The sequence below is a fragment of the Hoplias malabaricus genome, chromosome X2 (assembly GCF_029633855.1).
Source record: "Hoplias malabaricus isolate fHopMal1 chromosome X2, fHopMal1.hap1, whole genome shotgun sequence".
NCBI classification, from domain to species: domain Eukaryota; kingdom Metazoa; phylum Chordata; class Actinopteri; order Characiformes; family Erythrinidae; genus Hoplias; species Hoplias malabaricus.
Genome location: NC_089819.1, coordinates 45,094,548 through 45,166,636, shown reverse-complemented (window position 1 = coordinate 45,166,636; position 72,089 = coordinate 45,094,548). Strand labels below are relative to the sequence as shown.

Below are 72,089 nucleotides of genomic sequence, written 5' to 3'. Positions count from 1 at the left end.
TTTTTATGTTTATATATATATATATATAAATATATTGATCCAGTGCTGGAATTTGATGGAGATTTTTTTGCGTTGTGTTAAAACTCCTGACTTTTAAATCCCTGACTGTTAAAATTGCACTTTAAAATCACTGTTGTACCTTTAGTGACCAATACGTACCAGTTGTACCTCTACAATACCATTTTTTTCTGATAGTGTAGGTTTTCTTAAAACCTGCTAACTATCTTTGCAAAAATACTGAAATTAAGCATCTCCTCAAATGTCCAAATATATAAAAGCATCTGGCAATAGGAACCAGATTTCTGGAGACTTTGATGCATCTAAATATTCCTGCAAAGAAAGGCATTGCAGAATGTGTGTGTGTGTGTGTGTGTGTGTATATATATATATATATATATATATATATATATATATATATATATATATATATATATATATATATATATGGCTTGATTCCTGAGATATTGCTTCCAGATTTATATTTAAGTTGTTTTATTAAGTAGTTTGCCTAAAATATTTATCAGTTTTATACAGAAAAAAAGAGCTACATGTACAGTGCTAAATAACACCCCAAATTCCCTTTTCTGGAGTGAATAATTTATTTAATGCTATCAATATCGTGAATATAAGCTTATTTTATATAATTTCATCTTAGTACTACAAAAAAAAACTGCCTCCACTGCAAAAATGACACTTAGTCAATATGTTTCTCTACACAACACAAATATACATCAGACCACCAAGAATGGCTGCATGAATTATTCTTTAACCCCACTGGAAGGACATTTGTTACTGTATATTTTAGTGCAAGGTGTGCTAAGCGAGCTACTCATGTATGTCAGATATATACAGACTCAGGTTGCCAGAGCTGTTTGTATTATAAACGCAGATGGAAAGTGAAAGGGGCCACAGGCATTAGCTCATGAATGAAGTGAGCAGCTGGATTGTAACAGAGCAGAGTTGTGCAGTCTCTAATGTGTTTGCCCAAACGATCCTTAAGAGTAGCTCTAAGTAGATGAGTTCCCCATGCCCCGCCTGCTCTAAGTGTCTTCTTTAATTTAATTCAATAATCCTGATAAATGAAATAAATCCCTTTTGGGACACCCATCTCTTGGCTAGTGCGATAATGCGAAATGAGGTTCTGAGAGGGAAAAATTAGGACATTATGGTTGATTGAGCTTTCACAAAAAGGAGAAATATTAATACGGAGATATGCTTTATGTTTATAATTTTGGTTTAATGAATGGACGCATCCATGCGCAGCACAATCAGTCCAAATGGATGGAAGTGATTGGTGCAGGCTTAGTGTGGGAACAAATTAGCATTGCATCCAATCCCAATGCAAATTGTTCTCTTTTGACTTTTCATTTTTAGTTTGTGTCCTGACTCATGCTCTTCACTTCTGCGTTTCGGTGGCTTGCATATGTCAAAGAGGTGATTTTTTAATTGAATGCTTTAATAAATTTTATAGTAGTATTTACAACAGTGTTATTGTTCATATAAAACATGTGATGTGAGTGATTGTACACACTAATTTCATCTCACCTGTATATTTTAATACAGATAATATTTTAGAATATTCTGTTAAGCTAAATGCCAGCCATAATCCATGTTTCCATCGTCTATCTCTATGTCAATGTTACCTAACGACGCCCTCTAGTGTCAAAAGCAATAATCAGGCAGTCCTCACTAATTTATCTTCAAGTTACTGCAGAAAATTAGCAGCGATTATGTGATATTCACAAGAGCTGATTATATATAGGTGCTTTAGTCTGTGATGCTTCATTTAATAATGGTGCACTACATGGACAAATGTATTGGGACACACCTCCTGATCACTGAATTTAGGTGAGATTTTGTTTTCCGTCCCACTGCTTTAGGTGTATAAACTCAATCATTGTCATGTAGGCTGCCTGTACAAACATTTGTGAAAGAATGGGACATTCTAAAGAGCTTACTGAATTTCAGCACGGCACTATAATAGGATGCCACTGATGCAGCGAGTCGGTTTATGAAATTTCTTCTCTTTTAGATTTTCCACAATTAACTGAGGGTGCATAGCAAATTCTCCAGTGTTCCTAAAACTATTAGTGTTAACGTAACACTGAGAGTGTTAAATTGTTACACTAAACGTGTTAATTTAACACTAATAGTGTTGATTCAACACTTGTGAATTTACTGTGTGGTATTATTAAATATGGAAAGGTTTAGGAACCACAGTAAATCAGCCACAAAGTGACAGGCCATGAAAAGTAGAAAAAAAAAAAACCCAGAAACATCTACAGTAGCATGAAATAAAACACAAAAAATGACCTTGAATTCTTGGCCAAATGTAGAATAAATTAACATGTATTCACATTCCAGTGCTCACAATCTGTTTATAGTTAATGAAATTATTGTCAAACAATCACCTTTTTTATGTTTGTTGTTGTGTCTATAGTGAAAATGAAACAGCACTATTTCTCTTGTGAAGAGTTAAGCTACCTTGGTGCACTACCTTTCATCTCTCTCTCTCTCTCTCTCTCTCTCTCTCTCTCTCTCTCTCTCAATCTCTCACTGGCAGCAGCCATGATGACGGCAGCCACTCTGTGCTAAGTAATATTGAATGAGTTGTCCTTGAACATCTGTTGTTCTGCCAACCCTCAAAGGTAATCACAGTAATGGACTTCTAACTTATCTACATACACACATAAATAAATATGTTTCCAAAGAGACTTGCTCATTGACTGACTTGCTAATCAATTGTGCGGCTGCATCTGTTGATTGAGGCTTGGGAAATGCAGAGTAAGATATACGTGTAGATCGATGCCTGATGGCTGAGCTGCTCCAGCTTCTAGCGACACTAGGCTCCAGCTACACTGGCACTTTAGGTCTCTGCAAATTTGAGCTTTATACTAATTATCACAATCTAAAACGGCTCAAAATTGACACTTTTCTTTATTTAGTCTATAATAGGTCCTCAACTGTATCTTCAATTTTTTTTTCTTTCTGATGTTGATAATGTACATTTTTTTTTGGTGTGAAGGGGTGGGGGTTGGTTTTTGTGATATTTAAATGTAAAGTTGTTGTATTTTGCAGCTTGGTTTCCACAGACCATGTGGATTGAGGAGTGAATGGAATGCTGTGAAACTGCAATACGTTCCCATACTACATCAGACTTTTGCGTGTCCATTATATGGACTTCGGTGAGAATCTAATGCACAGTGATCAACTGGCAACCTGTCCACGGTGTGTTCTAACTTGTGTCCAATGATTACACATACTCTGGACTCTGGACTCAGGTCAAGTCTTGATTAGAATGATGTGGTTACAGAAGATGAATGAATAAATAAATATGGACTTAAATTCACAGGTTGCATTTAAGTCCATGCTTTATAAAATCTGAACACATCCAACATGAAAGGAGGCCAAATAATGGAGATATGCTATAGTTTCTATATTTATGAGCAGTATAAATGCAATGCTATAGACCTGCCCTTCTCTGGAATAGAATAGAATACCATGGATTTATTTTCAGTGTGCAAAAATGATATTTGTTTTTGACTAAATAATGTAGCCTGCAAAATAGTAGTTAAAATCACAATAATATAAAATTAGATAAATAATAAAATACATAGGAAATTATGCACAGAGTGCTACTGTAATAAAGTGCAAAGGAACAGCTCTCATGACTCTTGTCCATGTTTTTATGAACTGTATTCTTTGATGTAGTCTCTGTTAATACCTAGGCCTTTGTGACATGTGCTATGCAGTTCAGCAAGGCAATGAAATGGAGACATTGTTCACCTAGTTTACATATGGTGTGTTTGTCCCTTCCTGGTCCATTTCTGTTTATTAAAATGCTTATTTGAATATCTTGGTTCTTAGTGGTTGTCTTTAGAAGAACTCCTCACCCTCTCTTCCTCTCTCTCTCTCTCTCTCTCTCTCTCTCTCTCTCTCTCTCTCTCTCTCTCTCTCTCTCTGAGCCACATTAGAGCGCATCTACTTCCAGGACTGACAGCTGAAGCCTGGCTTTTTTGGGATAACCCCTGCCTCTGTGCAATATTCATAAATTTAATTTCCAATCCTCTCATCCTTTTATTAGTTTGGGTGTTATTAAATGAGATTGCTTCATCTTAATATATATCCAGAGCCAGGAAGGCGCCTGTGAGCTGGTATTCAAATCCAATAACATGGCCTGTACTTAGAGCACAGCACTAATAAAGGGTGTCGTGTGCCATGCATATGCAGACACACTGCACACAGGACTCAGAGAAGGCAATAATGCGCCCACTGGCCTTCAGAGGCCCAGGGCTGCTTCCATTTTTCCTGAATGTGAAAATAAAAATACTGTGAGTCCAGGCCACTATAGGTTGGTAGAGATCAGGGTTGCACTTGTTGGACAGAAGTTGGTCTGGGATACTGATTGAGGTGATATTTGGACAATGGCCATACATGTTGAGTGCTCTAGTTCAGGTCAGTCAGAACTGAGAGAGAGAGAAGCCCAAGCTAATAAAAATAGCCTGGTATTTTCAGCAATTTGCATAGGCTGCTATTTCTGTTTGTGAGTACTATTACATTTAAAGCTTCATCAGGATATTCCTTGGCTTGGATGGCTAACTTAATGTAGACATACACTACAGCTCTTCTGTACACATCACACAAGCATGAGAACTGCTTCCAAAATGAAACGTCATTTCAGAATGGGATTTATTCTAAGCAATATATCAGTGGGCGGAACATATTTGTTTTTGTCAATTTAGGCCTAATTTAGTGTTCTATATTAGAACCTTCCTTCATAAATTTTCTTTTATGGACTTATCAAAGGGCGGCACGGTGGCGCAGCAGGTAGTGTCGCAGTCATACAGCTCCAGTGGCCTGGAGGTTGTGGGTTTGATTTCCGCTCCGGGTGACTGTCTGTGAGGAGTTTGGTGTGTTCTCCCTGTGTCCGCGTGGGTTTCCTTCATTCAAAAACACACGTTGATAGATGGAATGGTGACTCAAAATTGTCTGTAGGTATGTCTGTGTTGCCCTGTGAAGGACTGGCGCCCCCTCCAGGGTGTGTTCCTGCCTTGCGCCCAATGATTCCAGGTAGGCTCTGGACCCACCGTGACCCTGAACTGGATAAGTGCTTACAGATAAAGAATGAATGGACCTATCAAAGTCAACATCACACTTAAAAGCAATACACATATATCTGAACCTAAATGAACATGGTAAATCATCATTGTGTAAATTCAGCACTTTATTATTAGTCTGAATTAAGGACTTTTACACTGAACAATCACTTTTGTAATAACCCAGTATGGATTAAACATGTTAAACGAAGTAGTCTGTATAATACAATCAGGATTTTAACCAGGCTTTAAATGCTCATATTTATGGCTTGTAACTCACTTCAAATACAATGGAAGAAATTTTGTAAAACAACTTTTGGTTGTGCCTGTCATATTCATAACTAGTCAGAATCAGTCTGGAGTATTGTTTCAGTTTTAAATTAGTTTCCCTATGGAGCTTTAGGGGCTATTTTATACACTACAGCAAAATGGGATATAAGGAATACAGGTGTCAAACTCATTTTTCCCTCCCTCTCTCTCTCTCTCTCTCTCTCTCTCTGTCTCTCTCTCGTACTCTTTGCCAAGAAAGGTTGCAGCTTAGGTAAGCTTAGCCCATTCTGGAAATGACCTTTTACTTTTAATATGAATATTTCATTTTCATCATTATTTTTATTATTATCATCCTACAGTGAAATCTATGCACATGATCAGGCACAATGGATTTTCCTTTTTTCATTAGTGCAGTAAAATGCCACTCACTGGGCGGAAGGGGCTTCAAGCTCAGCCAGATTACCCTGACCCTCCATTTCTCTAACCAGGGCTCAGAGATGAGAATTAATATGTGTACAGTTCTACTCATTCTCTTTCTGTCTCTCTCTCCCGCTCTTGGCTGGGGTTCAACGGGCAACTTTATCAGGGGGAACATTATTGAGAGCTTTGCCGGAAGCTTCTTCATCACGTTCACATCGGAGACAGCCCAACACTTGTCACTGTCAATCACTAGGTGGTAATACACTGAAGATTCCCTCATTTGGTTTAATAAAATCTCCAGGCTTATTTGAACTGCAGTCATTACAGCTAATAATTGCTGCATTGAGGTGTTAGCTGGGCTGTAGCCTAAGGGATAAGACAGACCTATTGCTCTATGAAGGACTTGGTAGTGCTCTCTTTTTCTGTCTCACGCTCTCTTTCTCTCTCCTTTTCCCTCACTCCCTAGTCACGCATATTCCAACAATGAATATTGCATTTGAATCCAGCTTTGCCTTTTCTTATTCAAACTAACATTGTTATTACTTAATATCTGGATGTGGAGTCATTCGTTCTGCCTCCTTTATGGCTTCTGCTGTCATGGCAGATTTCACCAGGGGCTGCCAATCGCAATTTTTAACTGTCAGCTATACCAAATTGCAGATCAGGCTGAGTGGGACTTCAGACAGAATGAGAGTGACAGAGAGAATGAGAACAGGACATATTTCATCCACAATTCAGCCACCGTGGACTGGAGATTAGCACTTATTGGAAGGGTGGTGCACCTTGTGGAGTGCAAAAGATTGCAGATTGGCGCGATGGTCATTTCCTTAATCTGGTAATTTCATATTTGCAAAATAATCTTTTTTTTTATCCTGAGTATATAAAAATATATCTTTGCGATCCCTGTAGGATGAGGGAGGTGACTGCTGTAAGTGCATCAGGTATCATCCACAAATGCTGCAAGCTGGCAAGCTCCCAGTAAAGCCACAGACTGCGCTAGCATGCTGACCTGTGGCAAACAACACTGCGTCATAACCTTGTAGCAGTTCCGAGGAAAAGCAACTGCTATCTTGTTCTAGCACAGAATTCCAATCAGCCAGGTTTGACCTAACATGCCAAGCGCCAAGCCCAACAGATGAGCTCTCTCCTCCACTTTCACACATTACAACTCCCCCAGAGATCAGCCTATTGTTGTGGCGTCTACACAAGCAAATAGTGTATGAATATTAAACACTTTCATTGTAGAAGGGGGATATTAAAAGTTCAATGTCTCCTTGTCTTCTGCTCCGTATCAGGTCATCATTAAAAAGATTAGCTTCAATCCAACCACCGGATTGTTTTTGTGGCCCTAGTTAATGTGCTCGCCAGACAAAGCAACCAGCCACTACAGCTTCAGCAACAGATCACATGCATCTGGGCTCAGGCAAGATGAAGGGGGTTGGAATATCAAAGCCGTGCAGCGAGTCATCACCTTTTTCCTAACGGACATTTTGAAAATGCCAACGGAAGCCTAACAAATATGAGGCCATTTGTGTTAATGGAGTTTCTGATTTTGAAAGTGTCAGAGAGGCCCGTGACCTTGCCTTGTTTACTGACCGCACAAGGAAACCACAGGCCAATTACCTTTATTAACAGAGTGTAGTGGAAACAAAATGGAATCAGACAATTAAGCAATAATGAAGTCAATAATTAGTTCCTCCTTTCAAATTTGGACAATGTCATTTTCCTCAATTAAGTAAATCAGTGAAGCAGTAAATTAGTTCTTCTTTCCCCCTCCTTAATGATCATCAATAAAAGGGGTCAAGAAATCAATCAATCAAACATTGTCCACTGAAGAAATACTAATTAGAAAGAGGCTAAAATAAACAGACAGGCATATTGTGTATGCCATCTGCAACATGCATCCTAAAATGCATCACGTGCCATGCAATAAAAGTGATCCCATTGGAATCCTGTTAAAATGTGAGTACATACCCCAAGCCAAGTAAAGTAAAATTGTCTAAGCTGAGCACAAAATGTCCCATTTTACATTGTGCTGTATGGATATAAAATAATTCCAAACCTGATTAAAACACCAGTATCAAACAGATAGCATAGGTTTTTGCAGCTGAATAAATATGAGAGTAGTTTAATTTAGATAGTACTCTAGTCACTAAATGGAGTGAAGTTTCGACTAGCATGGATGTCTTTTTTCAGGCCAATAAAAATATTTTTTATTTTTATTCAACAATAATTTCCCTTTGCAAAAAAGAAACACCAAAAGTATCTTTTCACATTCTTGAGCATTGAATAGGACATGCTCAAATAGCACATCTGGTCACACTGTTTATATATATATATATATATACAAGACTTAGTATATACAAGTACTTAGATACAAGAACTGAAAAGTTGAGACATTTTCCCTTCTTCTTTAACCCTGATTCAAGAAATCGGTCTATTATCTATTCCTCTGGGAGCTGTCAGGGGATTGGGAGTATAGGAAATACACTGCACTCTGTCTGAAACACCTAAACGTGTCAGTGGCTCAGGACACAATTCTAAGTGTGTGTCTCCCCCTGCTGCTGAAGAAGCGATATGGCAGATTGGTTTGAAAATAAATTTCATTTGAAAATATCCTGTCCTTCATCAGTCCTCCTTTTATCGTCTTCTTTCATCCATTTCTCTTGTTGAAGGTCATGTTTACAATATGTCGATTACATGCAAACAATGGATACAGTTTCATTTTCATTACAGACCACTTTGTTCCCTACATTTGCCTCTCTCTCAAAATTCAGCACAGTACCTAAAATGTCACTAAAATATTCAGTCTTTAAGCAAGGCCTTTGCATATAATATTTCACTGTTCCCCATACTAAACAATGTTTAATATAATATTTATTTAAATTAGTCAGGCTATGGCAGGTGTACAGTAGACAAGGAGTGACATAATGACACACTGCCCAAACAACATTTCACTGTGAACACTATATATCCATCCATCCATTATCTGTAACCCTTATCCAGTTCAGGGTCGCGGTGGGTCCAGAGCCTACCTGGAATCATTGGGTGCAAGGCGAGAATACACCCTGGAGGGGGCGCCAGTCCTTCACAGGGCAACACACCCACTCACACATTTACACCTATGGACACTTTTGAGTCACTGATCCATGATGTGTTTTTGGACTGTGGGAGGAAACCGGAGCACCCGGAGGAAACCCACACAGACACGGGGAGAACACACCAACTCCTCACAGACAGTCACCCGGAGCAGGAATCAAACCCACAACCTCCAGGTCCCTGGAGCTGTGTGACTGCGAAACCCCATTTCTTCCTATCCAGGATCAAACTTATCTCAGAAATTTTGCCCAAGTTATTCAAAAACATTTTCAGATTGGATTAAGTTGGTCCAGGTATCTGGAAAAACAATTACCATTTTTGTTAATGAAAAATAAAATGATTAAATCAAGCATTTTAATAGAGCTATCTATTCCCTTTATTCAATCTCTACACTTTAATTATTTATTTATATTTTAATTGTTTATTTACATTTTATCCTATCTTGAATTTTATTTTAATGGTCTACACTTTACATTTACAACTTTGTCTGAAAAACACTGAGTTAGATGTATATATATGAAACAAATTACTAAAATTTCAATGATTGCAAGATAACTAAAGGTATATAACAAAGCATTCCTCATTCATAATTGTTTCTTACTCTTGCCAACATATTTTAAATTTTTTTTTATTGTAAATATGTGAGTGTGAGTGCTTTAAAATCACTTTTACAGAACACTGGTTTATTTCCAAGTTCTTTCTGTGCCAAGTGTGTCCTCAACACACTTGAATCCTGCTGAAATCCACCTCTCAAAGTGGGATCATGATAATCCTGTTATTTGGTATCAAAACTATCCTGCCAGAAGTTTTGAAACACCCAACTGTGGCATTTAATCCTGATTAAAGATAGGATTGGATTACAGAATCCAGATCCAAATCTTCAGGTTTAAAAAACCTGTAATCTGTTTTGGAAACCCCATTGTTTAAGTTTAATCCAACTAGACTGTTTTAATCTTGTCTGATATCTTTTGAAAAAACGGCTCCTGGAGATTAGGATTAGACACACCCACTCAGCGCTGTTTACATTTACTTCAATTTGGGAAGTGGCTTGTTAACTAAATCAACTGTATCATGTTTGTTGTATTCAAGGAAAGTATTGTAATGGGTACGATTGTCGTACCAAGACAAGGATTAAAAATCATTACAATAACAATGTTGTCCAGCCGATGATGATGTAGAAGTGACACAAAGCGGTTGAATAATGTTTTTCAGCTATACAGGTACAGGTCATAAAATTAGAATATCATGAAAAGTTGATTTATTTCAGTATTCCATTCAAAAAGTGAAACTTGTATATTATACTCATTCATTACACGGAATGATATATTTCAAGAGTTTATTTATTTTAGTTTGATTATTATAACTGACAACTAATTCATTCATTCATTATCTGTAAGCGCTTATCCAGTTCAGGGTCGCGGTGAGTCCAGAGCCTCACTGGAATCATTGGGCACAAGGCGGGAATACACCCTGGAGGGGGCGCCAGCCCTTTACAGAGCAACACACACACACACATTTACACCTACAGACACTTTTAAGTCGCCAATCCACATACCAATGTGTGTTTTTGGACTGTGGGAGGAAACCGGAGCACCCGGAGGAAACCCATACACCAACTCCTCACAGTCACCCGGAGCAGGAATCGAACCCACAACCTCCAGGTCCCTGGAGCTGTGTGACTGTGACACTACCTGCTGCACCACCCTGACCACTAATGTATAACCCAAAATAGAAAAATAGAATATTGTGAAAAGTTTCAATATTGAAGACTTATGGTGCCACACTCTAATCAGCTAATTAAGTCAAAACACCTGCAAAGGCCTTTAAACGGTCTCTCAGTCTAGTTCTGTAGGCTACACAATCGTGGCGAAGACTGCTGACTTGACAGTTGTCCAAAATACGACCACTGACACCTTACACAAGCAGGGCAAGACACAAAAGGTCATTGCTAAAGAGGCTGGCTGTTCACAGAGCTGTGTCCAAGCACATTAAAAGAGATGTGAAGGGAAGATAAAGGTGTGGTAGAAAAAAGTGTACAAGCAATAGGGATAACCGCACCCTGGACAGAATTGTGAAACAAAACCTTTTCAAAAATGTGGGAGAGGTTCACCAAGACTGGACTGCAGCTGGAGTTAGTGCTTCAAGAACCACCAAGCACAGATTTATGCAAGACATGGGTTTCAGCTGTCGCATTCCTTGTGTAATACCACTCTTGAAAAAGAGACAGCGTCAGAAGCATCTCGCCTGAGCTAAAGACAAAAAGGACTGGGCTGCTGCTGAGTAGTCCAAAGTTATGTTCTCTGATGAAAGTAAATTTTGCATTTCCTTTGGAAATCAGAGTCCCAGAGTTTAGAAAAAGAGGCACAGAATCCATGTTGTTTGAGGTCCAGTGTAAAGTTTCCACAGTCAGTGATGGTTTGGGTTGCCATGTCATCTGCTGGTGTTGATCCACTGTGTTTTCTGAGGTCCAAGGTCAACTCATCTACCAGGAAGTTTCAGAGCACTTCATGCTTCCTGCTGCTGACCAACTTTATGGAGATGCAGATTTCATTTTCCAACAGGACTTGGCACCTGCACACAGTGCCAAAGCTACCAGTACTTGGTTTAAGGACCATGGTATCCCTGTTCTTAATTGGCCAGCAAACTCGACTGACGTTAACCCCATAGAAAATCTATGGAGTATTGTGAAGAGGAAGATGGAATACGCCAGGCCCAACAATGCAGAAGAGCTGAAGGCCACTATCAGAGAAACCTGGGCTCTCAGAACACCTGAGGAGTACCACAGACTGATTGACTCCATGCCACACTGCATTACTGCAGTAATTCAAGCAAAAGGAGCCTCAACTAAGTACTGAGTGCTGTACATGCTCATACTTTATGTTCATACTTTTCAGTTGGCCAGCATTTCTAAAAATCCTTTTTGTGTATTGGTCTTGTGAAATATTCAAATTTTCTGAGATACTGAATTTGGGGTTTTCATTAGTTGTCAGTTATAATCATCAAATTAAAGGAAATAAACACTTGAAATATATCATGTCTGTGTGTAATAAATGAGTATTATATACAAGGTGCACTTTTTGAATTTAATTATGGAAATAAATCAACTTTTTCATGATATTTCATGAATTTTATGACCAGCACCTGTATATGGATTCATCATCTTCTTGTGCCTTAAAACCTTTTACAATACACATAATGGAAATAAATTATTCCTCAATATATTCTTCATTTATGAAATTAATGATGTGATGTGTATACACCCAGCAGTAGTCTGTATGGGCCAGGGGTGGGATGAGAAATCCCAAATTGCTGACCACCTCAGATTACCACACCTGGATGCATAGACATCAACAAAGCAGATACTATTAACACACTGTACAAATCTCAGTTGAATGTGTTGAGCCAAGCACTCCAGTTAAGAGAAGGCCTAACACAGGGTTTATTTTCAGAGATTGGTAGCTCCCCACAGATGGAGAAACCCTCCTGTCCTGGTAAATTCTACCTCCACTTGAAGGAACAAATAAACTTTAAAGCTCTAATATATACACCACCAACTAGAAGGTCTTCAGGAAGCACTCTTTCTACCTGCCAGGAATTTAGGGTGTACTCACACTAGACTATCCATACCATGCCCAAGCAAAGTCCAGGTAGTTTGAAAAGTGTGAGTGCTCTGTACCATGACCAGGCACAGTTCATTTGGATGTGGTTTGCATGAATGTGAGCCCAACCCTTGCCTGGGCATGGAACGTGAACATGCTCTAAAATTCACTTTTAACACACATAGCAGCAAAAAGATTATTCTGGTTACTCATAGACATATATACAGGGTGTACTGCTGGGGTGCAAGGTTTGCTGCTAGTGTTTGCTGAGATATTTTGTAACATTTTGTAGTGCAGTATGATTAAAGGAACATCATTGCGCAACATAATCAATTAATCTAAGGCATGTTAGAGTCACTACTGAAAAATGACTACAAATAAGCCATAAATTACAATCCTGAGCTTCACTGTGCTGTGTAAAAGCACTTGTTTTCTCAAAATAAATGCCTCTGATACTCAGTCTCCAAATATTTAAACACAGTGTGAAGACAGGGTGGCAGTGGGAATGGGGAGAACCATACTCTGGCAAGGTTTGATTCAATCAGGCCAAGTGTGAGTACACCCTTAGATTGGACACAAGACTTTCTGGATAGCCAAGTGACCTTTTACCTGGTCCTATTGCATTCTGTCTGGCTACCTCTCCTTTGGCTGGCTACCTGGCCTTCAGCTAGCTACTGGCTTTTCAGGCAGCCCCCTGGCCTTCTTGTTGTCTTTTGTCAGGATGCATGCTATTCTGGCTGAGTAACTTAACTCATTGTTTCCCAAAGTAGTGGTGCGGAGCTATTGCAGGGGGGTGCAGCAAGGCAAATGAGCTACGCATATTTGAGCACTGCTAGCAAAAGATGGACAAATTTGTGAGAGCTAAACCTCCAGCAGGTGATGAGTTTTCCAAAGGGAAAACATGAAATTATGAGGCATATCTCAAAGCAAGCTCATACCAGTCACTGAAGAGATATGGGGATTAAATGTGTTATTTATGCAGAGCAAATGTGCAGGTTTTAGGCTTTTTCTCTCAGGAAGCTGTTTTATATATTTTATTATTTTTATTTTTAATTATTTTGTGCATAGAAGCAATTAGGAACAAATATGTTTAACAATGACTGTTAAGCACAATCACTTTATTTTTATTTTTTCTACAAGTAGTTGCAGTTTTGTATGAATCACCTGGCTTTTAGGCTGGCCACTTTTCTGTCCACATTTGCCACACTGGCTAGACAATCCAGCCTGGCCTCTCTGGTTCATGTGGCCAATCTGTCCACCCTAGCCACATTGACAATTCTGCCTATGCCTCCTCCCTCATCCTCCTTCTTCTCCCGTGCTCCTCTTCCTTCCTACACCTACTTCCAAATTTGTCAGAGCAGTTGTATAAGGCAAAACACTCTACTTGACTTTTAGTATACTTTTTGGTCAAAGAAATCATTCATTCATTCATTATCTGTAAGCGCTTATTGAGTTCAGGGTCGCGGTGGGTCCAGAGCCTACCTGGAATCATTGGGTGCAAGGCGGGAATACACCCTGGAGGGGGCGCCAGTCCTTCACAGGGCAACACACGCACTCACACCTACAGACAATTTTGTGTCACCAATCCACCTACCAACATGTGTTTTTGGACTGTGGGGGGAAACCCACGCAGACACGGGGAGAACACACCAACTCCTCACAGACAGTCACCCAGAGCAGGACTCAAACCAACAACCTCCAGGTCCCTGGAGCTGTGTGACTGCGACACTACCTGCTGTGCCACCGTGCCGCCCTATAGAAATCATACTCTCATTATTTTTGTAATGTACAGTGAGGTTTACTAAGGGCCCATGCACACAGATCCAGATATTTTTTAAAAACTAAGGTTTTCCTGCCTCCTATTTTGAAAATATGCCTGTCCAGACAAATAAAAAAACAGTTGCATTTACCATCCAGTCCAGTAGAATTTTTTATTTATTTATTTGTTTATTTAATTGGTTTTGCTCCTGGGCCCTCTACCTAACTGTAATTGATTTTACAGTGCTGTACTAAAATCAGTGGGCTGGGGAGGGAAAACTAAAATGGTGCAATGCTGAGCCCAACTTAGCAATGACAGGTGCTCTGTTTTCCATATTACAGCTCAGTGAAGCATCACAATGATTTTGAAGCTGTAATTTTAAAAGAAAAAATATTACATATTGTTCCTTTAAGTGACAGCTTTTGTAAAAAAAAAAAAACAGTGACTGGCATATTAAAAGTGTTACTTGGCTAAGTTTTATACATGACTAAAGTAAAGCTGATCAACCTGAGAATCTGCTTAAGCACGTTTGCGCATGCGCGTCACACACACACACACACACACACACACACACACACAGAGCCTCTCAGTTCCCTGCTGTAGCCGCTCGGTGACTCGCTGTGTAGGGAGTAGGAGCCATTTGAGGTACAGCCTGAATCCTGAGTTTCTTTTACTTAGACGCGATTTCGCCGACCCCTCGGAGATAGTATCCCGTGTTGTATTTTCACCAGTTTAATGTAAAACTGGACACTCATCACAGGAGGAGAAACACAATAAATAAGGTATATTTTCTTCTTTTCACGGAAGCTCATGAAAATCATTACTCCAACTAACGCTACAACTCCACAGTTGTCTAGCGGGGTTCAGTAACAACACAATACTGAGTTTACAGATCGAAGTTAAACATGCCCCGTTCTCAACTCTGTTATCTCACAGATGTTTCTAGAGCAAATTTCTAACGTTCAGTTTTACTGCAGACTGAAATGTCTCTTATACTCTAACATTTATTTGACTCAAAAAGGAGAGCATCGTTAATGTTAGCTGCTGATCTCAGTTGTAGAGAAAGGCCAGGTCTGGGCCTGCAGTGCTACAGCATAAAATAACGTATTAATTACGACGTTAAGTTTGATTTTTTGATTTTCTAAGTACATTAACAGTTGTATGTCATGTGAGAAAAGTTATCTTTGGATTCTAGTTAGATTTCAATTCCACCTTTAATGTTGCAGCAGCGACGTATTTGGTTTAAGGTGGAACGGAGAACTCCAGGAGACAGTTCGTAAACAACAGGGTGTTAAAAGCTAGCTACCTTTTAGCTTTACGTAGTAATTGTTTAATAATACCGAACTACCGACTAACTTATAAACAATATGAAAACTTCCACAAGCGAGCTATTAGTCTGTCGCTGTCTTCAGCAGACACTTGATAGCATCTGTAGCTAACGCTACTTTCTTATTTGGAAAGGCAAAGGGTTTAGCACCGTTAAGTTACAATTAGGCTGGGTAACTAATGCTAGCTAAAACCGAGATGTTAAACTATTTTATACCAACACTTAATTTGCTGCATTCATTTGTTCCATAAATGGCGGGTCATCAAGCTTTGCTTGAATGTTATCAGTTAGTTTAGCTAGCTAGCTATAATTTGCTAGCTACCATTTGTTTCTAAGGCAACAAGCTATTACAAGTGGCTTAGTCAAAATATGGGTTAACCCTGAATATCCACGGTGAAATTGGGTAGTTTCAAAAGTATTTTGACTCGTGAGAACAACTGATAGTCGGAAAGATAAGATCTGCATTTTTAAAGTAGCTAGCCAATCAGGACACCCACATTCTGATGAGTCCAAATCCATTTTGTTATTATTTGTTGCACTGGAATGAATGGATCAGACAGCAGTGCTGTTTGAGTTTTTAACCACCTCAGTCTTGCTGCCGAACAGAGGATAGTCCACCAACAAAAAGTTGCAGCCAGCAGTGTCCTATGGCTACTGATGAAGGAATAGAAGATGACCAACACCAACTCGGTTGGCCAGTGACGTGGGACAGAGTTTAAAAATCTAGCATAACTACTTTGACTTATTCATACTTACCAGTGCAGCACACACTAACATGCAATCGCAATGTCATGGTCACAGCAGTGCTGAGAATAATCCACCATAAAATACCTTCTCTGTGGGGGGTCTTTACAACAAAAGAACAGGGTGAAAGGGGTGGTAACAAGGTATGCAGCAGCTCATGCATAAAATGGATTAATCTTTAATATACATTCAATAATGAATATGACTAGGTTCTCCACAATATGAGCTCTTCGGGTGTTTCCTGATCGCAGCATCTATGATTGTGGGGAAAAATGTTGTCGTCCCTGGTTTGTTTATGTCAAGTTTTTCACATGTTTTAAGGTAGAATAGTAGGTTTGTGGGGAAAAACACGACTTGTTTGTATGTGGTTAAAATTAAACTTTTCTTTAAGTTTTTATTCACTCTTTGAGGTACCACCGAAAATCATTTGTAACTGGAGTTGTTTAGTTTTGTGGCACTTATGTCTGTGTCATACTACTCATCTATGGAGCAAGAATAGAGAAATATCCTAGCATATCAGATCAGGGCCCATTGTTTTTTTTTTTGTTTTTTTTTTAACCCATTTACAGACACAGGCTTCGTAAATGCATTTCATGGTGAGGAAACATCCTCAGAATTTTATTAGAAAAAAAAAGATTTTTGATTAAAATTGTAAACAACACTTTAAGTAAAAAGACATATACACCCTTTTCCACATGTTAACACTAAGGGGTCTTAGATAAATACATGTAACATGCTTTGGTCAATGTAGGTGTTCCAAATCCACAAACGTATGTGGTATTACACTGAAAATGTGATTTATTCTCTTTTAAAGAAATCACACAGAGGATCCAAGCATAAGAAAATGCATTGATTGAATGTTTGCAGATCTCCATAGGTTTCTCATGTCAGTGGTATGTGTTAAATATCTTGTGTAAAATCTTCACAGTATGGCAGAACCAAAAGCCTACACAAGGAAACTTAAACCTCGTGTGTCAAATAAGGAGCGTTTTCACTGTATCACTGCAGAGATGAATATATCACAATTTCCAGTATTAAAGGTAAGTCCAGAATTGAAATATTTTATCTTCTTTTGACTAAGAGTGTGTTTGACTAAACTAACAACAGTGACTTTATTGATTAGGACTGGCTTCCAAGTCATCATGAATATCACATCTGTGATTACAAGGCCATAAGGCAGACACCGGATCACATAGATTTTGCCACCACAATTAGAATGTCACTGTCAACTATTGAAGAAATTCAGCAGTTCATTAAAGAACTGCCCATCACCTGGAGGATTGATAGAACCAGACCACCCAAAGGACAAAGAGTTCTTTTTAAGGTAAGAAAAAAGATAATGTAAGACTTTATTGATTCCTTGGGCATATTTACTTTTTATAGCGAGGAGACACATAAGAACAAAAAATAAAAACAAAGAGCTATCGCTGAGCCTGTACATAAAAACACACAATGTGGAGCACTACACTAAAACAAGTTCCTCATGTATGTATGGGATTATTATTGCACAGAACAAATGCTATTGTATATGGCACATGACAGATTATATCACACGGATCAGCATGAAATAAAGATGAGATGAATGGATAGTGATAAGTGCGCTGATAGGCAGCTCAGATGTTAAGTGGTAGCTGGTTAGATATTAGAGTTAAGGAAAAAAGAAAAACAATGATAGTGTTTTATTGTTGAACAGTCTGACTGCAGATGGGAGGAAAGACATGTGCTTCTTTATTACACTGGTGTTGTGGATTCTGTTGCCCCCACACACTCCTCCCATAGATGAGAGGTGTTGTCAGGATGGTTGAGAGATTGGCTACCATTCTCTTTTCTGCCACCTCGTCTACAGATATGAGGACAATCCAGGACAGAACTAGTTCTTTTAACCTGTTTAATAAGTCTCTCCTTGCAGTCTCAGAGCACCTCCCCAGCACAACACTGTATAGAGGATTGTTGGTGTTACCCAGTGTTGTAAAATGTCCTTAACAGTGGTCTGCACACTGGGCCTCTGTCTCCTCAGCAGGTAGAGATGAACCCAGCCCTTTCTGTACAGGACATCTGTGTTGCTAAACAAGTCCAGTTAGTTGTTGAGGTGAAGACCCAGATAGTTATATTCCCTAGTTATTTCAACAATCCCTGTATAATCACACTGTTCTGAGGCATGCTTTTTCGGAAGGTCACCTTTCATACATGAAAGCAATTAAAGGGGTTTAACAGGGACAGTACAGGGAGATGCTCATGTACAGTTGGAGAATATGTGAGGCACAGAGTCAAGGCCAGAAATCAGTTGTTGTATTTGAGGAAAAAAAATTATTACAGGCACAATTTGTCTAAATAATACATATCCTCTAAGGTGGATTACAGATGCCATCACAACACAAAACCAAGAAAGAGTCTTGAAGGCTCTGGAAGACGGACGAAAAACACAAACTGCCCTGCAAAAATGGCTGTAACGCTGCAACGCCCGAAAGCAAGTTATGGAAGACAGTGTCGGTGGGTAGCCCCATGTTAACCCTAAACTCATTCTAGTGTTGTAAATCATATACTTCTGGACATGTATTCTTTGTAAAAGTGATATATTTATATGTTTTTAAACCTTTCTCTATATAGAAGCACAGATCCTCACATGCCAATCTTGCCAACAATAGTGCACATTACCAATGAGCACAATCATAACATCCATGTAGGAGATGCCTTGAGGTACAAGGATGTTGGTGATGAAGCTATACAAAAGCTGAGGAAGCTTTTTGAAGCTGGTCATTCACCTTCTACAGCTCTGGATGTTTTAAAATATGACCTCCAGATTGAACATGGAGATAAATTTCCAAATGCATCAGCTGATCGATCCATCTGTCCTGATCTTCAATTCTGCTACAGGTGAATATTGAACAGTTATCATTTTATATTGACTGTAGTTTAGTTAATATAATATAAACTAATTACTTGCTTTGTAAGCGGTTAATTCCTCACACACTAGCCAGCATAAAAATACACCCCTTATGTTCTACATGGTTGCAGTTTAGTCTTGAACATGGTCTTTAGTCATTTAAAAGGGAATTTCAAGGAGTACTAGCAAATAATGCCTCCTTTAGCAAGAGTGTAACAATACAAACATTTACAGGTTTAATTCAATGTTCAGTTGTAACACCAACAGAGCAGATTTTATACGACAAACATACTTAAGATTGTTTACTATCTACTGTACAAGAAACTAGTGAAATGATTTTCTAATGTATTAGCAGTTTTATATTCAACCCCAGTCCAGAAAATTTCATATACAGTCCAAAATGTAAAGAAAATCAGAATGCAATGATGTGCGAATAGTTTAGATCAAATAATTAAAGGGCTAATATGTCACTCTGTAAAATGAGTGCAATATGAGAGGAAGTTGTGGCCAAATTTGGTAAACATACATCATTTTATACAAGAACCCTGCTTATTGAGAAGATAATAACATACATTTAAGTGACTTGCACAGGATCATACATAGTACATTTTTCATGGATGGCAGCAAATCAGTTTTATCAATGTTTTGGACATTCTTTTGTCGTCATTTGTTTTATGCAAATTCCAAACATGGTTGCTTAAGGTGACCTAATAAGTTTGAATTGTGGAGTATCCGAAATATGCAGTGAAATATAAAATACATAACTTCCTCTTTTTTGGCAGGTTGTACCATCAAGTTTCTAAACCGGAGCTTTCAGTTTGTGAGGGGTCAGGGATGGCTGAAGCTTTAGAAAGGCAGATTGCCATGTTCAGCAATGTTCAACAGTGCATCGACCAATGCACCAAGCTGGCCACTGTGTCAGTCAGTCCACCTTCCACACTTCCTCCTGACCCAGACCCTATAGACACCTCCATGCCAGAGGAAGACGATTCTACACAGACCTGTGTGATGGAGCAAGAAGTGACCAAGGCAGCAGAAGGTCAGCATTCTAGGAAAATTTTATGCTAAGGATAAAGTGTAAAGAAATATATGAAAAATATTTTTTCCTTGCATAAATTATACTTACAGAGGATAGAAAAAATTAATAGTGATGCAAGTAACCAGTTAATATTAAGAAATATCTTAGTAAATTGCAAACACAGTGGTCAGCACAGCAAACACAGTTCCTTATTCACATTAGAGAATAATACATTAATTTACCAGATAAAATGACTAAACCCTTAGTAAACGAATATCAGTGATGGACACATGCATTGCCCAGCTGTACATGAGAACAAGAGACACATTAACAGTAAAATGTTATGTTTAAATATTAAATTGAAGGAAGCAACTTCTGGGTCCTCACAAAAAAAAAAAAAAAAAAAACTCAATAGAAATCAAAATGATAAAATTTTACAAAATTCACTTTTTAATTTCAGGTGCAGAGGCTGCCAACCCTGTGGACAAGTTGAAGTCATGCTTATCTGGTTTGTGTGACCTCATAGAGAAAGACTCAAGTTTATGGCCTGCAGCACATGACTTAATCAGAGGAATTGAAAAGGTCCAACACAGCCCATCGAAGCTAGCATCAGCAATGCACGCCTTTGGCTGCTATAGCTGTATGACACTAATGACAAAAAGAGTTAAACCCTTAAGGAAGCGTTCACAGACCTCGTCAGTTGCTCAAAAGCCCAAAGTTGGGAGACGTCGACTGGCCACAGCAACACCAGACAAGACATCAGTGCCTGACCTTGAGAACTGTCAGCCAGAAGACAGACAGTGATGTTCAGTCCCCCTAGCTTTGCATAGTCTGTGGCACAATGTAAAACTAGTGCTAATTTTCAGTGTGTCTGTTGCAGCCCCTAAACCTTCTGCCCATGTGGATATGTGGACACACATTCTCACACCAAGGCTTCAATGCCACTTTGTGTATATGTATATAGTTGTTTTTACAAATTTATCTCAAGTGACCAGGTGTTACAGTCTATAGTACTTTTTACAAACCTGTTCAAAACGACTCAATATTAGTATCACGTTATTATTCCATCCTCTGGCCCAAGCACATAATGCAGAAAACCTTATTTGTTGTAGGATTTTTATTATTGTTTCCTGATGCTGGGTTGCAGAAGCTATGTAAAAAGCAACATTCAAGAGGGGAAGTTATCATAATTTGCCTTGTAGTGTTAATACAATGGCACATTTTATTTCGGTCCATATCTCTTGAACTGTATAGTTCATTGCATACCATGAAATGGATAACAAAACTATTTATTGATTCACAAAGATGTCTATCATCCAAAAAAGGTGTCCTTTAGAAAGTATATTGACAGTAAATGCAAATTAATGACTGTTTTATTTTTCAAGTGAGGATTAATGTGGGTAGTTTTTGGACTCATCTAATTCACTGTTGAAAGGCTGAGTACAGTGTGGGCTAAATACTTGTATCTGTTGATGCACTCAGTGTTGCCAAGTTCTTAAGCTTCATGGTTATATTTCCCATAATCAGGAAAAAATATCAATTTTTAAAATCTGAAGATCATGTGAGAATTACCTGTTTTTGAATTGGTCATATTTATTTCAGCTTGATTCTCTTTAAATAAGTTCACTGTGTTGGGGAACGGGACTTACCAACTTAGCTTGAAGATGATATAGATATTTTTGGAAAAAATCTTGTCAGTGTCAATGCTACAGAGTTGTGTTTGGCTGAAGAACACTTACTTAATCTGTTGGTTAGAAATATGTCATAAAAAAGGAAGGATACATGTACACATTATAGTTTTGCACAAAAGCCCTAGAGGCCCATTCATTTTCTCTTCCACCTAAAGTTTCAAAATCATCAGCCACTCAGGATTCCAAAAGCAAAAATAGTAAAGGTATACTTATGTATTAGCATGATAAATGATGAGTACAAGGCGAGTTAGAAAAGCTTCTGCTTTCTTTCACAAATTGTGATCAGAATTTGTAATTTGTTTGTGTTTTGTAGGGATACATTTACATTAGTTTTTGAGGCAGTCTGGATATCAGATAAATGTAATGTAAATATTTTCTGATGCTTGAACATTTTTAAAATACAGAAATTGGCCCTAAGTCTACCTGCGTTCACATAATTGAAAACAGAACCATTAATCTGTATTGATTTACAAAGTCAGTAATAGTTTATGAAATGCAGATATTACAGTATAATAGCACAGCATTTTTTAACACATCTGCTGATATCATCCTGTCTTTAATCATTTAATATATGTTTCACCTGCTTATATTTCAATGGTCTCATTGGGTCAGACACATGTAATGACCTATGTGACCCCTTGGAAGAAATATAGATAGTGTTGCTCTGGTGTGGAACAGATTTTCTAACTCAAACGGAACATGTCAGAGTGTTCTCAGGAACCTGTAGAGTTGGGTTTACTTGTGAAGTAGAGCTGCCCCCAATACTTTCTGATTATTAGTTTCAAACATTTCTACAATATTTGCATGGACTTCCTCAGTTGCTACTGTGAACAGATTCCTATATATCGTTACTTAATAGGAAGATTTACAGTTAGTCTTGGTTCATTTGAATATTGCTTTAATGTTTTGTAAAATCAGGTGCACTTAGTCAAATAGTTTTTATGATGATCAACACTTACTCGACCAAATGAAGACGAATATCGTCGTTGTCCAAAGAAAAACGTATCTTCAAAATAGTACATTTACAGAAGGAAATAAAAACCTTCACTTTCAATGGATTTCAAGGTGAAATAAAGATTTTGGAGCATTTCTATTAGTCCATTCACCCATGAGGTTTTCACACGGTGTGAAGGACATCCATTGTGTTCAAATGGTGAAGTAAATATCAACGAAAAAGGAGATGCATGTTATTCTTTGGGCTACAATGATATATAAAGGCATTGTGTTTCACGTATAGCAGCATAATAAAGTAGAACTTTATTAGTTGTACTAATAGTTGTACTTTATAGTTTGCTGTGGTATAATTATGACCTCCAATGGTGTAGGATGTAACAGGAAAATTTTAAATTATACCATTTTAAATGTAGTTAAAAGTTATGTTTGTAGCAACTGTTCTTTTCTGCATGATGTCCTAACATCACTGGTAATAAACTCACTTCCCCCATACTTATCTGATTCTCTTGTAAACAGATCATATCATAGACAACAATTATTTCCTTTGCTCTAGTCCCAAGTGAAAGAGTTTGATGTAGTATGTAAACGATGTCCATATAAAATCTTATGAAAAATAAATTGTTTTGAATATATGGTTTTTGTTCATTTACTCCTCTGTGCTGTAAAATGAATGATAGTGGGCTTGCACATTATGTCTATTCAGCACACAACATATGAATTTACCCCATCCAACATCATTCATTTATTATCTGTAACCGCTTATCCAATTCAGGGTCACGGTGGGTCCAGAGCCTACCTGGAATCATTGGACGCAAGGTGGGGAATACACCCTGGAGGGGGCGCCAGTCCTTTACAGGGAAACACACATTCACACCTACGGACAATATTGGAGTCACCAATCCACCTACCAATGTGTGTTTTTGGACTGTGGGAGGAAACCCATGCGGACACGGGGAGAACACACCAACTCCTCACAGACAGTCATTCGGAGTGGGAATCGAACCCACAACCTCCAGGTCCCTGGAGGTGTGTGACACTACCTGCTGCACCACCGTGCCACCCCCCATCCAAATTACCAAAAAAAAATCATTATTCAACACTTCTCTCTAAGGCATTAGCAACCATTCAATAAAAACATTTTTTTTATAAGTACCTTATGTAGAATTTCAAACCAGCAACACATTCATTTTCTGGAAGTTATACTCTGTCCTGAGCCTGCTTGCCAAGCAGTTTTTTTGCTGTTGTGGGAAGACGGAGAACACGCCACACTCCTCACAGTGAGTTACCTTGCAGGCAGGGATTGAACCTACAATCCCAGAACTCTGGTGTGACCACCATTCATCCACTGTCTGTAACCACATACCCAGTTCAGGAGTCTGCACCAGACACTCATAAAGGACATTCCCAGCAAAACACATGATATTCTAAAACACAACCAGTCTCTTGAAATCTTATCTTTATTCGTTCTGCTTTGTGTAAGTGGACTGTTTCTGCTCCAGCTGATTAAAGCCCTTCCATTCCTCGTTCTGAAACAGTTCAAATGCCTGTCCAGGTGCCAGATCAGGATACGTCAAGAGCTGTTCACTGATCAGGGTAGAAGTCTCCAGCATCTCTCATTCCCTGACTAAGCTGAGCCTTTGGGGCAGTCATAGGCCTCACAGGGGCCTTTGCTTCCTCCTTCTGGCAAACAGGCACAGGTGAAGGTGCACATTTGTCTGCTGGACCTGCATGACCCTGTGCTACACTTCTCTGCCTAACTGCAGCCTTGTTCGTTGCACTGCTGACAGCTGCGGACTCCACACGAGCCTCCTCTGCCTTCCTCTGCCTAAAATGGCTTTTCAATGTGGGCACCTTGCTCCCTGTCATTATTGAAACATCATTTGCTATTTTAGTCAGTTCACTTTCACTGTTGTTGTATATTAAAATCATGAACACAGATTTCTGATATTAGTTGCCATACCATTTGTTATTGAATCTAATTTCATAGCCTTTAAGTATAAAGTTCTGCAGTACTGGAACATACCTGGTGTCACATAGGTCAAGTATTGTCTATCTAGCTTGGCAGAAGCAGGTGGAGGGACAAATGCATGGGAAATGTATAGCTCCAGAGACTTGGCCAACTGCATCTCCTCCTGATTTAGTGGATACAGAAGAAACAGAGCAAGCCTTAATATGTAGCTCATTCACTGATATTTGTTTTAGAACATGAGTTCGACTTGCCCATGTATCAGGAAATGTTCTTATTTAGACCTCATTTACAGGGCTCTTGTCAATACAGAAGCTGTTGTACAGCGCATGTATGAAGTGTGTGTCTCACCTCCATGATGGTTCTCTGGCAGTCGTGATGTAGCTTGGCCAGCAGGAATTTTGCTTTACGCTCTGCCCCGTCATACACCAGTTTCAAGCGCTTTAACTTTCTCTTCCTGTTTAAAAAACAGACATTAAAAAGGGATGAATGTGTGGAAAGTGACCTAAATACTACATCATTGTCTCGTTACAAACTCTGTTCTTTCTGCTAGGATTTGTTTTAAAGCAAAAAAACTAAATACCTTTCCTCTTCCTGCTTCCTGATGAACTCAGACACTTTCTTCCTCTGTGTAGAGAAGCCTTCCCATTTTGGGATCTTGCTTCCTATAATTAGTTGTAAAATATACATGTCATTTTCTATTCTAAAGATTAGTTGTGATAGCATTAGCTGTTGGAAGATGTCTTTATATTCTGTAAGTTACATAAGTAATGGTTAAGTTCAGGTTTGTGTCTATTTTAACTTCTAATAGATTAGAAATCTATTAATTAGCAATGAGCAGTTTACTGGAATGCTACAAAACCACTGTTGACTTCATTTCTGCTCTGTAGTGATCTAGGACTCATTTTTCCAATGCTGATACTTACCTGGTTCATAGTAGACCTTTTTCTGTCGCATGTGGCAGACGAGGTTTACTGGTGTAGGCGGCCTGGGTGGGACATGCCTACTGAAGCTCATGGGCTTTACGTTCTGAGCTGCTATTTCAGCCTGCACATGCTGGCCCTGCCGCTCTGGGGAATGATACCTCAGTAAAGGTGCATCAACATCCAGATCAAAGAAATTAGACATGCTGCTGCATATCTTCCTCTGTGTGCTGAGGCGTATGGAGGGTATCTGCGACCCAAAGGGGGAGCTCTCCTGCACAACAGCCACATTTGAGATTCGAACCCTGCAAAGAGACGTCAGCTTTTGTCGACGTGGTTCCAGTGGTGGGGAAGGCTTCAACATGGGTCGACGGCGAATGGGATCCACAACACCCATTTGATCCTTCTCGCTGAACCTTCCAAGGAGTCTCCTGTCGGACTGCTGATCCAGTGCTTGTGCTGAATTCTGGATTGAGCTCTGGATCCGTTTTAGGATGGACTCCTGGATCTGCTCCATTCTATCTAGGTTGTTAAAGATGGAGTCCTAGTTTTGAAACAGAAAAAAATATATTCCACACATCATTCTAAACACCAGGATCTACACAGGCTTTATTTAATTTGGCCTGTCAAAGCCAAATGACTGTTTTTTTTTCTTATTATTAAGTTGGCTAGGAAGAGCCAACTTGCTGTTGTTCATATCTTTTTATTATTACTCTTCTTACGGTTTTTGGATTGCTCCTCCTCCTAGACAGGAGTAGAGCCTAGAGAAGGCAGAGCCACAAAACTTCACAGGATCATAGACCTACAGCCAATTACATTGCTTATGCTTTGTTGGTTTCTGAATACGAGCTTCCAAAGTGGGAATTTTTGGAATACATTGAACAAAATTTCAAACTGCTGTACTGTGGTTTCTACCTATGAGATTTCATGAGACCTGGGCACACCAGAACCCATCACGTGAAGTCTGAGATCAATCACACTCATCCATTTCATTTCATCCCTTGTTCAATATCTATTTCTTCTAAAATCTTCATTCTTTCACCTAGACACTTAATTTAAATTTTAAATGGCAGGAATTTTAAAATAATGTACAATTATATGTACAACAAAATGTGTCTTCAGCATTTAAACCGTCTGTGGCAGCAAAGACACGCACACTAGTGAACTAGGGGCTGTGAACACACACCCAGAGCAGTGGGCAGCCATCCCCAGTGCCCAGGGAACAGTTGTGGGCAACTGCCCATATTTTGAGGACTGAGTGATCAAGAAACACTAGTAACGTCACATAGGAAAAGTACGGTATCATTTGCCACCCCATGAAAATTGTCTGGCTGCACCACTAATTACACACAGACTCATACATATACAGCCTAATACACAGCTATATCAGCATAAGGGACTGACTTAGGGGGACTTAGGGAACCCCCAGATAAATGTGGCAGGATTTTTAAGGTGTAATGTGAAGTTACAGCAGCAGCTTTTTGAACATGGCAGTCTTAATAAAAACATTAACATAAAAGTAATAATAATTTATTTAAAACTTGTTGAGGTCAGATGTAATAAAAACTGCTGTTAATCTTTCAGCACTGAATCCAATGCACTGAAACAAAAAAGATCTTATATATAAAGACAACAGAACATGAAATTCCTAATTTGTTCTTTGTATCTAATAAATTAGAGGGGAAAGGTTTGTGGAAGAATTAGAATTTGGCTTGTCAAATATTGCTAACACTGTTGCAACATTAGCTTATCCTGCTTGATAGCCACAATCCAATACTGCCATTTAAATACCACCAGCTTAAAAAGACAATACATTTTAAACGTGCCCTTAAAAAATTACCATCTCAAATAACCCTTAAACTCTAAAAAACTGCAAGGATTTTTTGACCTCTACATTAAAAACAAATCCACCTTTTAAAACTCTCACTTTATTTAGACTTCCAGTTTAAGTAAACAACCACATCAAATAAACGGACGCATTAAAAAAAATTACCACCTTTATATTAATCTTTTCTTCAATTCCATTTAAAGTGTATTTTCAACTGTTAAATCAATTAATGTTAACACTTTCTGCAAAAGAATGAAACATAATTAATAAAATAAAGTTCTTTTTCTTACCTGTTTTCTCCTGCTGTTCTCTTTTAGTGAACGCTCTCTACTCATCTCTGCAAGCAGTTGGTGATGATTCCTTCAAATAATGAAAATGCTGTAAGACGGGCCCCTATATATACACCTGTTGGTGTGGCTTCATTATGACATCATATCACTAGGAGTGACCCTTTTCACACAACTGCCAACCTTTATGATGTCATTTTGGTCTGTGAAGAATATGGCCCTTGCAGAGGCTTTTTTTTTGTTTGTTTTTTGTTTTTTTTGTTTTTTTGGTGGTACAACAAGCACTGGTTAAAAAAACACTGCACTGTCATACAAGCCACCATCACTTTGACAAGAAGGCTGAGGTGACGGTGGGTACACAGACACAGGGAGAGACCCATTATGGCAAGACTCTCATCACAAGAAGACCCCATTTTACCACTGAAAACACTGATACCATAAGACTCAGCATGCACAAAGGCTCAATGAAAACATTTTCAAGCAACTAAAGCAGGCTGAACTCAACAAGAAATAAGTCTCTAACTTTTTATATTTAGATATTAATATATTCAATCACTGATTGCTTGAAATTGAATTAAACCTCTACAAGTGTGGGGTGTATTTTAATATGGAATGATATGTTTGACTGAGGGCGGCACGGTGGCGCAGCAGGTAGTGTCGCAGACTGTCTGTGTGATGTGTGGTGTATTCTCCTTGTGTCCGCGTGGGTTTCCTATCACAGTCCAAAAACACACGTTGGTAGGTGAATTGGCGACTCAAAAGTGTCCGTAGGTGTGATTGTGTGACTGTGTGTGTGTTGCCATGTGAAGGACTGGCGCCCCCTCCAGAGTGTATTCCCGCCTTGCGCCCAATGATTCCAGGTAGGCTCTGGACCCACCTCAACCCTGAACAGGATTAGCAGTTACAGATAATGAATGAATGTTTGCATGATTTATTATTTTTTTATTATGTGGCTGAATTTTAACTTGTAAATTTTTATTCACTGTTTGAATGACCACTGAATCTCGTTTGTAACTCGAGTTCTTAAGTTTTGTAGCACATTCGGTAATGCAGTCGTCTCCTGTGTTTGGAGACATTTCCACCTTAAGTGATCTGAAACAGCAAAGATAAGTCAATATTACTAACTTATGGAGCAGGAATCGAGCAATCCTCATTTCCATTCATGATTTTCAACCTTTGGATTTCTCTCTATTGTCTAAAAAAAGAGAGGGAGATAAAGCCTAGCATACTGGATGAGACCGTTTGTGTGTTTTTTACTCATTTACAGACACAGGGGCTTCTTAAACATGCTAGAGCAGTTTCAAGTATGCAAACAGACTGGAGAGCTAGCAAATGGAAACATTTTCTGAATTTTATAAACCATTTTTAACTTCAGTGGTTAACTTTGCCTTTAAGTAGTTGTCATTTTATAAGAAAATTATTTACCTTGGAGAAGAATGTAGAGTGAAGCTCACCAAAAATTCCAGACCTGGGGTACCTGCTTGTGCTAAAGTTAGCGTGTACAAGACTTTCACAAATCTGTTGTTGAATATTATTGTTTAAACAACATCATCATGAGGAAGAATGACTGCCGATTCACTGTTTAACTACAGATAACCAAGCTGTGTAAGGTTCCATTTTGGAAAATCTACCTATTGTCTATGAAGGCAGTGGGGAGAAATACAGCTCATATACTGAGGCAATGGCAACATCTTCAATCATGTCTTCAGTTTCTGCTATATTTAAGTACACTTTTTTCACACTGAACCTTTAAAGCACTTTCTTGTTTTCACACATAATAAGCTGAACTTATTGTTGGACCAAGTTTTAACAAATTTACCAAGTGTGCTCAGAGACGTTTTATGTTAGTTTAAACACAGTAAATGTGTTATCGACTTGAGTTACTGAACACACAAATGTGTTATTATTGCACAATACATGTTTATTGTGTGTAATCTAGGTACTGATTTAAAAACACCCCCCCCCCCAAAAATAAAAAAAATAAATAAATAAATAAAACAGGAAAAAATATATAAAATAAACAGCTATTTATTTATCAGAGAAACAATAGTTTCACAGCATAAGACATGCAGTTTTACTCAAATGCACCTTTCATTTGTGAAAGTATAATGCCTATTAAAAGCAGCTATAATAATTAAATGGCATTAAAACATGTTGGACATTTAATTATTTAAAAACGTAACTTTATAGGGGAACAAAAATTATATTTCTTAACATTTAATTTCACTTAAAGGGGAACTCCACAGATTTATTTATTATTTTTTGTTTTAAAGTCTCCAAAGAATTGTTCTAATCACTATTTTACCATTATAACATAAAATCAAAAACTCCAAAGACATGTGGAGGTTCACCAGTGGTTTTGATTATTATCTGTGTTGTAGATATTGAGAACCCAGGGTCCATGCTGAATAAATATGTTCATATTTACAGGAGATAATTATATTTAAGTACATTTTAAAAAATGGTAATGTCATTTAAGTTGCTGAAAAGAAATAATCAAAAATAGCACATTCATAAAACCACAATAGCACATAGATATAGAAAACCTTGTGGTTTTATTTCTTTTAACTTCTGAACCTATACAATCTTTTATCTTGTGGTGTTGGCATTACTAAACCTTGACAGTTTATCAAGGGATCAAACATCTACAGCACCATTTATATGTCATAGATGTTTGTTTACTTCTCTACATATACATAAACATGCTCAAAGTACTTGACTGAAATAATCTTTTTAAACATCAATTCAAATCACCAAATAACTTAGTAGTGAGTCATTAAATTTTGCAAACTACGTAGTTTTTTTTTTCAAAATCTTTTTACCATGTCACATTTCTTGTTACCTCCATATGTGTGAGGCATATCCAAAATAGGGCAAATACCTTTGGAGGTTTCCAGTCCTGGTGAGGGAATGCTTGGCTATTGATCTGCACCGGGTGAATGTTTTCTGGACTGCAGACTTGATTTAGGATATGTTATCTCCAGGTGGTCTAAGTCTTTTCATCAAGTTCATCCACGCAGGTTTTCCCGTACCAATGTCCCATTACTGGTAGAATTTGGTCCATCACTGCTTTAATCACACATCCTGTAATGTCACTGACAATGCTCTAGATGCCAGCAGATGATGTCTCATTTCCACACAATATATAAATTTAAATTGAAAAATCAAATGTGAAATGCCCTTGTTGACTGAACACTTTTGACACAAAGAACAAATACTGTGTTAAATCTTTTATTACATTGTTTTCTTACAGCAGTGAAGTCTAAAATTTAACACAAGTTAAAAAGAAAATAAAAATAAATCTTAAATAGTGACCAAGAAAATATTACAGAATCTTAAATCTTTTTTATTAACGTTTTAACATTTTGTCTGTTTTTTTTTTTTTTTTAATTCTATGAAATTCTTTTGCTAGAATTTTAATTAAAAATAATAATTCAAGGTGTTCCAGGCTGTCCCTTATGTAAGCTCGTCTCTGCCACATAAAATAATTTTAAAAAAGGCACCCATTTTTTTCAGTAATATGCAAGTTGCTATCTCAATATTTCAAGATACTATCTCATTATTTTGAGATACTAAGTCAAGACTGAGTTTTAGGCTTCAATTGCAGAAAGACTTTTATTTTGATGAGCCTGAATACGGGTGGAGTCGGAAACCACTGTTTTTACTGCCGGAGTACTTGCCTGAATGTGGTAGAGTGTTGCCTTTATCGATAATCACATTTAGACACTCGTCTATCACTGGGGCTGAGGTGGCCGAGGTGGTAAGGAAACTCCTTGGCAGTAGGGCCCCGGGGGTGGATGAGGCTCGCCCTGGGTTCCTCAAGGCTTTGGATATTGTGGGGCTGTCCTGGCTCATACGTCTTTGCAACATCGCCTAGACATCGGGGGCAGTGCCTCTGGACTGGCCGACTGGGGTGGTGGTTCCTCTTTTTAAAAAGGGGGATCAGAGGGTGTGTTCCAACTATAGGGGGATCACACTCCTCAGCCTCCCCGGTAAGGTCTATGCAGGGGTACTGGAGAAGAGAGTCAGACTGAGAGTTGAACCTCGGATCCAGGAGGAACAATGCGGATTCCGCCCCGGTCGTGGAACACAGGACCAGCTCTTTACCCTCGCTAGGATCCTGGAGGGTGCATGGGAGTTTGTTCAACCAATCTACATGTGTTTTGTGGATCTGGAGAAGGCATTCGACCGTGTCCCTCGGGGTATTCTGTGGGGGGTGCTCAGGGAGTATGGGGTACTGGGCTCTTTGCTACGAGCTATCCAGTCCCTGTACAAACAGAGCAGGATTCTGGTTCGTATGGCTGGCAGTAAGTCTGACTGGTTTCCAGTCAGAGTTGGAGTCCGTCAGGGCTGCCCGTTGTCACCGGTTCTGTTCATAATTTTTATGGACAGAATTTCTCGGCGTAGCCAAGTGGCGGAGGGTGTCCGGTTTGGTGGTCTCAGGATTCCATGTCTCCTTTTTGCAGATGATGTGGTCTTGTTGGCTTCATCGAGCCAGGACCTCCAGCTCTTGCTGGACCAGTTTGCAGCCGAGTGTGAAGCGGTAGGGATGAGGATCAGCACCTCCAAGTCCGAGTCCATGATGTTCAGTCGGAAAAGGGTGGAGTGCTCTCTCCAGGTTGGAAGTGAGATCCTGCCTCAAGTGGAGGAGTTTAAATACCTTGAGGTCTTGTTCACGAGTGAGGGAAAGATGGAGCGTGAGATTGACAGGCGTATCGGTGCAGCGTCAGCAGTAATGCGGGCTCTGTACCGGTCCGTTGTGGTGAAGAGAGAGCAGAAGAGCAAAGCTCTCAATTTACCGTTCAATCTATGTCCCAACCCTCACATATGGTCACGAACTTTGGGTAGTGACCGAAAGAACGAGATCGCGGGTACAAGCGACTGAAATGAGTTTTCTCCGCAGGGTGTCTGGACTCTCCCTTAGAGACAGGGTTAGGAGCTCAGGCATCCAGGAGAGACTCGGAGTGGTGCCGCTGCTCCTCCACATCGAGAGGAGCCAGTTGAGGTGGTCCGGGCATCTGGTCTGGATGCCTCCTGGTGAGGTGTTCTGCGTATGTCCAACGGGACACGCTGGAGAGACTACATGTCTCGACTGGCCTAGGAACGCCTCGTTATACCCCCTGAGGAGCTGGAGATGGTGGATGGGGAGAGGGAGGTCTGGGTTTCTTTGCTCTGACTGCATCCTCCGCCACCCGGACCCGGATAAGCGTTGGATAATGGATGGATGGATGGATGGATGGATGGATACCCAAATATTGGGAGCCAGTCCTATTGTTAAAAAATCAGTCCTCAGCGCCCTCTCTTTGGCCACACTCTGTATAATGTGACCTGTATCTGAACAGATCATGCTCCTGAACTGATCCGCATGCGCAAAGGATGAGGCTTGAGGCGCTGACCAGAAGAAAATGTTTCACACAAAGCACTTTCGTTTTTTAAATGAAGGAATGGGACCGGACTGTGCAACGCTGTATCACAAAACCTCCCTTTTCTTTGTGAGCTCTATGTTAAAGACAGAGTATTAATTAAAGACTGTAAAGGATATTAAAATGTGAACGGATATAATATTTTAAAAACTTTGAGAGTGAATAATTTATATTTCAGGGTAACATTGCCCATTTTTATAAAACATAAGCAGGTTTTGTTAAATAAAATGTATAAAAATATCTAAATTTATTTTCTAAAAGAGTGACACAAAATTATGTAGTGTAATCTAGTATTTATATGACACATTCAGGTGTTTGAAAAAAATAATACTTGAATTACTATTAAATACTGTTTTGTGCAAACTTTATAATTTTTTGTGGACTGTAAATTAGCATTTATGTATTTGTGGCTTGTTTTCTGCTTGGAGCTTTAGAAATTAAACACTCATTTTTGCACCCTAAATTATACATTAAAACATTAAAATCAGAAGGTCTAACTAAAAGCAGGGACACTTCTTCTTACAGTTATACACGGCATGTGCAGACATTTATGGAAAACAGTAGGGACCAGTAAGACATTTCCTGTCTTGTACTCTATTGGGATGGCCTTAGAGTAGAATTCTCTCTCTCTCTCTCTCTCTCTCTCTCTCTCTCTCTCTCTCTCTCTCTTCAATTTTTCAATTCAAGGTGCTTTATTGACATGATAAATTATTTACATTTGTATTGTCAAAGCCTGGGTTACAATTTTAAAAGGTTAAGAAGAACAAATATTTAAGTAAACAATAAAATATTGAATTAAATTAATACAGGGTGTAACTTATTAGAAATGTGGAAACAGTAACATTTACCACTAACACTGGACTGGAACTGGGGGAAAAGGTAATATATGGGGTCAGTGTGTGTGTGTGTTTGTGTGTTTGACAGGGTCACTCACTGTCCCTTTTGCGTTGGCAGGCGAGGACGTATCGGGCTGCGAGAGTGCAGCTCTCTCTCTGTTCTCCCAGCAGATACGGGAGTCTGTGGGGGTCAGGGCCGTGAAGGACGGGTGTGTTTTACTAAATTTAATGTAGAACTCAACAGTGGTCTGCACACTGGGCCTCTGTCTCCTCAGCAGGTGGAGATGAACCCGGCCCTTCCTATACAGGACATCTGTGTTGCTAGACAAGTCCAGTTAGTTGCTGAGGTGAAGACCCTTATAGTTATATTCCCTCGCTATTTCAACAATCCCTGTATAATCACACTGTTCTGAGGCAAGATTTTTCAGAAAGGTCACCTTTCATACACAAAGGCAATTAAAAGGGTTTAACAGGGACAGTACAGGGAGATGCTCACGTACAGTTGGAGATGATGTGAGGCACAGAGTCAAGGCCAGAAATCTGTCACAAATTGTCTGAATAATAGATATCCTCTAAGGTGGATTACAGATGCCATCACAACACAAAACCAAGAAAGAGTCTTGAAGGCTCTGGAAGACGGACGAATAACACAAACTGCCCTGCAAAAATGGCTGTAACGCTGCAACGCCCGAAAGCAAGTTATGGAAGACAGTGTCGGTGGGTAGCCCCATGTTAACCCTAAACTCATTCTAGTGTTGTAAATCATATACTTCTGGACATGTATTCTTTGTAAAAGTGATATATTTATATGTTTTTAAACCTTTCTCTATATAGAAGCACAGATCCTCACATGCCAATCTTGCCAACAATAGTGCACATCACCAATGAGCACAATCATAACATCCATGTAGGAGATGCCTTGAGGTACAAGGATGTTGGTGGTGAAGCTATACAAAAGCTGAGGAAGCTTTTTGAAGCTGGTCATTCACCTTCTACAGCTCTGGATGTTTTAAAATATGACCTCCAGATTGAACATGGAGATAAATTTCCAAATGCATCAGCTGATCGATCCATCTGTCCTGATCTTCAATTCTGCTACAGGTGAATATTGAACAGTTATCATTTTATATTGACTGTAGTTTAGCTAATATAATATAAACTAATTACTTGCTTTGTAAGCGGTTAATTCCTCACACACTAGCCAGCATAAAAATACACCCCTTATGTTCTACATGGTTGCAGTTTAGTCTTGAACATGGTCTTTAGTCATTTAAAAGGGAATTTCAAGGAGTACTAGCAAATAATGCCTCCTTTAGCAAGAGTGTAACAATACAAACATTTACAGGTTTAATTCAATGTTCAGTTGTAACACCAACAGAGCAGATTTTATACGACAAACATACTTAAGATTGTTTACTATCTACTGTACAAAAAACTAGTCAAATGATTTTCTAATGTATTAGCAGTTTTATATTCAACCCCAGTCCAGAAAATTTCATATACAGTCCAAAATGTAAAGAAAATCAGAATGCAATGATGTGCGAATAGTTTAGATCAAATAATTAAATGGCTAATATGTCACTCTTTAAAATGAGTGCATTATGAGAGGAAGTTGTGGCCAAATTTGGTAAACATACATCATTTTATACAAGAACCCTGCTTATTGAGAAGATAATAACATACATTTAAGTGACTTGCACAGGATTATACATAGTACATTTTTCATGGATGGCAGCAAATCAGTTTTATCAGTGTTTTGGACATTCTTTTGTCGTCATTTGTTTTATGCAAATTCCAAACATGGTTGCTTAAGGTATCCTAATAAGTTTGAATTGTGGAGTATCCGAAATATGCAGTGCAATATAAAGTACATAACTTCCTCTTTTTTGGCAGGATGTACCATCAAGTTTCTAAACAGGAGCTTTCAGTTTGTGAGGGGTCAGGGATGGCTGAAGCTTTAGAAAGGCAGATTGCCATGTTCAGCAATGTTCAACAGTGCATCGACCAATGCACCAAGCTGGCCACTGTGTCAGTCAGCCCGCCTTCCACACTTCCTCCTGACCCAGACCCTATAGACACCTCCATGCCAGAGGAAGACGATTCTACACAGACCTGTGTGATGGAGCAAGAAGTGACCAAGGCAGCAGAAGGTCAGCATTCTAGGAAAATTTTATGCTAAGGATAAAGTGTAAAGAAATATATGAAAAATATTTTTTCCTTGCATAAATTATACTTACAGAGGTAAGTAAAAAAGTAATAGTGATGCAAGTAACCAGTTAATATTAAGAAATATCTTAGTAAATTGCAAACACAGTGGTCAGCACAGCAAACACAGTTCCTTATTCACATTAGAGAATAATACATTAATTTACCAGATAAAATGACTAAACCCTTGGTAAACGAATATCAGTGATGGACACATGCATTGCCCAGCTCTACATGAGAACAAGAGACACATTAAAAGTAAAATGTTATGTTTAAATATTAAATTGAAGGAAGCAAGTTCTGGGTCCTCACCAAAAAAAAAATAAATAAATAAATAAACTCAACAGAAACCAAAATGATAAAATTTTACAAAACTTTTTAATTTCAGGTGCAGAGGCTGCCAACCCTGTGGACAAGTTGAAGTCATGCTTATCTGGTTTGTGTGACCTCATAGAGAAAGACTCAAGTTTTTGGCCTGCAGCACATGACTAAATCAGAGGAATTGAAAAGGTCCAACACAGCCCATCGAAGCTAGCATCAGCAATGCACTCCTTTGGCTGCTATACCTGTATGACATTAATGACAAAAAGAGTTAAACCCTTAAGGAAGCGTTCACAGACCTCGTCAGTTGCTCAAAAGCCCAAAGTTGGGAGACATCGGCTGGCCACAGCAACACCAGACAAGACATCAGTGCCTGACCTTGAGAACAGTCAGCCAGAAGACAGACAGTGATGTTCAGTCCCCCTAGCTTTGCATAGTCTGTAGCACAATTTTCAGTGTGTCTATAGCAGCCCCTAAACCCTATGCCCATGTGGATGTGTGGACACACATTCTCACACCAAGGCTTCAATGCCACTTTGTGTATATGTATATAGTTGTTTTTGCAAACTTATCTCAAGTGACCAGGTGTTACAGTCTATAGTACTTTTTACGAACCTGTTCAAAACAACTCGATATTAGTATCATGTTATTTTTCCATCCTCTGGCCCAAGCACATAATGCAGAAACCCTTATTTGTTGTAGGGTCTTTATTATTGTTTGCTGATGCTGGGTTGCAGAAGTTTTGTAAAAAGCAACATTCAAGAGGGGAAGTTATCATAATTTGCCTTGTAGTGTTAATACAATGGCACTTTTATTTCGGTCCATATCTCTTGAACTGTATAGTTCATTGCATACCATGAAATGGATAACAAAAATATTTATTGATTCACAAAGATGTCTATCATCCAAAAAAGGTGTCCTTTAGAAAGTATATTGACAGTAAATGCAAATTAATGACTGTTTTATTTTTCAAGTGAGGATTAATGTGGGTAGTTTTTGGACTCATCTAATTCACTGTTGAAAGGCTGAGTACAGTGTGGGCTAAATACTTGTATCTGTTGATGCACTCAGTGTTGCCAAGTTCTTAAGCTTCATGGTTATATTTCCCATAATCAGGAAAAAATATCAATTTTTAAAATCTGAAGATCATGTGAGAATTACCTGTTTTTGAATTGGTCATATTTATTTCAGCTTGATTCTCTTTAAATAAGTTCACTGTGTTGGGGAACAGGACTTAACAACATAGCTTGAAGATGATATAGATATTTTTGGAAAAAATCTTGTCAGTGTCAATGCTACAGAGTTGTGTTTGGCTGAAGAACACTTACTTAATCTGTTTGTTAGAAATATGTCATAAAAAAGGAAGAATACATGTACACATTATAGTTTTGCACAAAAGCCCTAGAGGCCCATTCATTTTCTCTTCCACCTAAAGTTTCAAAATCATCAGCCACTCAGGATTCCAAAAGCAAAAATAGTAAAGGTATACTTATGTATTAGCATGATAAATGATGAGTACAAGGCGAGTTAGAAAAGCTTCTGCTTTCTTTCACAAATTGTGATCAGAATTTGTAATTTGTTTGTGTTTTGTAGGGATACATTTACATTAGTTTTTGAGGCAGTCTGGATATCAGATAAATGTAATGTATATATTTTCTGATGCTTGAACATTTTTAAAATACAGAAATTGGCCCTAAGTCTACCTGCGTTCACATAATTGAAAACAGAACCATTAATCTGTATTGATTTACAAAGTCAGTAATAGTTTATGAAATGCAGATATTACAGTATAATAGCACAGCATTTTTTAACACATCTGCTGATATCATCCTGTCTTTAAACATTTAATATATGTTTCACCTGCTTATATTTCAATGGTCTCATTGGGTCAGACACATGTAATGACCTATGTGACCCCTTGGAAGAAATATAGATAGTGTTGCTCTGGTGTGGAACAGATTTTCTAACTCAAACGGAACATGTCAGAGTGTTCTCAGGAACCTGTAGAGTTGGGTTTACTTGTGAAGTAGTGCTGCCCCCAATACTTTCTGATTATTAGTTTCAAACATTTCTACAATATTTGCATGGACTTCCTCAGTTGCTACTGGGAACAGATTCCTATATATCGTTACTTAATAGGAAGATTTACAGTTAGTCTTGGTTCATTTGAATATTGCTTTAATGTTTTGTAAAATCAGGTGCACTTAGTCAAATAGTTTTTATGATGATCAACACTTACTCGACCAAATGAAGACGAATATCGTCGTTGTCCAAAGAAAAACGTATCTTCAAAATAGTACATTTACAGAAGGAAATAAAAACCTTCCCTTTCAATGGATTTCAAGGTGAAATAGAGATTTTGGAGCATTTCTATTAGTCCATTCATCCATGAGGTTTTCACACGGTGTGAAGGACATCCATTGTGTTCAAATGGTGAAGTAATTATCAACGAAAAAGGAGATGCATGTTATTCTTTGGGCTACAATGATATAAAAAGGCATTGTGTTTCACGTATAGCAGCATAATAAAGTAGAACTTTATTAGTTGTACTAATAGTTGTACTTTATAGTTTGCTGTGGTATAATTATGACCTCCAATGGTGTAGGATGTAACAGGAAAATTTAAAATTATACCATTTTAAATGTAGTTAAAAGTTATGTTTGTAGCAACCGTTCTTTTCTGCATGATGTCCTAACATCACTGGTAATAAACTCACTTCCCCCATACTTATCTGATTCTCTTGTAAACAGACCATATCATAGACAACAATTATTTCCTTTGCTCTAGTCCCAAGTGAAAGAGTTTGATCTAGTATGTAAACGATGTCCATATAAAATCTTATGAAAAATAAATTGTTTTGAATATATGGTTTTTGTTCATTTACTCTTCTGTGCTGTAAAATGAATGATAGTGGGCTTGCACATTATGTCTATTCAGCACACAACATATTGTGTGAATTTACCCCATCCAATATCATTCATTTATTATCTGTAACCGCTTATCCAATTCAGGGTCACGGTGGGTCCAGAGCCTACCTGGAATCATTGGACGCAAGGCGGGGAATACACCCTGGAGGGGGCACCAGGGGAGTCACCAATCCACCTACCAATGTGTGTTTTTGGACTGTGGGAGGAAACCCATGCGGACACGGGGAGAACACACCAACTCCTCACAGACAGTCATCCGGAGTGGGAATCGAACCCACAACCTCCAGGTCCCTGGAGTTGTGTGACACTACCTGCTGCGCCACCGTGCCACCCCGTGCCATCCAAATTACCAAAAAAAATCATTATTCAACACTGCTCTCTAAGGCATTAGCAACCATTCAATGAAAACAAATTTTTTATAAGTACCTTATGTAGAATTTCAAACCAGCAACACATTCATTTTCTGGAAGATATACTCTGTCCTGAGCCTGCTTGCCAAGCAGTTTTTTGCTGTTGTGGGGAGACGGAGAACACGCCACACTCCTCACAGTGAGTTACCTTGCAGGCAGGGATTGAACCTACAATCCCAGAACTCTGGTGTGACCACCATTCATCCATTGTCTGTAACCACATACCCAGTTCAGGAGTCTGCACCAGACACTCATAATGGACATTCCCTGCAAAACACATGATATTCTAAAACACAACCAGTCTCTTGAAATCTTATCTTTATTCGTTCTGCTTTGTCTAAGTGGACTGTTTCTGCTCCAGCTGATTAAAGCCCTCCCATTCCTCATTCTGAAACAGTTCAAATGCCTGTCCAGGTGCCAGATCAGGACACGTCAAGAGCTGTTCACTGATCAGGGTAGAAGTCTCCAGCATCTCTCATTCCCTGACTAAGCTGAGCCTTTGGGGCAGGCATAGGCCTCACAGGGGCCTTTGCTTCCTCCTTCTGGCAAACAGGCACAGGTGAAGGTGCATATTTGTCTGCTGGACCTGCATGACCCTGTGCTACACTTCTCTGCCTAACTGCAGCCTTATTCGTTGCACTGCTGACAGCTGTGGACTCCACATGAGCCTCCTCTGCCTTCCTCTGCCTAAAATGGCTTTTCAATGTGGCCACCTTGCTCCCTGTCATTATTGAAACATCATTTGTTATTTTAGTCAGTTCACTTTCACTGTTGTTGTATATTAAAATCATGAACACAGATTTCTGATATTAGTTGCCATACCATTTGTTATTGAATCTAATTTCATAGCCTTTAAGGATAAAGTTCTGCAGTACTGGAACATACCTGGTGTCACATAGGTCAAGTATTGTCTACCCAGCTTGGCAGAAGCAGGTGGAGGGACAAATGCATGGGAAATGTATAGCTCCAGAGACTTGGCCAACTGCATCTCCTCCTGATTTAGTGGATACAGGAGAAACAGAGCAAGCCTTAATATGTAGCTCATTCACTGATATTTGTTTTAGAACATGAGTTCTACTTGCCCATGTATCAGGAAATGTTCTTATTTAGACCTCATTTACAGGGCTCTTGTCAATACAGAAGCTGCTGTACAGCGCATGTATGAAGTGTGTGTCTCACCTCCATGATGGTTCTCTGGCAGTCGTGATGTAGCTTGGCCAGCAGGAATTTTGCTTTACGCTCTGCCCCGCCATACACCAGTTTCAAGCGCTTTAACTTTCTCTTCCTGTTTAAAAAACAGACATTAAAAAGGGATGAATGTGTGGAAAGTGACCTAAATACTACATCATTGTCTCGTTACAAACTCTGTTCTTTCTGCTAGGATTTGTTTTAAGGCAAAAAAACTAAATACCTTTCCTCTTCCTGCTTCCTGATGAACTCAGACACTTTCTTCCTCTGTGTAGAGAAGCCTTCCCATTTTGGGATCTTGCTTCCTATAATTAGTTGTAAAATATACATGTCATTTTCTATTCTAAAGATTAGTTATGATAGCATTAGCTGTTGGAAGATGTCTTTTTATTCTGTAAGTTACATAAGTAATGGTTAAGTTCAGGTTTGTGTCTATTTTAACTTCTAATAGATTAGAAATCTATTAATTAGCAATGAGCAGTTTACTGGAATGCTACAAAACCACTGTTGACTTTATTTCTGCTCTGTAGTGATCTAGGACTCATTTTTCCAATGCTGATACTTACCTGGTTCATAGTAGACCTTTTTCTGTCGCATGTGGCAGACGAGGTTTACTGGTGTAGGCGGCCTGGGTGGGACATGCCTACTGAAGCTCATGGGCTTTACGTTCTGAGCTGCTATTTCAGCCTGCACATGCTGGCCCTGTCGCTCTGGGGAATGATACCTCAGTAAAGGTGCATCAACATCCAGATCAAAGAAATTAGACATGCTGCTGCATATCTTCCTCTGTGTGCTGAGGCGTATGGAGGGTATCTGCGACCCAAAGGGGGAGCTCTCCTGCACAACAGCCACATTTGAGATTCGAACCCTGCAATGAGACGTCAGCTTTTGTCGACGTGGTTCCAGTGGTGGGGAAGGCTTCAACATGGGTCGACGGCGAATGGGATCCACAACACCCATTTGATCCGTCTCGCTGAACCTTCCAAGGAGTCTCCTGTCGGACTGCTGATCCAGTGCTTGTGCTGAATTCTGGATTGAGCTCTGGATCCGTTTTAGGATGGACTCCTGGATCTGCTCCATTCTATCTAGGTTGTTAAAGATGGAGTCCTAGTTTTGAAACAGAAAAAAATATATTCCACACATCATTCTAAACACCAGGATCTACACAGGCTTTATTTAATTTGGCTTGTCAAAGCCAAATGACTGTTTTTTTTTTCTTATTATTAAGTTGGCTAGGAAGAGCCAACTTGCTGTTGTTCATATCTTTTTATTATTACTCTTCTTACGGTTTTTGGATTGCTCCTCCTCCTAGACAGGAGTAGAGCCTAGAGAAGGCAGAGCCTCAAAACTTCACAGGATCATAGACCTACAGCCAATTACATTGCTTATGCTTTGTTGGTTTCTGAATACGAGCTTCCAAAGTGGGAATTTTTGGAATACATTGAATAAAATTTCAAACTGCTGTACTGTGGTTTCTACCTACGAGATTTCATGAGACCTGGGCACACCAGAACCCATCACGTGAAGTCTGAGATCAATCACACTCATCCATTTCATTTCATCCCTCGTTCAATATCTATTTCTTCTAAAATCTTTATACTTTCACCTAGACACTTAATTTAAATTTTAAATGGCAGGAATTTTAAAATAATGTACAATTATATGTACAACAAAATGTGTCTTCAGCATTTAAACCGTCTGTGGCAGCAAAGACACGCACACTAGTGAACTAGGGGCTGTGAACACACACCCAGAGCAGTGGGCAGCCATCCCCAGTGCCCAGGGAACAGTTGTGGGCAACTGCCCATATTTTGAGGACTGAGTGATCAAGAAACACTAGTAATGTCACATAGGAAAAGTAAGGTATCATTTGCCACCCCATGAAAATTGTCTGGCTGCACCACTAATTACACACAGACTCATACATATACAGCCTAATACACAGCTATATCAGCATAAGGGACTGACTTAGGGGGACTTAGGGAACCCCCCAGATAAATCTGGCAGGATTTTTAATGTGTAATGTGAAGTTACAGCAGCAGCTTTTTGAACATGGCAGTCTTAATAAAAACATTAACATAAAAGTAATAATAATTTATTTAAAACTTGTTGAGGTCAGATGTAATAAAAACTGCTGTTAATCTTTCAGCACTGAATCCAATGCACTGAAACAAAAAAGATCTTATATATAAAGACAACAGAACATGAAATTCCTAATTTGTTCTTTGTATCTAATAAATTAGAGGGGAAAGGTTTGTGGAAGAACTAGAATTTGGCTTGTCAAATATTGCTAACACTGTTGCAACATTCACTTATCCTGCTTGATAGCCACAATCCAATACTGCCATTTAAATACCACCAGATTAAAAAGACAATACATTTTAAACGTGCCCTTAAAAAATTACCATCTCAAATAACCCTTAAACTCTAAAAAACTGCAAGGATTTTTTGACCTCTACATTAAAAACAAGTCCACCTTTTAAAACTCTCACTTTATTTAGACCTCCAGTTTAAGTAAACAACCACATCAAATAAACGGACGCATTAAAAAAAATTTACCACCCTTGTATTAATCTTTTCTTCAATTCCATTTAAAGTGTATTTTCAACTGTTAAATCAATTAATGTTAACACTTTCTGCAAAAGAATCATAATTAATAAAATAAAGTTCTTTTTCTTACCTGTTTTCTCCTGCTGTTCTCTTTTAGTGAACGCTCTCTACTCATCTCTGCAAGCAGTTGGTGATGATTCCTTCAAATAATGAAAATGCTGTAAAACGGGCCCCTATATGTACACCTGTGGGTGCGGCTTCATTATGACATCATATCACTAGGAGTGACCCTTTTCACACAACTGCCAACCTTTATGATGTCATTTTGGTCTGTGAAGAATATGGCCCTTGCAGAGGCTTTTTTTTTTTGTTGGTTTTTTTTTTTGTTTTTTTTTTTGTTTTTTTGGTTTTACAACAAGCACTGGTTAAAAAAACACTGCACTGTCATACAAGCCACCATCACTTTGACAAGAAGGTTGAGGTGACGGTGGGTACACAGACACAGGGAGAGACCCATTATGGCAAGACTCTCATCACAAGAAGACCCCATTTTACCACTGAAAACACTGATACCATAAGACTCAGCATGCACAAAGGCTCAATGAAAACATTTTCAAGCAACTAAAGCAGGCTGAACTCAACAAGAAATAAGTCTCTAACTTTTTATATTTAGATATTAATATATTCAATCACTGATTGCTTGAAATTGAATTAAACCTCTACAGTTGTGGGGTGTATTTTAATATGGAATGATATGTTTGACTGTGGGCGGCACTGTGGCGCAGCAGGTAGTGTCGCAGACTGTCTGTGTGATGTGTGGTGTATTCTCCTTGTGTCCGCGTGGGTTTCCTATCACAGTCCAAAAACACACGTTGGTAGGTGAATTGGCGACTCAAAAGTGTCCGTAGGTGTGATTGTGTGACTGTGTGTGTGTTGCCATGTGAGGGACTGGCGCTCCCTCCAGGGTGTATTCCCGCCTTGCGCCCAATGATTCCAGGTAGGCTCTGGACCCACCTCAACCCTGAACAGGATTAGCAGTTACAGATAATGAATGAATGTTTGCATGAAAGTTTTTTTTATGTGGCTGAATTTTAACTTTTAATTCACTGTTGGAATGACCACTGAATCTCGTTTGTAACTCGAGTTCTTAAGTTTTGTAGCACATTCGGTAATGCAGTCATTTCCCACGTTTGGAGACATTTCCACCTTAAGTGATCTGAAACAGCAAAGATAAGTCAATATTACTAACTTATGGACCAGGAATCGAGCAATCCTCATTTCCATTCATGATTTTCAACCTTTGGGGTTCTCTCTATTGTCTAAAAAAAGAGAGGGAGATAAAGCCTAGCATACTGGATGAGACCGTTTGTGTATTTTTTACTCATTTACAGACACGGGCTTCATAAACATGCTAGAGCAGTTTCAAGTATGCAAACAGACTGGAGAGCTAGCAAATGGAAACATTTTCTGAATTTTATAAACCATTTTTAACTTCAATCGTTAACTTTGCCTTTAAGTAGTTGTCATTTTATAAGAAAATTATTTACCTTGAAAATCATTAGAAAATCTCTGAATCTCTTCTTCCTCTAAAACTGGAGAAGAATGTAGAGTGAAGCTCACCAAAAATTCCAGACCTGGGGTACCTGCTTTCGCTAAAGTTAGCGTGTACAAGACTGTCACAAATCTGTTGTTGAATATTATTGTTTAAACAACATCATCATGAGGAAGAATGACTGCCGATTCACTGTTTAACTACAGATAACCAAGCTGTGTAAGGTTCCATTTTGGAAAATCTACCTATTGTCTATGAAGGCAGTGGGGAGAAATACAGCTCATATACTGAGGCAATGGCAACATCTTCAATCATGTCTTCAGTTTCAGCCTTCTTTTCACATTCTGCTATATTTAAGTACACTTTTTTCACACTGAACCTTTAAAGCACTTTCTTGTTTTCACACATAATAACTGAACTTATTGTTGGACCAAGATTTAACAAATTTATCAAGTGTGCTCAGAGACGTTTTATGTTAGTTTAAACACAGTAAATGTGTTATCGACTTAAGTTACTGAACACACAAATGTGTTATTATTGCACAATACATGTTGATTGTGTGTAATCTAGGTACTGATTTAAAAACACCCCCCCCAAAAAAAAAAAAAAAAAATAAATAAATAAATAAAACAGGAAAAAAATATATAAAATGAACAGCTATTTATTTATCAGAGAGACAACAGTTTCACAGCATAAGACATGAAGTTCCACTCAAATGCACCTTTCATTTGTGAAAGTATAATGCCTATTAAAAGCAGCTATAATAATTAAATGGCATTAAAACATGTTGATCATTTAATTATTTAAAAACGTAACTTTATAGGGGAACAAAAATTATATTTCTTAACATTTAATTTCACTTAAAGGGGAACTCCACAGATTTATTTATTATTTTTTGTTTTAAAGTCTCCAAAGAATTGTTCTAATCACTATTTTACCATTATAACATAAAATCAAAAAATCCAAAGACATGTGGAGGTTCACCAGTGGTTTTGATTATTATCTGTGTTGTAGATATTGAGAACCCAGGGTCCATGCTGAATAAATATGTTCATATTTACAGGAGAGAATTATATTTAAGTACATTTTAAAAAATGGTAATGTCATTTAAGTTGCTGAAAAGAAATAATCAAAAATAGCACATTCATAAAACCACAATAGCACATAGATATAGAAAACCTTGTGGTTTTATTTCTTTTAACTTCTGAACCTATACAATCTTTTATCTTGTGGTGTTGGCATTACTAAACCTTGACAGTTTATCAAGGGATCAAACATCTACAGCACCATTTATATGTCATAGATGTTTGTTTACTTCACTACATATACATAAACATGCTCAAAGTACTTGACTGAAATAATCTTTTTAAACATCAATTCAAATCACCAAATAACTTAGCAGTGAGTCATTAAATTTTGCAAACTACGTAGTTTTTTTTTTCAAAATCTTTTTACCATGTCACATTTCTTGTTACCTCCATATGTGTGAGGCATATCCAAAATAGGGCAAATACCTTTGGAGGTTTCCAGTCCTGGTGAGGGAATGCTTGGCTATTGATCTGCACCGGGTGAATGTTTTCTGGACTGCAGACTTGATTTAGGATATGTTATCTCCAGGTGGTCTAAGTCTTTTCATCAAATTCATCCACGCAGGTTTTCCCGTACCAATGTCCCATTACTGGTAGAATTTGGTCCATCACTGCTTTAATCACACATCCTGTAATGTCACTGACAATGCTCTAGATGCCAGCAGATGATGTCTCATTTCCACACAATATATAAATTTAAATTGAAAAATCAAATGTGAAATGCCCTAGTTGACTGAACACTTTTGACACAGAGAACAAATACTGTGTTAAATCTTTTATTACATTGTTTTCTTACAGCAGTGAAGTCTAAAATTTAACACAAGTTAAAAAGAAAATAAAATTAAATCTTAAATAGTGACCAAGAAAATATTACAGAATCTTAAATCTTTTTTATTAACGTTTTAACATTTTGTCTGTTTTTATTTATTCTATGAAATTCTATTGCTAGAATTTTAATTAAAAATAATAATTCAAGGTGTTCCAGGCTGTCCCTTATGTAAGCTCGTCTCTGCCACATAAAATAATTTTTAAAAAGGCACCCATTTTTTTCATTAATTTGCAAGTTGCTATCTCAATATTTCGAGATACTATCTCATTATTTTGAGATACTAACTCATTATTTTGAGACACTAAGTCAAGACTGAGTTTTAGGCTTCAATTGCAGAAAGACTTTTATTTTGATGAGCCTGAATACGGGTGGAGTCGGAAACCACTGTTTTTACTGCCGGAGTACTCGTCTATCACTGGGGCTGAGGTGGTCGAGGTGGTAAGGAAACTCCTTGGCAGTAGGGCCCCGGGGGTGGATGAGGTTCGCCCCGGGTTCCTCAAGGCTCTGGATATTGTGGGGCTGTCCTGGCTCACACGTCTTTGCAACATCGCCTGGACATCAGGGGCAGTGCCTCTGGACTGGCAGACTGGGGTGGTTGTTCCTCTTTTTAAAAAGGGGGATCGGAGGGTGTGTTCCAGCTATACGGGGATCACACTCCTCAGCCTCCCTGGTAAGGTTTATGCAGGGGTACTGGAGAAGAGAGTCCGACTGAGAGTTGAACCTCGGATCCAGGAGGAACAATGCGGATTCCGCCCCGGGCGTGGAACACAGGACCAGCTCTTTACCCTCGCTAGGATCCTGGAGGGTGCATGGGAGTTTGCTCAACCAGTCTACATGTGTTTTGTGGATCTGGAAAAGGCATTCGACCGTGTCCCTCGGGGTATTCTGTGGGGGGTGCTCAGGGAGTATGGGGTACTGGGCTCTTTGCCACGAGCTATCCAGTCCCTGTACAAACAGAGCAGGAGTCTGGTTCGTATGGCTGGCAGTAAGTCCGACTGGTTTCCAGTCGGAGTTGGTGTCCGTCAGGGCTGCCCGTTGTCACCGGTTCTGTTCATAACTTTTATGGATAGAATTTCTTGGCGTAGCCAAGTGGCGGAGGGTGTCCGGTTTGGTGGTCTCAGGATTCCATGTCTCCTTTTTGCAGATGATGTGGTCTTGTTGGCTTCATCGAGCCAGGACCTCCACCTCTTGCTGGACCAGTTTGCATCTGAGTGTGAAGCGGTAGGGATGAGGATCAGCACCTCCAAGTCCGAGTCCATGATGCTTAGTCGGAAAAGGGTGGAGTGCTCTCTCCAGGTTGGAAGTGAGATCCTGCCTCAAGTGGAGGAGTTTAAATACCTTGAGGTCTTATTCACGAGTGAGGGAAAGATGGAGCGTGAGATTGACAGGCGGATCGGTGCAGCGTCAGCAGTAATGTGGGCTCTGTACAGGTCCGTTGTGGTGAAGAGAGAGCTGAGCAGAAAAGCAAAGCTCTCAATTTACCGTTCAATCTATGTCCCAACCCTCACATATGGTCACGAACTTTGGGTAGTGACCGAAAGAACGAGATCGCGGGTACAAGCAGCTGAAATGAGTTTTCTCCGCAGGGTGTCTGGACTCTCCCTTAGAGACAGGGTTAGGAGCTCAGGCATCCGGGAGAGACTCGGAGTGGTGCCGCTGCTCCTCCACATCGAGAGGAGCCAGTTGAGGTGGTTCGGGCATCTGGTCCGGATGCCTCCTGGTGAGGTGTTCTGCGCATGTCCAATGGGAATGAGGCCCCGGGGCAGACCAAGAACACGCTGGAGAGACTACATGTCTCGACTGGCCTGGGAACGCCTCGGTATACCCCCGGAGGAGCTGGAGATGGTGGCTGGGGAGAGGGAGGTCTGGGTTTCTTTGCTCTGACTGCATCCTCCGCGACCCGGACCCGGATAATCGTTGGATAATGGATGGATGGATGGATGGATACCCAAATATTGGGAGCCAGTCCTATTGTTAAAAAATCAGTTCTCAGCGCCCAAAACAAAATTTAATGTAGAACTCAACAGTGGTCTGCACACTGGGCCTCTGTCTCCTCAGCAGGTGGAGATGAACCTGGCCCTTCCTATACAGGACATCTGTGTTGCTAGACAAGTCCAGTTAGTTGCTGAGGTGAAGACCCTGATAGTTATATTCCCTCGCTATTTCAACAATCCCTGTATAATCACACTGTTCTGAGGCATGATTTTTCAGAAAGGTCACCTTTCATACACAAAGACAATTAAAAGGGTTTAACAGGGACAGTACAGGGAGATGCTCACGTTCAGTTGGAGAAGATGTGAGGCACAGAGTCAAGGCCAGAAATCTGGCACAATTTGTCCGAATAATAGATATCCTCTAAGGTGGATTACAGATGCCATCACAACACAAAACCAAGAAAGAGTCTTGAAGGCTCTAGAAGACGGACGAATAACACAAACTGCCCTGCAAAAATGGCTGTAACTCTGCAACGCCCAAAAGCAAGTTATGGAAGACAGTGTCGGTGGGTAGCCCCATGTTAACCCAAGACTCATTCTAGTGTTGTAAGTCATATACTTCTGGTCATGTATTGTTTGTAAAAGTGATATATTTATATGTTTTTAAACCTTTCTCTATATAGAAGCACAGATCCTCACATGCCAATCTTGCCAACAATAGTGCACATCACCAATGAGCACAATTATAACATCCATGTAGGAGATGCCTTGAGGTACAAGGATGTTGGTGGTGAAGCTATACAAAAGCTGAGGAAGCTTTTTGAAGCTGGTCATTCACCTTCTACAGCTCTGGATGTTTTAAAATATGACCTCCAGATTGAACATGGAGATAAATTTCCAAATGCATCAGCTGATCGATCCATCTGTCCTGATCTTCAATTCTTCTACAGGTGAATATTGAACAGTTCTCATTTTATATTGACTGTAGTTTAGCTAATATAATATAAACTAATTAATTGCTTTCTAAGCAGTTAATTCCTCACACACTAGCCAGCATAAAAATACACTCCTTATGTTCTACATGGTTGCAGTTTAGTCTTGAACATGGTCTTTAGTCATTTCTTTATGACTTTAGTCATTTAAAAGGGAATTTCAAGGAGTACTATCAAATAATGCCTCCTTTAGCAAGAGTGTAACAATACAAACATTTACAGGTTTAATTCAATGTTCAGTTGTAACACCAACAGAGCAGATTTTATACGACAAAAATACTTAAGATTGTTTACTATCTACTGTACAAGAAACTAGTGAAATGATTTTCTAATGTATTAGCAGTTTTATATTCAACCCCAGTCCAGAAAATTTAATATACAGTCCAAAATGTAAAGAAAATCAGAATGCAATGATGTGCGAATAGTTTACATCTCATAATTAAAGGGCTAATATGTCACTCTGTAAAATGAGTGCATTATGAGAGGAAGTTGTGGCCAAATTTGGTAAACATACATCATTTTATACAAGAACCCTGCTTATTGAGAAGATAATAACATACATTTAAGTGACTTGCACAGGATTATACATAGTATATTTTTCATGGATGGCAGCAAATCAGTTTTATCAGTGTTTTGGACATTCTTTTGTCGTCATTTGTTTTATGCAAATCCCAAACATGGTTGCTTAAGGTATCCTAATAAGTTTGAATTGTGGAGTATCCGAAATATGCAGTGCAATATAAAATACATAACTTCCTCTTTTTTGGCAGGTTGTACCATCAAGTTTCTAAACAGGAGCTTTCAGTTTGTGAGGGGTCAGGGATGGCTGAAGCTTTAGAAAGGCAATGTTCAACAGTGCATCGACCAATGCACCAAGCTGGCCACTGTGTCAGTCAGTCCACCTTCCACACTTCCTCCTGACCCAGACCCTATAGACACCTCCATGCCAGAGGAAGACAATTCTACACAGACCTGTGTGATGGAGCAAGAAGTGACCAAGGCAGCAGAAGGTCAGCATTCTAGGAAAATTTTATGCTAAGGAAAAAGTGTAAAGAAATATATGAAAAATATTTTTTCCTTGCATAAATTATACTTACAGAGGAAAGTAAAAAAGTAATAGTGATGCAAGTAACCAGTTAATATTAAGAAATATCTTAGTAAATTGCAAACACAGTGGTCAGCACAGCAAACTCAGTTCCTTATTCACATTAGAGAATAATACATTAATTTACCAGATAAAATGACTAAACCCTTGGTAAACGAATATCAGTGATGGACACATGCATTGCCCAGCTGTACATGAGAACAAGAGACACATTAAAAGTAAAATGTTATGTTTAAATATTAAATTGAAGGAAGCAAGTTCTGGGCCCTCACAAAAAAAAAAAAAAAAAAAAATAGAAACCAAAATGTAAAAAACAAATTTTACAAAGTTCACTTTTTAATTTCAGGTGCAGAGGCTGCCAACCCTGTGGACTAGTTGAAGTCATGCTTATCTGGTTTATGTGACCTCATAGAGAAAGACTCAAGTTTATGGCCTGCAGCACATGACTTAATCAGAGGAATTGAAAAGGTCCAACACAGCCCATCGAAGCTAGCATCAGCAATGCACGCCTTTGGCTGCTATAGCTGTATGACACTAATGACAAAAAGAGTTAAACCCTTAAGGAAGCGTTTGTAGACCTCTCAGTTGCTCAAAAGCCCAAAGTTGGGAGACGTTGACTGGCCACAGCAACACCAGACAAGACATCAGTGCCTGACCTTGAGAACAGTCAGCCAGAAGACAGACAGTGATGTTCAGTCCCCCTAGCTTTGCATAGTCTGTGGCACAATGTAAAACTAGTGCTAATTTTCAGTGTGTCTGTTGCAGCCCCTAAACCCTATGCCCATGTGGATGTGTGGACACACATTCTCACACCAAGGCTTCATTGCCACTTTGTGTATATGTATATAGTTGTTTTTACAAATTTTCCTTTTTTCATCCAAAAAATGATTATTGATTCACAAAGATGTCTATCATCCAAAAAAGGTGTCCTTTAGAAAGTATATTGACAGTAAATGCAAATTAATGACTGTTTTATTTTTCAAGTGAGGATTAAAGGGGTAGTTTTTGGACTCATCTAATTCACTGTTGAAAGGCTGAGTACAGTGTGGGCTAAATACTTGTATCTGTTGATGCACTCAGAATAAGTGTTGCCAAATTCTTAAGCTTCATGGTTATATTCCCCATAATCAGGAAAAAATATCAATTTTTAAAATCTGAAGATCATGTGAGAATTACCTGTTTTTGAATTGGTCATATTTATTTCAGCTTGATTCTCTTTAAATAAGTTCACTGTGTTGGGGAACAGGACTTAGCTTGAAGATGATATAGATATCTTTGGAATAAATCAACGGTCTCATTGGGTCAGACACATGTACGAACCTATGTGACCCCTTGGAAGAAATATAGAAAAATAAATCTGTTCCACACCAGAGCAACACTAACTCAAACGGAACGTGTCAGAGTGTTCTCAGGAAGCTGTAGAGTTGGGTTTACTTGTGAAGTAGTGCTGCCCCCAATACTTTCTGATGATTAGTTTCAAACATTTCTACAATATTTGCATGGACTTCCTCAGTTGCTACTGTGAACAGATTCCTATATATCGTTACTTAATAGGAAGATTTACAGTTAGTCTTGGTTCATTTGAATATTGCTTTAATGTTTTGTAAAATCAGGTGCACTTAGTCAAATAGGTTTTATGATGATCAACACTTACTCGACCAAATGAAGACGAATATCGTCGGTGTCCAAAGAAAAACGTATCTTCAAAATAGTACATTTACAGAACGAAATAAAAATCTTCACTTTCAATGGATTTCAAGGTGAAATAAAGATTTTGGAGCATTTCTATTAGTCCATTCATCCATGAGGTTTTCACACGGTGTGAAGGACATCCATTGTGTTCAAATGTTGAAGTAAATATCAACAAAAAAGGAGATGCATGTTATTCTTTGGGCTACAATGATATATAAAGGCATTGTGTTTCACGTATAGCAGCATAATAAAGTAGAACTTTATTAGTTGTACTAATAGTTGTACTTTATAGTTTGCTGTGGTATATTTATGACCTCCAATGGTGTAGGATGTAACAGGCAAATTTAAAATTATACCATTTTAAATGTAGTTAAAAATTATTTGTAGCAACAGTTCTTTTCTGCATGATGTCCTAACATCACTGGTAATAAACTCACTTCCCCCATACTTATCTGATTCTCTTGTAAACAGACCATATCATAGACAACAATTATTTCTTTGCTCTAGTCCCAAGTGAAAGAGTTTGATGTAGTATGTAAACGATGTCCATATAAAATTTTATCAAAGTAAATTGTTTTGAATATATGGTTTTTGTTCATTTACTCTTCAGTGATGTAAAATGAATGATAGTGGACCTGCACATTATTCAGCACACAACATATGAATTTACCCCATCCAAATTACCAAAAAAATCAGTATTCAGCACTGCTCTCTAAGGCATTAGCAACCATTCAATAAAAACAATTTTTTTATAAGTACCTTATGTAGAATTTCAAACCAGCAACACATTCATTTTCTGGAAGTTATACTGTGTCCTGAGCCTGCTTGCCAAGCAGTTTTTTGCTGTTGTGGGGAGACGGAGAACACGCCACACTCCTCACAGTGAGTTACCTTGCAGGCAGGGATTGAACCTACAATCCCAGAACTCTGGTGTGACCACCATTCATCCATTGTCTGTAACCACATACCCAGTTCAGGAGTCTGCACCAGACACTCATAAAGGACATTCCCAGCAAAACACATGATATTCTAAAACACAACCAGTCTCTTTTGGAATCTTATCTTTATTCGTTCTGCTTTGTCTAAGTGGACTGTTTCTGCTCCAGCTGATTAAAGCCCTTCCATTCCTCGTTCTGAAACAGTTCAAATGCCTGTCCAGGTGCCAGATCAGGATACGTCAAGAGCTGTTCACTGATCAGGGTAGAAGTCTCCAGCATCTCTCATTCCCTCACTAAGCTGAGCCTTTGGGGCAGCCATAGGCCTCACAGGGGCCTTTGCTTCCTCCTTCTGCCAAACAGGCACAGGTGAAGGTGCATATTTGTCTGCTGGACCTGCATGACCCTGTGCTACACTTCTCTGCCTAACTGCAGCCTTGTTCGTTGCAATGCTGACAGCTGCGGACTCCACACGAGCCTCCTCTGCCTTCCTCTGCCTAAAATGGCTTTTCAATGTGGGCACCTTGCTCCCTGTCATTATTGAAACATCATTTGTTATTTTAGTCAGTTCACTTTCACTGTTGTTGTATATTAAAATCATGAACACAGATTTCTGATATTAGTTGCCATACCATTTGTTATTGAATCTAATTTCATAGCCTTTAAGGATAAAGTTCTGCAGTACTGGAACATACCTGGTGTCACATAGGTCAAGTATTGTCTACCCAGCTTGGCAGAAGCAGGTGGAGGGACAAATGCATGGGAAATGTATAGCTCCAGAGACCTGGCCAACTGCATCTCCTCCTGATTTAGTGGATACAGAAGAAACAGAGCAAGCCTTAATATGTAGCTCATTCACTGATATTTGTTTTAGAACATGAGTTCTACTTGCCCATGTATCAGGAAATGTTCTTATTTAGACCTCATTTACAAGGCTCTTGTCAATACAGAAGCTGTTGTACAGCGCATGTATGAAGTGTGTGTCTCACCTCCATGATGGTTCTCTGGCAGTCGTGATGTAGCTTGGCCAGCAGGAATTTTGCTTTACGCTCTGCCCCGTCATACACCAGTTTCAAGCGCTTTAACTTTCTCTTCCTGTTTAAAAAACAGACATTAAAAAGGGATGAATGTGTGGAAAGTGACCTAAATACTACATCATTGTCTCGTTACAAACTCTGTTTTTTCTGCTAGGATTTGTTTTAAAGCAAAAAAAACTAAATACCTTTCCTCTTCCTGCTTCCTGATGAACTCAGACACTTTCTTCCTCTGTGTAGAGAAGCCTTCCCATTTTGGGATCTTGCTTCCTATAATTAGTTGTAAAATATACATGTCATTTTCTATTCTAAAGATTAGTTGTGATAGCATTAGCTGTTGGAAGATGTCTTTATATTCTGTAAGTTACATAAGTAATGGTTAAGTTCAGGTTTGTGTCTATTTTAACTTCTAATAGATTAGAAATCTATTAATTAGCAATGAGCAGTTTACTGGAATGCTACAAAACCACTGTTGACTTCATTTCTGCTCTGTAGTGATCTAGGACTCATTTTTCCAATGCTTATACTTACCTGGTTCATAGTAGACCTTTTTCTGTCGCATGTGGCAGACGAGGTTTACTGGTGTAGGCGGCCTGGGTGGGACATGCCTACTGAAGCTCATGGGCTTTACGTTCTGAGCTGCTATTTCAGCCTGCACATGCTGGCCCTGCCGCTCTGGGGAATGATACCTCAGTAAAGGTGCATCAACATCCAGATCAAAGAAATTAGACATGCTGCTGCATATCTTCCTCTGTGTGCTGAGGCGTATGGAGGGGATCTGCGACCCAAAGGGGGAGCTCTCCTGCACAACAGCCACATTTGAGATTCGAACCCTGCAATGAGACGTCAGCTTTTGTCGACGTGGTTCCAGTGGTGGGGAAGGCTTCAACATGGGTCGACGGCGAATGGGATCCAAAACACCCATTTGATCCGTCTCGCTGAACCTTCCAAGGAGTCTCCTGTCGGACTGCTGATCCAGTGCTTGTGCTGAACTCTGGATTGAGCTCTGGATCCGTTTTAGGATGGACTCCTGGATCTGCTCCATTCTATCTAGGTTGTTAAAGATGGAGTCCTAGTGTTGAAACAGAGAAAATATATTCCACACATCATTCTAAACACCAGGATCTACACAGGCTTTATTTAATTTGGCTTGTCAAAGCCAAATGACTGTTATTTTTATGATTATTAAGTTGGCTAGGAAGAGCCAACTTGCTGTTGTTCATATCTTTTTATTATTACTCTTCTTACGGTTTTTGGATTGCTCCTCCTCCTAGACAGGAGTAGAGCCTAGAGAAGGCAGAGCCACAAAACTTCACAGGAACATAGACCTACAGCCAATTACATTGCTTATGCTTTGTTGGTTTCTGAATACGAGCTTCCAAAGTGGGAATTTTTGGAATACATTGAACAAAATTTCAAACTGCTGTACTGTGGTTTCAACCTATGAGATTTCATGAGACCTGGGCACACCAGAACCCATCACGTGAAGTCTGAGATCAATCACACTCATCCATTTCATTTCATCCCTTGTTCAATATCTATTTCTTCTAAAATCTTCATTCTTTCACCTAGACACTTAATTTAAATTTTAAATGGCAGGAATTTTAAAATAATGTAAAATAATGTACAATTATATGTACAACAAAATGTGTCTTCAGTATTTAAACTGTCTGTGGCAGCAAAGACACACACACTAGTGAACTAGGGGCTGTGAACACACACCCAGAGCAGTGGGCAGCCATCCCCAGTGCCCAGGGAACAGTTGTGGGCAACTGCCCATGTTTTGACGACTGAGTGATCAAGAAACACTAGTAACGTCACATAGGAAAAGTAAGGTATCATTTGCCACCCCATGAAAATTGTCTGGCTGCACCACTAATTACACACAGGCTCATACATATAGAGCCTAATACACAGCTATATCAGCATAAGGGACTGACTTAGGGGGACTTAGGGAACCCCTAGATAAATGTGGCAGGATTTTTAAGGTGTAATGTGAAGTTACAGCAGCAGCTTTTTGAACATGGCAGTCTTAATAAAAACATTAACATAAAAGCAATAATAATTTATTTAAAACTTGTTGAGGTCAGATGTAATAAAAACTGCTGTTAATCTTTCAGCACTGAATCCAATGCACTGAAACAAAAAAGATCTTATATATATAAAGACAACAGAACATGAAATTCCTAATTTGTTCTTTGTGTCTAATAAATTAGAGGGGAAAGGTTTGTGGAAGAATTAGAATTTGGCTTGTCAAATATTGCTAACACTGTTGCAACATTAGCTTATCCTGCTTGATAGCCACAATCCAATACTGCCATTTAAATACCACCAGCTTAAAAAGACAATACATTTTAAACGTGCCCTTAAAAAAGTACCATTTCAAATAACCCTTAAACTCTAAAAAACTGCAAGGATTTTTTGACCTCTACATTAAAAACAATTCCACCTTTTAAAACTGTCACTTTATTTAGACTTCCAGTTTAAGTAAACAACCACATCAAATAAACGGATGCATTAAAAAAATTACCACCTTTATATTAATATTTTCTTCAATTCCATTTAAAGTATATTTTCAACTGTTAAATCAATTAATGTTAACACTTTCTTGGAAAAGAATGAAACATAATTAATAAAATAAAGTTATTTTTCTTACCTGTTTTCTCCTGCTGTTCTCTTTTAGTGAACGCTCTCTACTCATCTCTGCAAGCAGTTGGTGATGATTCCTTCAAATAATGAAAATGCTGTAAGACGGGCCCTATATATACACCTGTGGGTGCGGCTTCATTATGACATCATATCACTAGGAGTGACCCTTTTCACACAACTGCCAACCTTTATGATGTCATTTTGGTCTGTGAAGAATATGGCCCTTGCGGAGGCTTTTTTGTTTTTTTGGTGGTACAACAAGCACTGGTTAAAAAAACACTGCACTCTCATACAAGCCACCATCACTTTGACAAGAAGGCTGAGGTGACGGTGGGTACACAGACACAGGGAGAGACCCATTATGGCAAGACTCTCATCACAAGAAGTCCCCATTTTACCACTGAAAACACTGATACCATAAGACTCAGCATGCACAAAGGCTCAATGAAAACATTTTCAAGCAACTAAAGCAGGCTGAACTCAACAAGAAATAAGTCTCTAACTTTTTATATTTAGATATTAATATATTCAATCACTGATTGCTTGAAATTGAATTAAACCTCTACAGTTGTGGGGTGTATTTTAATATGGAATGATATGTTTGACTGAGGGCAGCACTGTGGCGCAGCAGGTGGTGTCACAGTCACACAGCTCCAGGGACCTGGAGGTTGTGGGTTTGATTCCTGCTCTCGGTGACTGTCTGTGAGGAGTGTGGTGTGTTCTCCTCGTGTCCGCGTGGGTTTCGTTCCACAGTCCAAAAACACACGTTGGTAGGTAGATTGGCGACTCAAAAGTGTCCGTAGGTGTGATTGTGTGACTGTGTGTGTGTTGCCCTGTGAAAGACTGGCGCCCCCTCCAGGGTGTATTCCCGCTTTGCGCCCAATGATTCCAGGTAGGCTCTGGACCCACCTCGACCCTGAACAGGATTAGCAGTTACAGATAATGAGTGAATATTTGCATGAATTTTTTTTTATGTGGCTGAATTTTAACTTGTAAATTTTTATTCACTTTTTAAATGACCACTGAATCTCGTTTGTAACTCGAGTTGTTAAGTTTTGTAGCACATTCGGTAATGTAGTCGTCTCCCGCGTTTGGAGACATTTCCACCTTAAGTGATCTGAAACAGCAAAGATAAGTCAATATTACTAACTTATGGAGCAGGAATCGAGCAATCCTCATTTCCATTCATGATTTTCAACATTTGGGGTTCTCTCTGTTGTCTAAAAAAAAGAGAGGGAGATAAAGCCTAGCATACTGGATGAGACGGATGGAGTGTTTTTTACTCATTTACAGACACGGGCTTCATAAACATGCTAGAGCAGTTTCAAGTATGCAAACAGACTGGAGAGCTAGCAAATGGAAAATTTTCTGAATTTTATAAACCATTTTTAACTCCAATCGTTAACTTTGCCTTTAAGTAGTTGTCGTTTTATAAGAAAATTATTTACCTTGAAAATCATTAGAAAATCTCTGAATCTCTTCTTCCTCTAAAACTGGAGAAGAATGTAGAGTGAAGCTCACCAAAAATTCCAGACCTGGGGTACCTGCTTTCGCTAAAGTTAGCGTGTACAAGACTGTCACAAATCTGTTGTTGAATATTATTGTTTAACATCATCATGAGGAAGAATGACTGCCGATTCACTGTTTAACTACAGATAACCAAGCTGTGTAAGGTTCCATTTTGGAAAATCTACCTATTGTCTATGAAGGCAGTGGGGAGAAATACAGCTCATATACTGAGGCAATGGCAACATCTTCAATCATGTCTTCAGTTTCAGCCTTCTTTTCATTCTGCTATATTTAAGTACACTTTTTTCACACTGAAACTTTAAAGCACTTTCCTGTTTTCGCACATAATAAGCTGAACTTATTGTTGGACCAAGTTTTAACAAATTTATCAAGTGTGCTCAGAGACGTTTTATGTTAGTTTAAACACAGTAAATGTGTTATCAACTTGAGTTACTGAACACACAAATGTGTTATTATTGCACAATACATGTTGATTGTGTGTAATCTAGGTACTGATTTAAAAACACCCCCCCCCCAAAAAAAATAAATAAATAAATAAATAAACAAATAAAACAAGACAAATTTTATAAAATAAACAGCTATTTATTTATCAGAGAAACAACAGTTTTACAGCATAAGACATGCAGTTCTACTCCAATGCACCTTTCATTTGTGAAAGTATAATGCCTATTAAAAGCAGCTATAATAATTAAATGGCATTAAAACATGTTGATCATTTAATTATTTAAAAACGTAACTTTATAGGGGAACAAAAATTATATTTCTTAACATTTAATTTCACTTAAAGGGGAACTCCACAGATTTATTTATTATTTTTTGTTTTAAAGACTCCAAAGAATTGTTCTAATCACTATTTTACCATTATAACATAAAATCAAAAACTCCAAAGACATGTGGAGGTTCACCAGTGGTTTTGATTATTATCTGTGTTGTAGATATTGAGAACCCAGGGTCCATGCTGAATAAATATGTTCATATTTACAGGAGAGAATTATATTTAATTATATTTAAAAAATGGTCATCTCATTTAAGCTGCTGAAAAAAATAATCAAAAATAGCACATTCATAAAACCACAATAGCACATAGATATAGAAAACCTTGTGGTTTTATTTCTTTTAACTTCTGAACCTATACAATCTTTTATCTTGTGGTGTTGGCATTACTAAAACTTGACAGTTTATCAAGGGATCAAACATCTACAGCATCATTTATATGGTTAATGTCATAGATGTTTGTTTACTTCACTACATATACATAAAAATGCTCAAAGTACGTGACTGAAATAATCTTTTTAAACATCAATTCAAATCACCAAATAACTTAGCAGTGAGTCACTGAATTTTGCAAACTATGTAGTTTTTTTTTTAAATCTTTTTACCATGTCACATTTCTTGTTACCTCCATATGTGTGAGGCATATCCAAAATAGTGCAAATACCTTTGGAGGTTTCTAGTCCTGGTGAGGGAATGGCTATTGGCTTGGCTATTGATCTGTACCGGGTGAATGTTTGTCTGTTTTTTTTTTTCTGTGTATTGCTAGAATTTTAATTAAAAATAATAATTCAAGGTTTCCCTTCCTTGATCAGAGCCTTGTCGTGGCGGAAGGACTTGTGTGGTCTCATGACCTCCAGGGCTATGTCGTCGGGAGCTGTTACCTCCCAGTAGGGTCTCCCATGGCGAACAGGTCTGGAGTGAAGATCCAGACAAGCATGATCCAAAAGCATTCCTATGAGTACACCCACTCACATCGTGAGGTTGAGAGATACCAGCTAGATATAGTTGGGCTCACCTCTACACACAGTGTAGGCTCTGGAACCAAACTCCTCGATAGGAGTTGGTCTCTCTCCTACTCAGGAGTTGCACAGGGTGAGAGGCGCCGGGCGGGTGTGGGGATACTCACAAGTCACCGGCTGGCGCCTGTACAGCTGGAGTTTGTCCCAGTAAACGAGAGGGTTGCCTCAATGCGGCTCCGGCTTCCAGAGAGGAAAACTTTGACTGTTGTGTGTGCGTATGCACCGAACAGCAACTCAGAGTATTCTGCCTTCTTGGAGGCAGTGAGTGGAGTTCTAGAGGGGATTCCATGCACTGACTCTGTTGTTTTACTGGGGGACTTCAATGCTCACGTTGGCAATGACTGGGAAACCTGGAGAGGAGTGATTGGGAGGAACGGACTGCCTGATCAAAACCCGAGTGGTGTGATGTTGTTGGACTTCTGTGCTAGCCATGGTTTGTCCATAACGAACACCATGTTCGAACATAAGATTGCTCATAAGTGTACTTGGTACCAGAGCACTCTGGGCCAAAGGTCAATGATCGACTTTGTGGTTGTGTCTTCTGACCTGAAGCCATATGTTTTGGACACTCGGGTAAAGAGAGGGGCTGAGCTGTCAACCGATCACCATCTGGTGGTGAATTGGTTTCGATGGCGGGGAAAGCTGCCGGACAGACCTGGTAAACCGAAACGTATAGTGAGGGTGTGCTGGGAAAAGCTGGCAGATGACTCTGTCCGGATGGATTTCAACTCTCACCTCTGAGAGAACTTCTCACATGTTCCGGAGGAGGTAGGGGGAATGGAGTCTGAATGGACACTGTTCCGGACCTCCATCGTGGACGCGGCTGCATGTAGCTGTGGTCAAAAGCTTGTCGGTGCCTGTTATGGCGGCAACCCAAGAACCCGTTGGTGGACACCGGGGGTGAGAGAAGCTGTCAAGCGGAAGAAGGAGGCTTTTCGAGATTGGCTAGCTCAGGGAACTTCCGATTCTGCGGATGGGTACCGGCAGGCGAAAAAGGCTGCAGCTGTGGCAGTTGCTGAAGAAAAATCCAGAGCATGGGAGGAGTTTGGAGAGGCCATGGAGAATGACTTCCGGGCGGCCTCAAAGAGGTTCTGGAAAACACTCCGACAGCTCAGGGGGGGGAGGGGGGACACTGTCCAAGCTGTGCTCAGCAAGGATGGTGAAACTCTGAACTCGACTGAGCGTATTGTTGGGCGTTGGAAGGAGCACTTTGAGGAACTCCTTAACCCGAGAGACATGCCTCCTGTGCAGGAGGTAGGGCCAGAAGTGTCTGGGGGGTCAGATTCCATTTCCTTGGCTGAAGTCACTGAGGTGGTGAAAAAGCTTCGCAGTGGCAAAGCTCCAGGAGTGGATGAGATTCGCCCAGAGTTACTGAAGGCACTCGATACTGTGGGGCTGTCTTGGATGACACGCCTATACAATATCGCATGGACCTCGGGAACAGTGCCTTTGGATTGGCAAACCGGGGTGGTGGTTCCTATTTTCAAAAAAGGGGACTGGAGAAATTGTGCCAATTATAGTGGCATTACACTTCTCAGCCTCCCGGGGAAAGTCTATGCCAAGGTGCTGGAAAGGAGAATCTGTCCGATAGTTGAACCTAGGATTTTGGAGGAACAATGCGGATTTCGTCCTGGCCGTGGAATTATGGACCAACTCTTTACTTTTGCACAGATGATTGAGGGGGCGTGGGAATTTACTACTCCACTCTACACATGCTTTGTGGATTTGGAGAAGGCATATGACCATGTTCCCTGATGAGCCTGAATACGGGTGCATTCGGAAAGCACTGTTTTTACTGCTGGAGTACTTGCCTGAATGTGGTAGAGTGTTGCCTTTATCAATAATCACATTTATACAAAAATAGCCAAATCTTAAAATTAGAAACCGAATACCCAAAAACTCCCACATCCGGCAGAGCTTCGACTGCATCCCGGGGGAGGCTGGTGACATTGAGTCCGAGTGGGCCATGTTCCGATGATGTGGTCTTGTTGGCTTCATCGAGCTGGGATCTCCAGCTCTTGCTGGACCAGTTTGCAGCCGAGTGTGAAGCGGTAGGGATGAGGATCAGCACCTCCAAGTCTGAGTCCATGGTACTCAGTCGGAAAAGGGTGGAGTGCTCTCTCTCCAGGTTGGAAGTGAGATCCTGCCTCAAGTGGAGGAGTTTAAATACCTCAGGGTCTTGTTCACGAGTAAGGGAAAGATGGAGCGTGAGATTGACAGGCGGATCGGTGCAGCGTCAGCAGTAATGTGGGCTCTGTACAGGTCCGTTGTGGTGAAGAGAGAGCTGAGCAGAAAAGCAAAGCTCTCGATTTACCGTTCAATCTACGTCCCAACCCTCACCTATGGTCACGAGCTTTGGGTAGTGACCGAAAGAACGAGATCGCGGGTACAAGCAGCTGAAATGAGTATTCTCCGCAGGGTGTCTGGACTCTCCCTTAGAGACAGGGTTAGGAACTCGGACATCCGGGAGATACTCGGAGTGGAGCCGCTGCTCCTCCATGTCGAAAGGAGCCAGTTGAGGTGGTTTGGGCATCTGGTCCGGATGCCTCCTGGACGCCTTCCTGGAGATGTGTTCCGGGCATGTCCAGTGGGGATGAGGCCCTGGGGCAGACCAAGAACACGCTGGAGAGACTACATGTCTCGACTGGATTGGGAACGCCTCGGTATACCCCTGGAGGAGCTGGAGGTGGTGGCTGGGGAGAGGGAGGTCTGGGTTTCTTTGCTCCGACTGCTTCGAAAATGTCCATTTCACACAAAGCACTTTCGTTTTTTAAATGAAGGAATGGGACCGGACTGTGCAACGCTGTATCACAAAACCTCCCTTTTCTTTGTGAGCTCTTGGTTAAAGACAGAGTATTAATTAAAGACTGTAAAGGATATTAAAATGTGAACGGATATAATATTTTAAAAACTTTGAGAGTGAATAATTTATATTTCAGGTTAACATTGCCCATTTTTATAAAACATAAGCAGGTTTTGTTCAATAAAATGTATAAAAATATCTAAGTTTATTTTCTAAAAGGGTGACACAAATATTTGTATTGTGGAGTATCCTAAATATGCAATGCAATATAAAATACTTAACTTCCTCTTTTGTCCTGTGAAGGACTGGAGCCTCATCCAGGGTGTATTCCTGCCTTGCGCCCAATGATTCCGGGTAGGCTCTTGACCCACCGCGACCAAGCGGTTACAGATAATGAGTGAGTGAGTGAGAACTTCCTCTTTTTTGACAGGTTGTACCATCAAGTTTCTAAACAGGAGCTTTCAGTTTGTGAGGGGTCGGGGATGGCTGAAGCTTTAGAAAGGCAGATTGCCATGCTCAGCAATGTTCAACAGTGCATCGACCAATGTACCAAGCTGGCCATTGTGTCAGTCAGTTCACCTTCCACACTTCCTCCATGCCAGAGGAAGACGATTCTACACAGACCTGTGTGATGGAGCAAGAAGTGACCAAGGCAGCATTCTAGGAATATTTTATGCTAAGGATAAAGTGTAAAGAAATATATGAAAAATATTTTTTCCTTGCATAAATTATACTTACAGAGGACAGAAAAAACTAATATGGATGCAAGTAACCAGTTAATATTAAGAAATATCTTAGTAAATTGCAAACACAGTGGTCAGCACAGCAAACTCAGTTCCTTATTCACATTAGAGAATAATACATTCATTTACCAGATAAAATGACTAAACCCTTGGTAAACGAACGTCACTGATGGACACATGCATTGCCCAGCTGTACATGAGAACAAAAGACACATTAAAAGTAAAATGTTATGTTTAAATATTAAATTGAAGGAAGCAAGTACTGGGTCCTCACAAAAAAAAAAAAAAAAAAAAAAAAACAATAGAAACCAAAATGTAAAAAACAAATTTTACAAAGTTCACTTTTTAATTTCAGGTGCAGAGGCTGCCAACCCTGTGGACAAGTTGAAGTCATGCTTATCTGGTTTGTGTGACCTCATAGAGAAAGACTCAAGGTTATGGCCTGCAGCACATGACTTAATCAGAGGAATTGAAAAGGTCCAACACAGCCCATCGAAGCTTGCATCAGCAATGCACGCCTTTGGCTGCTATACCTGTATGACACTAATGACAAAAAGAGTTAAACCCTTAAGGAAGCGTTCACAGACCTCGTCAGTTGCTCAAAAGCCCGAAGTTGGGAGACGTCAGCTGGCCACAGCAACACCAGACAAGACATCAGTGCCTGACCTTGAGAACAGTCAGCCAGAAGACAGACAGTGATGTTCAGTCACCCTAGCTTTGCATAGTCTGTGGCACAATGTAAAACTAGTGCTAATTTTCAGTGTGTCTGTTGCAGCCCCTAAACCCTATGCCCATGTGGATGTGTGGACACACATTCTCACACCAAGGCTTCATTGCCACTTTGTGTATATGTATATAGTTGTTTTTACAAATTTATCTCAAGTGACCAGGTGTTACAGTCTATAGTACTTTTTACGAACCTGTTCAAAACAACTCGATATTAGTATCATGTTATTTTTCCATCCTCTGGCCCAAGCACATAATGCAGAAACCCTTATTTGTTGTAGGATTTTTAATTTTTATTTCCTGATGCTGGGTTGGAGAAGCTATGTAAAAAGCAACATTCAAGAGGGGAAGTTATCATAATTTGCCTTGTAGTGTTAATACAATGGCACATTTTATTTCGGTCAATATCTCTTGAACTGTATAGTTCATTGCATACCATGAAATGGATAACAAAACTATTTATTGATTCACAAAGATGTCTATCATCCAAAAAAGGTGTCCTTTAGAAAGTATATTGACAGTAAATGCAAATTAATGACTGTTTTATTTTTCAAGTGAGAATTAATGTGGGTAGTTTTTGGACTCATCTAATTCACTGTTGAAAGGCTGAGTACAGTGTGGGCTAAATACTTGTATCTGTTGCTGCACTCAGAATAAGTGTTGCCAAATTCTTAAGCTTCATGGTTATATTTCCCATAATCAGGAAAAAAATATCAATTTTTAAAATCTGAAGATCATGTGAGAATTACCTGTTTTTCAATTGGTCATATTTATTTCAGCTTGATTCTCTTTAAATAAGTTCACTGTGTTGGGGAACAGGACTTAGCTTGAAGATGATATAGATATCTTTGGAATAAATCAATGGTCTCATTGGGTCAGACACATGTAATGACCTATGTGACCCCTTGGAAGAAATATAGATAGTGTTGCTCTGGTGTGGAACAGATTTTCTAACTCAAACGGAACATGTCAGAGTGTTCTCAGGAACCTGTAGAGTTGGGTTTACTTGTGAAGTAGTGCTGCCCTCAATACTTTCTGATTATTAGTTTCAAACATTTCTACAATATTTGCACGGACTTCCTCAGTTGCTACTGTGAACAGATTCCTATATATCGTTACTTAATAGGAAGATTTACAGTTAGTCTTGGTTCATTTGAATATTGCTTTAATGTTTTGTAAAATCAGGTGCACTTAGTCAAATAGTTTTCATGATGATCAACACTTACTCGACCAAATGAAGACGAATATCGTTGTTGTCCAAAGAAAAACGTATCTTCAAAATAGTACATTTACAGAAGGAAATAAAAACCTCAACTTTCAATGGATTTCAAGGTGAAATAAAGATTTTGGAGCATTTCTATTAGTCCATTCATCCATGAGGTTTTCACACGGTGTGAAGGACATCCATTGTGTTCAAATGGTGAAGTAAATATCAATAAAAATAGAGATGCATGTTATTCTTTGGGCTACAATGATATATAAAGGCATTGTGTTTCACATATAGCAGCATAATAAAGTAGAACTTTATTAGTTGTACTAATAGTTGTACTTTATAGTTTTCTGTGGTATATTTATGACCTCCAATGGTGTAGGATGTAACAGGCAAATTTAAAATTATACCATTTTAAATGTAGTTAAAAGTTATGTTTGTAGCAACAGTTCTTTTCTGCATGATGTCCTAACATCACTGGTAATAAACTCACTTCCCCCATACTTATCTGATTCTCTTGTAAACAGACCATATCATAGACAAGAATTATTTCCTTTGCTCTAGTCCCAAGTGAAAGAGTTTGATGTAGTATGTAAACGATGTCCACATAAAATCTTATGAAAAATAAATAGTTTTGAATATATGGTTTTTGTTCATTTACTCTTCTGTGCTGTAAAGTGAATGATAGTGGGCTTGCACATTATGTCTATTCAGCACACAACATATGAATTTACCCCATCCAATATCATTCATTTATTATCTGTAACCGCTTATCCAATTCAGGGTCACGGTGGGTCCAGAGCCTACCTGGAATCATTGGACGCAAGGCGGGGAATACACCCCGGAGGGGGCGCCAGTCCTTTACAGGGAAACACACATTCACACCTACGGACACTATTGGAGTCACCAATCCACCTACCAATGTATGTTTTTGGACTGTGGGAGGAAACCCATGCGGACACGGGGAGAACACACCAACTCCTCACAGACATTCACCCAGAGCAGGAATCGAACCCACAACCTCCAAGTCCCTGGAGCTGTGTGACACTACCTGCTGCGCCACCGTGCCACCCCCCATCCAAATTACCAAAAAAAATCATTATTCAACACTGCTCTCTAAGGCATTAGCAACCATTCAATAAAAACCAATTTTTTATAAGTACCTTATGTAGAATTTCAAACCAGCAACACATTCATTTTCTGGAAATTATACGGTGTCCTGAGCCTGCTTGCCAAGCAGTTTTTTGCTGTTTTGGGGAGACGGAGAACACGCCACACTCAGTGAGTGAGTTACCTTGCAGGCAGGGATTGAACCTACAATCCCAGAACTCTGGTGTGACCACCATTCATCCATTGTCTGTAACCACATACCCAGTTCAGGAGTCTGCACCAGACACTCATAATGGACATTCCCTGCAAAACACATGATATTCTAAAACACAACCAGTCTCTTTTGAAATCTTATCTTTATTCGTTCTGCTTTGTGTAAGTGGACTGTTTCTGCTCCAGCTGATTAAAGCCCTTCCATTCCTCATTCTGAAACAGTTCAAATGCCTGTCCAGGTGCCAGATCAGGATACGTCAAGAGCTGTTCACTGATCAGGGTAGAAGTCTCCAGCATCTCTCATTCCCTCACTAAGCTGAGCCTTTGGGGCAGTCATAGGCCTCACAGGGGCCTTTGCTTCCTCCTTCTGGCAAACAGGCACAGGTGAAGGTGCACATTTGTCTGCTGGACCTGCATGACCCTGTGCTACACTTCTCTGCCTAACTGCAGCCTTGTTCGTTGCACTGCTGACAGCTGCGGACTCTACACGAGCCTCCTCTGCCTTCCTCTGCCTAAAATGGCTTTTCAATGTGGGCACCTTGCTCCCTGTCATTATTGAAACATCATTTGTTATTTTAGTCAGTTCAATTTCACTCTTGTTGTATATTAAAATCATGAACACAGATTTCTGATATTAGTTGCCATACCATTTGTTATTGAATATAATTTCATTTCAGCCTTTAAGGATAAAGTTCTGCAGTACTGGAACATACCTGGTGTCACATAGGTCAAGTATTTTCTACCCAGCTTGGCAGAAGCAGGTGGAGGGACAAATGCATGGGAAATGTATAGCTCCAGAGACTTGGCCAACTGCATCTCCTCCTGATTTAGTGGATACAGGAGAAACAGAGCAAGCCTTAATATGTAGCTCATTCACTGATATTTGTTTTAGAACATGAGTTCTACTTGCCCATGTATCAGGAAATGTTCTTATTTAGACCTCATTTACAGGGCTCTTGTCAATACAGAAGCTGCTGTACAGCGCATGTATGAAGTGTGTGTCTCACCTCCATGATGGTTCTCTGGCAGTCGTGATGTAGCTTGGCCAGCAGGAATTTTGCTTTACGCTCTGCCCCGTCATACACCAGTTTCAAGCGCTTTAACTTTCTCTTCCTGTTTAAAAAACAGACATTAAAAAGGGATGAATGTGTGGAAAATGACCTAAATACTACATCATTGTCTCGTTACAAACTCTGTTCTTTCTGCTAGGATTTGTTTTAAAGCAAAAAAACGAAATACCTTTCTTCTTCCTGCTTCCTGATGAACTCAGACACTTTCTTCCTCTGTGTAGAGAAGCCTTCCCATTTTGGGATCTTGCTTCCTATAATTAGTTGTAAAATATACATGTCATTTTCTATTCTAAAGATTAGTTGTGATAGCATTAGCTGTTGGAAGATGTCTTTATATTCTGTAAGTTACATAAGTAATGGTTAAGTTCAGGTTTGTGTCTATTTTAACTTCTAATAGATTAGAAATCTATTAATTAGCAATGAGCAGTTTACTGGAATGCTACAAAACCACTGTTGACTTTATTTCTGCTCTGTAGTGATCTAGGACTCATTTTTCCAATGCTGATACTTACCTGGTTCATAGTAGACCTTTTTCTGTCGCATGTGGCAGACGAGGTTTACTGGTGTAGGCGGCCTGGGTGGGACATGCCTACTGCAGCTCATGGGCTTTACGTTCTGAGCTGCTATTTCAGCCTGCACATGCTGGCCCTGCCACTCTGGGGAATGATACCTCAGTAAAGGTGCATCAACATCCAGATCAAAGAAATTAGACATGCTGCTGCATATCTTCCTCTGTGTGCTGAGGCGTATGGAGGGGATCTGCGACCCAAAGGGGGAGCTCTCCTGCAAAACAGCCACATTTGAGATTCGAACCCTGCAATGAGACGTCAGCTTTTGTCGACGTGGTTCCAGTGGTGGAGAAGGCTTCAACATGGGTCGACGGCGAATGGGATCCACAACACCCATTTGATCCGTCTCGCTGAACCTTCCAAGGAGTCTCCTGTCGGACTGCTGATCCAGTGCTTGTGCTGAATTCTGGATTGAGCTCTGGATCCGTTTTAGGATGGATTCCTGGATCTGCTCCATTCTATCTAGGTTGTTAAAGATAGAGTCCTAGTGTTGAAACAGAAAAAAAATATATTCCACACATCATTCTAAACACCAGGATCTACACAGGCTTTATTTAATTTGGCCTGTCAAAGCCAAATGACTGTTTTTTATCTTATTATTAAGTTGGCTAGGAAGAGCCAACATGCTGTTGTTCATATCTTTTTATTATTACTCTTCTTACGGTTTTTGGATTGCTCCTCCTCCTAGACAGGAGTAGAGCCTAGAGAAGGCAGAGCCACAAAACTTCACAGGATCATAGACCTACAGCCAATTACATTGCTTATGCTTTGTTGGTTTCTGAATACGAGCTTCCAAAGTGGGAATTTTTGGAATACATTGAACAAAATTTCAAACTGCTGTACTGTGGTTTCTACCTATGAGATTTCATGAGACCTGGGCACACCAGAACCCATCACGTGAAGTCTGAGATCAATCACACTCATCCATTTCATTTCATCCCTCGTTCAATATCTATTTCTTCTAAAAATCTTTATACTTTCACCTAGACACTTAATTTAATTTTTAAATCGTAGGAATTTTAAAATAATGTACAATTATATGTACAACAAAATGTGTCTTCAGCATTTAAACCGTCTGTGGCAGCAAAGACACGCACACTAGTGAACTAGGGGCTGTGAACACACACCCAGAGCAGTGGGCAGCCATCCCCAGTGCCCAGGGAACAGTTGTGGGCAACTGCCCCCTATTTTGAGGACTGAGTGATCAAGAAACACTAGTAACGTCACATAGGAAAAGTAAGGTATCATTTGCCACCCCATGAAAATTGTCTGGCTGCACCACTAATTACACACAGACTCATACATATAGAGCCTGTCTTAGAGCCTGACTTAGGGGGACCCCTAGATAAATGTGGCAGGATTTTTAAGGTGTAATGTGAAGTTACAGCAGCAGCTTTTTGAACATGGCAGTCTTAATAAAAACATTAACATAAAAGTAATAATAATTTATTTAAAACTTGTTGAGGTCAGATGTAATAAAAACTGCTGTTAATCTTTCAGCACTGAATCCAATGCACTGAAACAAAAAAGATCTTATATATAAAGACAACAGAACATGAAATTCCTAATTTGTTCTTTGTGTCTAATAAATTAGAGGGGAAAGGTTTGTGGAAGAATTAGAATTTGGCTTGTCAAATATTGCTAACACTGTTGCAACATTAGCTTATCCTGCTTGATAGCCACAATCCAATACTGCCATTTAAATACCACCAGCTTAAAAAGACAATACATTTTAAACGTGCCCTTAAAAAATTACCATCTCAAATAACCCTAAAACTCTAAAAAACTGCAAGGATTTTTTGACCTCTACATTAAAAATAATTCCACCTTTTAAAACTCTCACTTTATTTAGACTTCCAGTTTAAGTAAACAACCACATCAAATAAACGGACGCATTAAAAAAAATTACCACCTTTATATTAATCTTTTCTTCAATTCCATTTAAAGTGTATTTTCAACTGTTAAATCAATTAATGTTAACACTTTCTTGGAAAACAATGAAACATAATTAATAAAATAAAGTTCTTTTTCTTACCTGTTTTCTCCTGCTGTTCTCTTTTAGTGAACGCTCTCTACTCATCTCTGCAAGCAGTTGGTGATGATTCCTTCAAATAATGAAAATGCTGTAAGATGGGCCCTATATGTACACCTGTGGGTGCGGCTTCATTATGACATCATATCACTAGGAGTGACCCTTTTCACACAACTGCCAACCTTTATGATGTCATTTTGGTCTGTGAAGAATATGGCCCTTGCAGAGGCTTTTTTTTTTGTTGTTTTTTTTTTTGTTTTTTTTGTTTTTTTGGTTTTACAACAAGCACTGGTTAAAAAAACACTGCACTGTCATACAAGCCACCATCACTTTGACAAGAAGGTTGAGGTGACGGTGGGTACACAGACACAGGGAGAGACCCATTATGGCAAGACTCTCATCACAAGAAGACCCCATTTTACCACTGAAAACACTGATACCATAAGACTCAGCATGCACAAAGGCTCAATGAAAACATTTTCAAGAAACTAAAGCGGGCTGAACTCAACAAGAAATAAGTCTCTAACTTTTTATATTTAGATATTAATATATTCAATCACTGATTGCTTGAAATTGAATTAAACATCTACAAGTGTGGGGTGTATTTTAATAAGGAATGATATGTTTGACTGAGGGCGGCACGGTGGCGCAGCAGGTAGTGTCGCAGACTGTCTGTGTGATGTGTGGTGTGTTCTCCTTGTGTCCGCGTGGGTTTCCTTTCACAGTTCAAAAACACACGTTGGTAGGTGAATTGG

The 72,089-nt window shown here is 39.3% G+C and overlaps 4 protein-coding genes across 4 annotated transcripts; 1 reads left to right on the top strand and 3 right to left on the bottom strand.

Moving 5' to 3' along the window:
- Positions 1–14,828: 14,828 nt before the first annotated feature.
- LOC136676219 (uncharacterized) lies at positions 14,829–23,450 on the top strand. Its single transcript, XM_066653066.1, has 7 exons — positions 14,829–15,025; positions 17,243–17,354; positions 17,438–17,638; positions 18,665–18,804; positions 18,922–19,188; positions 19,981–20,237; positions 20,677–23,450. The coding sequence occupies exons 2-7, from the start codon at positions 17,244–17,246 to the stop codon at positions 21,018–21,020; spliced, it is 1,320 nt and encodes a 439-aa protein (XP_066509163.1). The 5' UTR covers positions 14,829–15,025; position 17,243; the 3' UTR covers positions 21,021–23,450.
- A 992-nt stretch (positions 23,451–24,442) lies between these two features.
- On the bottom strand, positions 24,443–27,925 carry LOC136677406 (uncharacterized). The gene is made up of 6 exons (XM_066654925.1): positions 27,869–27,925; positions 25,754–26,294; positions 25,411–25,492; positions 25,179–25,284; positions 24,885–24,993; positions 24,443–24,720 (listed from the first exon to the last, which is right to left on the bottom strand). Exons 1-6 carry the CDS (start codon positions 27,911–27,913, stop codon positions 24,443–24,445), a joined length of 1,161 nt encoding a protein of 386 aa, XP_066511022.1. The 5' UTR covers positions 27,914–27,925.
- Positions 27,926–40,430: 12,505 nt separating this feature from the next.
- On the bottom strand, positions 40,431–43,912 carry LOC136677405 (uncharacterized). The gene is made up of 6 exons (XM_066654924.1): positions 43,856–43,912; positions 41,742–42,282; positions 41,399–41,480; positions 41,167–41,272; positions 40,873–40,981; positions 40,431–40,708 (listed from the first exon to the last, which is right to left on the bottom strand). Exons 1-6 carry the CDS (start codon positions 43,898–43,900, stop codon positions 40,431–40,433), a joined length of 1,161 nt encoding a protein of 386 aa, XP_066511021.1. The 5' UTR covers positions 43,901–43,912.
- Positions 43,913–54,072: 10,160 nt separating this feature from the next.
- Positions 54,073–55,782, bottom strand: LOC136676261 (uncharacterized). The gene is made up of 5 exons (XM_066653119.1): positions 55,418–55,782; positions 55,075–55,156; positions 54,842–54,947; positions 54,548–54,656; positions 54,073–54,383 (listed from the first exon to the last, which is right to left on the bottom strand). Exons 1-5 carry the CDS (start codon positions 55,776–55,778, stop codon positions 54,106–54,108), a joined length of 936 nt encoding a protein of 311 aa, XP_066509216.1. The 5' UTR covers positions 55,779–55,782; the 3' UTR covers positions 54,073–54,105.
- Between the last annotated feature and the right edge of the window lie 16,307 nt (positions 55,783–72,089).

What these genes read in the sequence shown, in the direction of transcription:
- LOC136677405 (XM_066654924.1), bottom strand. Translation starts at nt 43,900, where the DNA reads ATGAGTAGAGAGCGTTCACTAAAAGAGAACAGCAGGAGAAAACAG. An exon ending in AGGAAGCAGGAAGAGGAAAG is followed by an intron (nt 41,273 to 41,398) that starts GTATTTAGTTTT and finishes TTTTTTAAACAG; the next exon opens with GAAGAGAAAGTTAAAGCGCT. An exon ending in CTTGACCTATGTGACACCAG is followed by an intron (nt 40,709 to 40,872) that starts GTATGTTCCAGT and finishes CAATAATGACAG; the next exon opens with GGAGCAAGGTGGCCACATTG.
- LOC136676219 (XM_066653066.1), top strand. Translation starts at nt 17,244, where the DNA reads ATGGCAGAACCAAAAGCCTACACAAGGAAACTTAAACCTCGTGTGTCA. An exon ending in AGTTATGGAAGACAGTGTCG is followed by an intron (nt 18,805 to 18,921) that starts GTGGGTAGCCCC and finishes TTCTCTATATAG; the next exon opens with AAGCACAGATCCTCACATGC. An exon ending in AGTGACCAAGGCAGCAGAAG is followed by an intron (nt 20,238 to 20,676) that starts GTCAGCATTCTA and finishes TTTTAATTTCAG; the next exon opens with GTGCAGAGGCTGCCAACCCT.
- LOC136677406 (XM_066654925.1), bottom strand. Translation starts at nt 27,913, where the DNA reads ATGAGTAGAGAGCGTTCACTAAAAGAGAACAGCAGGAGAAAACAG. An exon ending in AGAACAGCAGGAGAAAACAG is followed by an intron (nt 26,295 to 27,868) that starts GTAAGAAAAAGA and finishes TTTCAAAACTAG; the next exon opens with GACTCCATCTTTAACAACCT. An exon ending in AGGAAGCAGGAAGAGGAAAG is followed by an intron (nt 25,285 to 25,410) that starts GTATTTAGTTTT and finishes TTTTTTAAACAG; the next exon opens with GAAGAGAAAGTTAAAGCGCT.
- LOC136676261 (XM_066653119.1), bottom strand. Translation starts at nt 55,778, where the DNA reads ATGTTGAAGCCTTCCCCACCACTGGAACCACGTCGACAAAAGCTGACG. An exon ending in AAAGGTCTACTATGAACCAG is followed by an intron (nt 55,157 to 55,417) that starts GTAAGTATAAGC and finishes AACTAATTATAG; the next exon opens with GAAGCAAGATCCCAAAATGG. An exon ending in AGGAAGCAGGAAGAGGAAAG is followed by an intron (nt 54,948 to 55,074) that starts GTATTTAGTTTT and finishes TTTTTTAAACAG; the next exon opens with GAAGAGAAAGTTAAAGCGCT.